This window comes from Streptopelia decaocto (genome assembly GCF_964273445.1).
Source record: "Streptopelia decaocto genome assembly, contig: HAP1_SCAFFOLD_112, whole genome shotgun sequence".
Classification (NCBI taxonomy): Eukaryota; Metazoa; Chordata; class Aves; order Columbiformes; family Columbidae; genus Streptopelia; species Streptopelia decaocto.
The window spans coordinates 254046-325748 of NW_028117016.1; the positions used below are offsets into that span (position 1 = coordinate 254046).

The 71703-nt window shown below is 39.4% G+C and overlaps 1 protein-coding gene and 2 long non-coding RNA genes across 3 annotated transcripts; all 3 read left to right on the top strand.

Annotated features, from left to right (window-relative positions):
• Window positions 1-2335: 2335 nt before the first annotated feature.
• LOC309451975 (uncharacterized protein) lies at window positions 2336-50943 on the top strand (the record flags this gene model as incomplete). The annotated part of the gene is made up of 26 exons (XM_082076661.1): window positions 2336-2538; window positions 10736-10850; window positions 11118-11291; window positions 11421-11527; window positions 12042-12179; window positions 12959-13104; window positions 16449-16502; window positions 19304-19337; window positions 19417-19489; window positions 20739-20799; window positions 20967-21079; window positions 22110-22164; window positions 22913-22968; window positions 23724-23835; window positions 25498-25526; window positions 25629-25695; window positions 26796-26855; window positions 28315-28370; window positions 43685-43791; window positions 43990-44083; window positions 45092-45169; window positions 45921-46340; window positions 47031-47266; window positions 48005-48251; window positions 49120-49165; window positions 50657-50943. The coding sequence occupies 26 exons, from the start codon at window positions 2336-2338 to the stop codon at window positions 50803-50805; spliced, it is 3030 nt and encodes a 1009-aa protein (XP_081932787.1). The 3' UTR covers window positions 50806-50943.
• Window positions 29134-31075, top strand: LOC309451974. The gene is made up of 3 exons (XR_014186377.1): window positions 29134-29237; window positions 30900-30928; window positions 31031-31075. It is a non-coding gene; the product is annotated as an uncharacterized lncRNA (long non-coding RNA).
• LOC309451973 lies at window positions 31186-38265 on the top strand. The gene is made up of 3 exons (XR_014186376.1): window positions 31186-31233; window positions 34522-34607; window positions 38129-38265. It is a non-coding gene; the product is annotated as an uncharacterized lncRNA (long non-coding RNA).
• Window positions 50944-71703: the final 20760 nt, after the last annotated feature.

The following is a 71703-nucleotide window of genomic DNA, read 5'->3' on the forward strand; positions in this document are numbered from 1 at the left end:
AAGCAAATGGCAGCTGATAGAAGAGGTGGCTAACCTGAAACATCGTTTGGAGACTAGCATGGTGGATCACAACCTTATAGAACAATATGAAAAAGAAGTCGAAGAACAAGCAGAACAAGATATAAGACAAAAACTACAAGAAGTCAATCTATTTTTGCAGGTAAGTGAATTTCTTGTGTGTGCCTGTAGTCTCAATTATATCCTTCTCTTGTGGTGATAATTTTGTAGTATGTTATTTTTGGTTCCTGATTCTGTGTGTTAGTGCTGTACTTCTACTGTCCTTCAGCAAAGACAGGAAATACGGCTGGGCAATGGTGCTTTCACGTGTGAGTAACGTGCCTGCAGGGCGCTGAATGCAAAGCTTGCCCAGGGTGGCTTTCTGTTTTGCAGTTCTTGGGCGGTATCACTGTCTGGCCTTGTTCTTACTGTTCATCCTTGAACTCAATATTGACACTTAGAGTTGTCATGGCCAGACATACAGGTCCTGCTTTGTCATTGTCCAGGGGAAAGCGCTCAGAAAAGAAGTCACTGAAGTTGTACAGGGGGTGGAGGTGAGGGACTTATTTTAGACCCCTCTGAGTTCTTTTTTTTTCTTTTTTTGTTTTTTCTTTTTTTGCTGTCTATAGGTTGGTGAACTTTCCCAGCAGTTGGAGGTAGAATCTAAAAAATGCATGCAGCCGGGAGCACAAAATCAGGATTTGCAAGACGGCATGGTAGCTGATCTCATAGGGGCCACGGAGCAGCATCACAGGCCCTCAGCAAGAAAAGCAGAACAGGTCTGGTGACAGTGAGCAGGGCGGCCATGACCGCAGGTCACCAGGCCAGGCCATAGGGACGGGTACGTCTACAATTCAACCAGACGTCACGTCCATGGGTGAGGGTCAGGGCTGAGAGCAGTGAGGCTGGCACAGGCCTGGCTGCAGCTTCAGGCCTCGCCAGCTTCTTCTAGGCCTGGCAGATGAATTCCTTCTCAGGAAGAGAGGGAAGTAACACCGCCATAACTCGGAACAACGGTATGAAGTTGGCTTTGCCCAAGATCAGCCCTTGATCCCCATCTTAGGCATGAATTGAGCAGGAGGCAGTTCAGCTTTGGCTTTTCTGAATGGTGTCCTGCTTTGCAGGGCACAATGTGGTAGAGGTGATGCAGAAAAAAAAAAAAATCTGTAACATTTGCCACCAGTAGCTGTCTCTGCCCAACTTTACTTAGTCACCTTGACTCAAAAGCAGAGTTTCCAGAAGTGTTTTTGAGGTTGCTTTGACTGTTCAATAGTGTGTAACCTTTTCACAGAATCACAGAATGTTAGGGATAGGAAGGGACTCAAAAGATCATCTAGTCCAATCCCCCTGCTGGAGCAGGAACACCTAGAGGTTAGGGTTACACAGGAAGGCGTCCAGACAGGTTTTGAATGTCTCCAGAGAAGGAGACCCCACAACCTCCCTGGGCAGCCTGTTCCAGTGTTCTGTCACCCTCAATGTGAAGAAGTTTCTTCTCAAATTTAAATGGAACCTCCTGTGTTCCAGTTTATATCTATTGCCCCTTGTCTTATCATTGGTTGTCACTGAGAAGAGCCTGGCTCCATCCTCGTGACACTCACCCTTTACATATTTATAAAATGAATGAGGTCACCCCTCAGTCTCCTCCAAGCTAAAGAGACCCAGCTCCCTCAGCCTTTCCTCATAAGGGAGATGCTCCACTCCCTTAATCCCTGCTTCTCCACTCATTCCTCAGGTTCCTTGCTAAAGCAGCTGTGTTTCAGAGCTCCTTTCATTTGTAGAAGGTATTACTGTAGAAGAAGTCAACTGCTTTTCCCTATTTTCACAGCTGAAGACACCATTACCAATCAGATGCTGGCAAAGTCCCAACTCCAGAAAACAAGGAGCAGTTCTACTGAGATACGTACAAGTAGGACTGATAAATAAACCAGGACATGAATTGCATTGGAGATTTTGTCCATAAACAGCCTCACACATAACTATGGCGGCCGCCCCTCGGCTACTTAACGGCGCCGCTAACGGCCACCACGCTCTCGAGGCGGCGCACGCGGGGAGCCGGCCGCGCGGCGGGCAGCGCCAGCCGTTCCTCCCGCCACCGCCCAACCGCGCCTGCGCCGTCGCGTGGGGGGCGGTGGCCGTTAGCGCTGTTGCCGTTACCGGGGCAGCGAGACGCTGTTCTCTGGACACCCGCCCCTCGCAGTTCGCCGCGCAGCAGTGGTAGCGGGCGGAGGCCGCTTGCGGGAGCTCCACTCTCCCCTGTCCCAGTCCCCGACTCTGCCGGCCGATTGCCTGCCGCCGTTGCTCGCCTGAGGCGGGACCGTGCCCGCGCCCCCGCTGCGCGATGAAGAGGATCTTTGGCTTCGCGTGGAGGAAGAAGGGGCAGCCGCCGTCCGGCGGCGCCTCCCTGCCCTGCCCCGCCGGTGCCTACGACATCCAGTACAAGGAGTTGAGCAAGCTGCACCGCGCGGCTGCCAGCGGAGACCTGGCCAAGCTGCGGCGGCGGCTGAAGACATTCAGCATCGACGGGCGGGACGAGGAGGCGAGGTAAGGGGGGAGCAGCGCCGCAGGGCGGGGGCGGCAGCGGCGGGAGCCTCGAGGTGCAGCCGCAGCCCCCGGCAGCGACGCGGCGCTGGGGACAAACGGCCGCGTCGCTGCGAGGGGCGGGAGGGCTGGTTCTGTCACCGAGCTCGGCCCTTGTGCTGCCAGAAACACTTCTATTCGACCTAGCATCCCACTGTCGCCTTTTGTCCCGGTCTCGTTTCCCGGAGTCGTATTTCCCTGCGCAGGGGTGGAGGGGAGCTGGCAGCAGGAAGACGGGGTGCACAAGGGACATCACAGCCGTTCTCCAGCCACACTCAAAAGTCAAACTGCAATGGCATGCATCTCCGTGTATCTCTAAGGGCTCAGCGTGCAAGTTTAGCAGTTGAGCCAAAAAAGCTGCCATTCTCTTACCAGGGAGTAACTTGTGGAGAGGTAGGCGCTGCAGTTAGGAAAGAGTTCTAGTGCAAAATGACTGTGTTTTATCTTGGTTCTCCGTGCGCAGTTGCCTGATACGTCTTTTATGACTGTGATGTGTCAGCCAAAGCAATAGTCTGATTTTGGGTGGCAGGTACTTAGTTGTTTGTTCTGAGGCTTTCGCACAGCTAATTGGTGCCTTGGCTTGGAAGATCTGGGCAGCAACTTGCAGGAGAAACTGCTTTTTCTGGCGGGTGTTACTCTGTGGGTTTTTGAGTCAAGCATAGCAAGTGCTTGCAATTATATTTTAAGGAGAAGCCCTGGGCTGCAGCATAGCTCTTAGTGATCCATCATAAGCATAAGGGAATCAGCTGAAGTTTTGGGTCATGTATGTGTCAATACTCTAATGCCTTTTTTTTGAAAAGTCTTGGAGTCAAAACCTTTATGACATTCTGAAAACATGCTGATTTTATCAGAGTAGCTCAGCATCTATCGCAAAGACTGGACTTTTGCCAGCCAGCTAGCATACTGCCCTGAAAGCCCTTAAATGGGATGAGTTCAACAAGGTCAAATGCCAGGTCCTGCGCTTTGGCCACAACAACCCCCTGCAGTGCTAGAGAGTGACTGCTGGGCACAGAGTGGCTGGAGAGCAGCCAGGCAGAAAGGGACCTGGGGGGACTAATTGACAGGAAGCTCAACATGAGCCAACAGTGTGCCCAGGTGGCCAAGAAGGCCAATGGTATCCTGTCCTGTATCAAAAATAGCGTGGTCAGCAGGACAAGGGCAGTGATCCTTCCCCTGTACTCTGCATTGGTGAGGCCACACCTGGAGTATTGTGTTCAGCTCTGGGCCCCTCACTTCAGGAAAGACATTGAAGTGCTGGAGCGGGTCCAGAGAAGAGCAACAAGACTGGTGAAGGGACTTGAGCATAAGACCTATGGGGAGAGGCTGAGGGAGCTGGGCTTGTTTAGTCTGGGCAAGAGGAGGCTCAGAGCTGAGCTCAGCACTCTCTAGAACTACCTGAAGGGCAGTTCTAGCCAGGTGGGGATTGGGCTCTTCTCCCAGGCATCAGCAATAGGACAAGGGGACATGGGCTTCAACTCTGCCAGGGGAAATTGAGGCTGGAGATTAGAAAGAAATTCTTTAGGGAGAGAGTGGTCAGGCCTTGGAATGGCCTGCCCAGGGAGGTGGTGGACTCACCATCCCTGGAGGTTTTTAAACTGAGATTGGACATGGCACTTAGTGCCATGATCTAGTAAATGGACTGAAGTTGGACCAAGGGTTGGACTTGATGATCTGTGAGGTCTTTTCCAACCCAGTCGATTCTGTGATTCTGTGATTAAATACACCTATATTTGTAGGAGAAGCAAGAAAGAGCATGGTAAGCATACACTTCAGTAATGTGTGGTGTGTGCCTTTGTGTTGCCAGTTAGGATTTGTTTATGCAGTTGGCGATGAGGGATGCAGTTTAAGGTGGTCTGAGTGCTTTTTGTGCACACTCCAGCTTCCTGAGTCAAGGTGCCCAATGACATTTGTGGAAATAGCTGCTGAATGTTTCTCTTTTTTTCTTACTACCCCTTCTCTTTGACTGTGGCTGATTCAGTCAGTCATCAGGTCTTAGCAGACCCTGTTAGGAAATTTGGCCGGTTTTAGATTTTAAGTTCATCTTGTCTAGAAAGCTTTGTTTCCTCTGGAAAGGTTTCCTTCTGTGTGTCATAGTACTATCAGTGTTATAACTAAGCAAATAAAGTAACACACTGTAAAAAGAAAAAAAAACCAAACAAACACAAGAGAAAGTAGTGTACATACATAGAGCACTGTGATGACTTTGGCATGACAGTGCCCAGTGCTGAAAAGCTCACCTGAGAGGAATTCAGTGGACAGTCTGCCTGGTTGCTGCAACCCCTGTACACTATACCAGCCATGAGGGTTGCAGGCCCAGCTGTGCCCTCTTAAGTGCTTGTGGCTGTGATATGTGTTGTGAGTGACCATCACATGCAGTTGTGTTTCAGAGCTTCACTGTGTCCTCCAGGGACCGGTAGAGTTGACATAGTTGGAAAGTGATGTAAAGAACAAGAAACGTGACTAGTAATGGCTAAGGTGTGCATTGTTCATATGAGTATCTCTGTTCAGCTCCTCAGGATTTCCAAAACCAAAATCTTGTACCAGGGACATGGCAAGTATCAGACCTACAGGCTCCTTGCATAAAGAAGGTCCTGTAGCCCACAGGACCTCCCAAAAACTGCACCTGGAACAGTATCAGTTAGGAGTGGGCAGTTTTTCAGAGGTGGTCTCCTTCTCTGTTGGGACAGGTGTCCTGCAGAGCAGCAGGAGCTTTACCTTCTGCACAGAGTGAAGCTTGTGCTGCTTTCTGCCTGTGATTTAGAGGGAAACACATGCAAGGACCTTCTGGGTGATTGTGTCTTTGGGTACAACTAGGCTGATTAATTGACATCAGACCTAAAATGTTCTGTGGCTTGAAGGAGCTCTTTTCTTTCTGACAAGACTTTAACTTGAAGAAAAAAGTTTCATTTTCTTATGCTGGTCATGTACTGTTGAAATACAATATTCCTTCCTTGAAGAGGACTTCCTCTGTAGTAGGCTTTTTATGACTATGATAGTTTAACATGTCGGGATGGTCAAATATTACTTTCCTGTAGTCAGGATTACAGAGTCTTGCTCTCTGGTTTGCTACATGTTATCAGAGGCACTTAGGTGCATGTGCATCCTTGTGTTTGGTGCAGTAGTAAACATGCTAGGAAAAAAAAAAGAAAGCAGCATAAATTCTCAAAGCGCAGGGAAATACTAATATTCTTGCTGTAAAACCCACCTTCTACATTTCTGATACGCTTCCGGGATGTGAATAATCACGGAAGAACTTAAGAGTTTTACTTGCCATAGCCCTCAGATGCTCAGGCTTTGGTCTCTGTTGTTGTGCCTTGTGTGTTGTCCTGCTGGATGCAGCGACCAACGCCTGGGCCCAGGCATCTGTTTGTGCAGGGTCAGTTTTACAGTGAAGGAAATGTCACCTTACAAAGTGGACTCTCTGGAAGGTTTTTGCTAGCCACCTCAGGCATATGGTGTGCAGCGGCTGCTACTTGTAATCTTTAGCTGTTACAAAATCTTTTCTTAAGCTTACTTTTTACAAAGTGAAGCTCGTGGTCATATCAATTTATCCCAGCCTGAAATATTTCTTTAGTTGTCTGCCTGTGCTAATTTAATATATTTAATTTTTAGGACACCTCTGCATCTCGCCTGCGCAAATGGCCATGTGGATGTTGTTACACATTTGGTAGAAAGCAAGTGTAAGCTAAATCTTCTTGACAGTGATAACAGATCAGCCCTGATGAAGGTATGTGGAATATGTTATGTGCTTGTAAGTGGGGCTTATTGATTATGCACTAAATGATGTATCTGGCAGGACTCTTTACACAGCCCTATGTAGAAACATGCATATTGTGGTGGATTGGCATGGAATAGGCATATGTTACTGTTAGGGAATAGGCTGCATGAGCTAATCTTAGAAGGTGCTCTTATTTTCCAGCATTGGCAAGCTGGGGGAATGGTAACAGGGTGAAATGTAAATTCTGGAAGTTTTTCCTTTGTGTGTTGTTCCCAGGCAGTACAGTGCCAGCAAGAAAAATGTGTGGCTATTCTACTAGAACATGGTGCTGAACCAAACCTGCCAGATGCTGATGGCAACACTGCCCTGCATCTGTCTGTCATCTCTCCTAATACAACTGTGGCAGAGCTGCTACTTGATTATGATGCCGATATTGAGGCCCGGAATAAGGTAAATTTTTGTATTTGTTAAGGAAATTCTTTCAAGAAATTGCATTAACATTAATATTTCTCTTCAAGGTTGTGTGGTTTTTTTTTTTTTTTTTTATTTTGAACTTTATTTATTTATCTGTCCTTTCAGGAGGGATTTACTCCACTTGCTCTTGCTATCTCTGAACACCAGGAAGAGATAGTAGAATTTCTCCTTGGGCACGGAGCTAACGTGCATGCTCGAGATCAGCGTGAAAGGTGAGGGGTTAGTCAGAACACTACATGAGTCTCCCTAGTACTCTCTAAGCTGGATTGATGAGAGGCATGAGAATGAGCTCTTAAAGAAAAAAATCGGGGACCCACACGGAAAGAGCTATTTCTGTGTGACTTTTGGAAGCAGGTCTGCACTTGACTGCTGTCATACCTCAGTGGATGCTTTCTGCATTGAGTTTGCAAGAAGGCATTGGCTGTGATGGCCCTTCTGGCAGGAAACGTGCCATTAGCTCAGCAGTGTTGCCTCAATTTGAAAAAAACATCTCATGTGCAGCAGCATAAGTGTTGTCTGTGTAAAAAGTTATGAAACTTGTTTATGAAGTTATATTGATAGAGGAAACTAACATTTTAAGGGTTAACCAACCACATAAGAAGGGCTTACTAAAGAACCACCACTTTAAGCCACATAATGAATATCTAGTTTAGAGCTGTATGTAACCAGTTGTGTTAAGAAAAAAACAGAACCTCATCGAATGCCAAGATAAGTTTTACAGCACCAGCTGTAACCTTGAGGAGACAAGATAGCCAAGATTTACAGCAAAAAGGGAGTGCCAGTCTGATTTCGGTCGACTTGGCAGCTTGGGTTCCAGCCAATTCACCATAATGAGCCAATGCTGAAAAGTTCACTGTGACAAAGCTGAGGGAGCCTTCATCCAAAGGCCCCCAAAGACCCCTCCTCAAAATCACCAAGTGACACTGCACAGGTGCAAGAGGGGAGGGTCAAGGAGGAGACTATGGAAATGGTTCTCTGAGACTGATTTTAGAAGAGGCAGGGAAAGGTTACGAATATGTATAGGCATTCCTGGGGTTATTATGAATATGTAATACCTTACTGTATTTAAGCACACTTCTTATTGTTTAAAGGTATGCGTGTTGGGTGGAGCGAATCCCCCACGCACCCAGCGCTATTTTGCTTATGCTCTAATGAACATATCAATGTGTTTAAGGAATACAATTAAGGAATTGGATTAAACGTTGTTTATACATAGAAAAATCGTAAGTTATTTATTTCATGAGCAACTAAATAACACACTCTAAAAAATAAAAAACACCCAACCAAACAAACAAAAAAACCCAACCGAAAAAAAAACACAAGAGAAAGTAGTGTACATACATAGAGCACTGTGATGACTTTGGCATGACAGTGCCCAGTGCTGAAAAGCTCACCTGAGAGGAATTCAGTGGACAGTCTGCCTGGTTGCTGCAACCCCTGTACACTATACCAGCCATGAGGGTTGCAGGCCCAGCTGTGCCCTCTTAAGTGCTTGTGGCTGTGATATGTGTTGTGAGTGACCATCACATGCAGTTGTGTTTCAGAGCTTCACTGTGTCCTCCAGGGACCGGAAGAGTTGACATAGTTGGAAAGAGATGTAAAGAATAAGAAACGTGACTAGTAATGGCTAAGGCGTGCATTGTTCATATGAGTATCTCTGTTCTGCTCAGGATTTCCAAAACCAAAATCTTGTACCAGGGACATGGCAAGTATCAGACCTACAGGCTCCTTGCATAAAGTAGGTAGGTCCTGTAGCCCACAGGACCTCCCAAAAACTGCACCTGGAACAGTATCAGTTAGGAGCGGGCAGCTTTTCAGAGGTGGTCTAGCAAAGCCTTCAGCCTTACTGAACGAGATGGGCAAAACTTAGCAGGGAGTTGGAAGCACTATAGGCATGATGCCAGCTAGTCATGAATCCTGGGTCGAAGCTAATCGCTAAGAGAGATTTACCTTGTCCGCTGCCTGTCAGAGTGAACTCTAGAGCTTTTCATTGCTTAGCTTGTAGCTGCTGGGTCATGGGCTCAAGTGCTGTTGGAAATGCATGACACCAGCCTGCTGTTTCCCTGTTGTATCCCATTGGGGCGGTTTTGCAGCTGCTCAGGCATCAGCAGTTCTCTTTTACCCCATGGCTGATCAGCATAGGATTGCAGCAGCAGGAGAAGCAGAGTCTGGGCAGGGTCCCCACGGCTGGGTGGCAGAGCAGCTTTGGTGTTACTGGAGGTTTCTTGCAGGTACGTGAAACTGTGATATTCCCTGCCAGCCTGTTCCCTAAAGTGGATCTTCTGTGGAGCTCAGCAGGCCTTGCTGCAAGCAGAGCCATCTCCTTTCCTGTTGGCAGGCTGAGAGGCTTGGTTGAGGAGGGCAGCAACCAGTTGCAGGTTTCCTGAAGGCTTTTCGGTTTGCAGAGCTGATAGTGACTTCTTGAGGTTTGTCATGTTTCATAGTGCTTGCTAGTAGCAGCTTTTCGGTGATGGTGGAATCCTTCATAGCCAGTTATGGTCAGCGCTCCCAGATAATCTTAGTCAGTCATTTCTTCAGATATGGAGGATCCTGTATACTTACATGGGAATTTCTCAAAAAGTGGTGGTAGTCACCATTGAGGGACTCCTCCGTTGATGGTTCTGTCTCTTCCCCATCTGTAGCAAGATATTGCAAGTTCTGTGTTCTGCGTGTTTTTCTTGTCCTCGTCCTTGTTGCCATGGAGGAGGCGCATCAGCTGCACTGTAACGAGAAGTATCTGCATTACAAATTACTGTGTTTCTGCATCACATACCACTGCATTTGTTTACCTCTCCCTTTTCATTCCCACCTAGCCAGTGGGAGAGAGCTGCTGTCCTCTTGCTTCTCAGCAAGGTACCAAAGCAATTGCAATGTTAGTTGGGCATTTCTAAATACAGACAAGGACCTACCCACAGTGTTGCAGTTCAAAACTGGTGCTGCCATCCCCCTCAGTTCTAGAGGAACTGCAGGATTGTTATTGCATCACCTTCAAGGGAGAAAGGTCCTGTGTGTTTTGTGGATTGTCTCCTTCTCTGTTGGGACAGGTGTCCTGCAGAGCAGCAGGAGCTTTACCTTCTGCACAGAGTGAAGCTTGTGCTGCTTTCTGCCTGTGATTTAGAGGGAAACACATGCAAGGACCTTCTGGGTGATTGTGTCTTTGGGTACAACTAGGCTGATTAATTGACATCAGACCTAAAATGTTCTGTGGCTTGAAGGAGCTCTTTTCTTTCTGACAAGACTTTAACTTGAAGAAAAAAGTTTCATTTTCTTATGCTGGTCATGTACTGTTGAAATACAATATTCCTTCCTTGAAGAGGACTTCCTCTGTAGTAGGCTTTTTATGACTATGATAGTTTAACATGTCGGGATGGTCAAATATTACTTTCCTGTAGTCAGGATTACAGAGTCTTGCTCTCTGGTTTGCTACATGTTATCAGAGGCACTTAGGTGCATGTGCATCCTTGTGTTTGGTGCAGTAGTAAACATGCTAGGAAAAAAAAAAGAAAGCAGCATAAATTCTCAAAGCGCAGGGAAATACTAATATTCTTGCTGTAAAACCCACCTTCTACATTTCTGATACGCTTCCGGGATGTGAATAATCACGGAAGAACTTAAGAGTTTTACTTGCCATAGCCCTCAGATGCTCAGGCTTTGGTCTCTGTTGTTGTGCCTTGTGTGTTGTCCTGCTGGATGCAGCGACCAACGCCTGGGCCCAGGCATCTGTTTGTGCAGGGTCAGTTTTACAGTGAAGGAAATGTCACCTTACAAAGTGGACTCTCTGGAAGGTTTTTGCTAGCCACCTCAGGCATATGGTGTGCAGCGGCTGCTACTTGTAATCTTTAGCTGTTACAAAATCTTTTCTTAAGCTTACTTTTTACAAAGTGAAGCTCGTGGTCATATCAATTTATCCCAGCCTGAAATATTTCTTTAGTTGTCTGCCTGTGCTAATTTAATATATTTAATTTTTAGGACACCTCTGCATCTCGCCTGCGCAAATGGCCATGTGGATGTTGTTACACATTTGGTAGAAAGCAAGTGTAAGCTAAATCTTCTTGACAGTGATAACAGATCAGCCCTGATGAAGGTATGTGGAATATGTTATGTGCTTGTAAGTGGGGCTTATTGATTATGCACTAAATGATGTATCTGGCAGGACTCTTTACACAGCCCTATGTAGAAACATGCATATTGTGGTGGATTGGCATGGAATAGGCATATGTTACTGTTAGGGAATAGGCTGCATGAGCTAATCTTAGAAGGTGCTCTTATTTTCCAGCGTTGGCAAGCTGGGGGAATGGTAACAGAGTGAAATGTAAATTCTGGAAGTTTTTCCTTTGTGTGTTGTTCCCAGGCAGTACAGTGCCAGCAAGAAAAATGTGTGGCTATTCTACTAGAACATGGTGCTGAACCAAACCTGCCAGATGCTGATGGCAACACTGCCCTGCATCTGTCTGTCATCTCTCCTAATACAACTGTGGCAGAGCTGCTACTTGATTATGATGCCGATATTGAGGCCCGGAATAAGGTAAATTTTTGTATTTGTTAAGGAAATTCTTTCAAGAAATTGCATTAACATTAATATTTCTCTTCAAGGTTGTGTGGTTTTTTTTTTTTTTTTTTATTTTGAACTTTATTTATTTATCTGTCCTTTCAGGAGGGATTTACTCCACTTGCTCTTGCTATCTCTGAACACCAGGAAGAGATAGTAGAATTTCTCCTTGGGCACGGAGCTAACGTGCATGCTCGAGATCAGCGTGAAAGGTGAGGGGTTAGTCAGAACACTACATGAGTCTCCCTAGTACTCTCTAAGCTGGATTGATGAGAGGCATGAGAATGAGCTCTTAAAGAAAAAAATCGGGGACCCACACGGAAAGAGCTATTTCTGTGTGACTTTTGGAAGCAGGTCTGCACTTGACTGCTGTCATACCTCAGTGGATGCTTTCTGCATTGAGTTTGCAAGAAGGCATTGGCTGTGATGGCCCTTCTGGCAGGAAACGTGCCATTAGCTCAGCAGTGTTGCCTCAGTTTGAAAAAAACATCTCCTGTGCAGCAGCACAGTGTTGTCTATGTGGAAGCTCTGTGTGAAGATTGAACTTCTGTTTTGACTTCCTCTCCCGTTTTGCTGTTGTTTTTAATACTTAATGAAAAACACTTTTTCTTTTGTTCATTTTGAAGTAATTGGACAATACTGTTTTTTGAGAGCAAATAGGAATAAAAATAATTACAGTGTCTGTGTGAAAGGATCTGTTTTTTTATCATATTTTGGATGTTTCAGAACACCACTTATGATTGCTGCTTCTGATGGGGAGCTTAATTTGGTCAAGGTGCTTCTTCGGTATGGTGCTGATGTTTCCCATACAGACCCTCATGAATGGACAGCTGAAGATTATGCTGTTATTCATGGATATTCTAGGTAATTTTTTAACTTTTTCTAATGATAAAGTTGTCAGTTATCAGCGTGGCTTTGGAACATCTTTGGTAACAGCTCAAAGGTTTAATGGTGTGTTGAGACCCGTCTAGATGCTGTGCTCAGTGGCATCTTCCAATACGTATCGTTCCTGTGTCTAGTGTTAATTTGGAAGTTGAGGAAAATTTCCGCCCAGAATTCTCTCTTAGATTTCAAGTTTTGTTGCAAAGCTCCCATTTGACCAATAAAAGCTCTAAAAAGTGTCTGTATCTTACTGTTATCCAGTGGTGGAACTTGGCAAACTGAAATGCATGTAAACCCTCTCTCCAGACCAGCACTACTCTCCAGACCACTTCCATTACAATGCCCACGAACTACCAGCCTTTTATTTTAGAGGAGGTCTAACTGATAGCCCTTTTGTTAAAATGTTAAGCAGTTTTAATCCTGTCTGCATAGCTTTGTTCATGTGGGTGTTCCTTCTCTAAGGTGGTTATGTGTGCTCAAAAACCAGGCTGAAAAAATGTACCAAGCAGGAGTTAATAACTTTGTTGGGATGAATATCCGTCTCTAGAATTAATATGACTGTAAGAAATATTGAAGTATGTAATAGTCATGCCATAAGTTCTGTGTGTATTACCCTGAGCAAATACATACAAGTATATTAATTCATATGGCTATGAATGTGCACAGGATGGATAATAAATGGCTGCTAACTATTCTGTTAGATGGTATAAGCAAGTATATGGTTATTTTTGCCAATATATTTCCTTTCTTTCTCTCTACAGTCTTAGTGAACTACTGGCACAACACGCAGACTCAGAAAACACAGCAGAAGCTTCTGCAGGTGCTGCACCAGGCCTCCCAGTACTTAGCATTCCTCCCTGGGCAGGAACTGCTGGCATTATGTTGGGTGCACCTGCTGTGGACAGAGGTAGGATCCTTAATCATGGAGGAGCTCAGGAGGAAAATCACTATGGCCTTTTCTTTAGGTGTTTTGTATGTTAACACTTGTTGTGTTCACCATTGACTTCAGTGGAGGTGTCAGAGAGAGTAGGACAAGAAGTTTTGTGAATGCACTTACTTGTTGCTAGTTGGAGATGCTTCTCGTCAGACTGTGAATGGGATTTTTGTGTTACGTGTTCACTTACAGCTTGTTCCCTTCCGCCTGTCAGATTGCCCATCTCTAGATTGTTTTTCTAGAGAAAGAGAGAAGTGGGACAGGGAAGAAACTAGGCGGGAGTGGTTTTGTTTTTCAGATGTGTACTTTTACCTGTAGATGGCCATTCAGATTGTGAAAATCCAATCGTAAAAGCAGTAGGTTCATCCTGAGTAGTTCTTCATCTTTCTGTAGTTAGGAAGTAACAGATGAGTTAACAGGAAGATATGGCCTGTTGATTTCCACGGAGTTTGTGTGTCTTTGTGTTGACTTTGTTAACAACAACAATGCACTGTGTATACTGTATCTTCTTGGACATCGTTTGATTTACAATGAAAATAATGGGTTTCTTTCACTTGCAGTAATTTTATGAAATAAACTTAAAAAAATCTGTATTACCTCATGATCCAGAAAAAAATCAGCTAAATTGACCTGTGATAAAAAATAATTAACTCTTTCAGTGAGTTTTTAAAATCCAGTCTATGCTTATGAGCATAACTGTAGAGGAATCTTAGAAAATTAATATTTTCATGTAAACAAAATTGTTTGTCTTGAACTTTATAACTCAGGCCCTACAGTGGGAGGTTTTATTCTTTCTGGTTTTTTAAGGGTGTTATATCAGAACTATGTGGCAAATGGGGATATTTTTCCTCATTGACTTTTCCAAGATATGAGAATATGGGAATTTAATTTAGAGCAGTTGCTTTGATCTAGTTGGAGATTTGTGAAGTTTCTTCATAGACTGAAGGAAGATTTTCATTGTGTGGTGCTTTTTTTGTGGGTGGTGGTGGTGTTGGTGTTGTTTTAAGAGCTTGGTACAGGTAGTTTAATCAGCAAAATATTGCTTTCAGCCAAACAGCACTCTCTGTTACTGCTTCCTGTGAATGTAGATAATTGCTGTGATACCACATTGTAGTGGCTGATAGGCCTGAGTTATTATTTTAAAATATGACTTGAAGAATACTATTGGGTGATTCTGAAACTGACATACCCTCAGTGAAAATAATTTGCCCCATTCCTTGAAAATGATCATACTACTAATACAAGTCCCCAATATTATGGGAAGTCTTTACTTCTTATGTTCATTTGAAGAGGCATAATAAATGCGAAGAGAATGTTATGCAAGTTAAGGACCTGGAAGGAGAAAGTGTGTGCTGTTCTCAGTCTGCTTCTAGTAAGGCTTGGTTTTCTTCTGAGTAGCATGGATCCTTTTGACCTTGTGCTCAGTCTCTTGGAAGATGACCTCAGCATGTTGAGAGACATGAGTAGCATATAGAGGACACTCATTGGCGTTAATTCTGCAGTGTCTGGCTTGCACCTGCAAAGCACATGTCCTGCATCATGATAGTCCCTTTGATAAGCTGCATAACAGGCTTTGAAGCCTCTGTTAGTGGAGAAGCTGGGATGATCTTGACCGACCAGAGAAACACCCACTTCAGAATTACTTTATTTTGCTCTTCTCTATTGTTTTCCTGGCATCTTCAGTGTTGTCCTTATCCCTTTTGCTGGTTTTGTACTTGTCAAACATTCTTCAAAATATTCTCCTCTAATGAGCAAGTCAGCATATTTAAGAAGTTGGCACAAGCTTATTTGATTGTTTACTTCTTGTCAGAACATGAACCTTTCTATTAATCACAGGCGAGTTTGCAAAAACCTCCAAATGAATGGCTTCCAGCCCTAGCATATTGAATGACAGACCTTTTGGATTTGAAGTTGGAATTTCTTTGGCAAAAATAACAATTCTGCAACTTTTCTAAAGGCAAGGATTCAGATTTCCTGTGTGTCTGCAGTGGCAGCTTGTTTTAGCTGCTGCACTGCCTATTAGCATATTGTTCCTTCAGTGTTTCCCTGAGTCCCTTCAGACACTGTTGGTTTTTAATCGTAGAGCTCTTGGAAAATAAGTGAGTGCTTCAGTGTGATTTACATCTCCTGAGGTCAGGAAAAGTTGTCCTGTATCACTTTTGAAGAAAACCAAGAAATGGAGATGGGATGAGAAACCATCTTGAGGTCTTCAAGTGTATGTTTTTTGGTAGGAATCCTTTTGCCACATCCGTTACATGTATTTAGAGTAAAATCAATATCAGCAGGACTCCCTTCTGCTCTGAGACAAATGTTTCCTTACCACAGAGAAATTTGGTGTCAGGTAGCTGCAATAACAGAACCTCACTATTAAAATAAAAAATTTTACTAAATAGGATGGGCGGAGCAGGTGGTTGGTGATTTATATTCTAAAACTTCTGCCGCACAATACACAGACATGCACAGGCACAGAAACACGCATGCGTGACACTCACAACAGTCAACGCACCTGTTTTGGTCCCCTTGTGGCCTGTCCTACAGTGCTGAGGGAACAGGGCATTCATTCAGACTGCTTGTCATGTCTGCATTCTGGTTGGTGGCGTAGGCTGCTGCATGTCAGCAGTTTAGCATGGTCACATCAATGTAAGCAGGACTCTCTTGTCTTCACACTGATGTAGGAGGGGCCTATGTATCAGGCACCAACTGACACAGCTTTTAAGGTGAGCTGGTTTAAGGCAACATGTTTCTGGGCTGCTTTTTGAGTGAGGGATAACAAGCATGCTAAAACTGTAACTTGAATGATTGTAGATAACATAATGGCTGGAAGTTGTGTAGTGGTGGAGCCAAGATTTCCTTCAAAATGTCTGGATAGCGTATGTCCAAAGTTTAGTTGTTGGCACTTAGGGATTTTGGGATGCTTAGAGGGAGTGGGTTTGAGTGTGCTGTATGTATAAAGCACTCTACAAATATGAAGGAATTGCGTTTGCAGTCTATGCTAGATGAGAACTAGTCAAGTTAGCAGTACATTTCTGGTAATCTGTTGCAGTATTTCAAAATGTTGGAATGTAGGTATTTTACATGGAGCTAGTAAATTAAGTTACACTGTTTGACACTGTCCCTTGAGAGTAGAGTTCTGCCGTTTGTGATTGTTTTCATTTCTAGCACCTAAAACTGTAGAGTAGGCTTGTAGTTGCAGTACATTCTCCCATTGCTGTAGCTTTGTTGATGTGCTGCTTATGTTTTCCAAATTTCTGGGAATTGAACTTTATTCTGATGTCACTGTTTCGTCTGTCCTTTTCATGCCTTTTCCTAAATGGATATAACAATGCAACAATCTCCTAACTACACATCAAGAACAGGAAAATCAAGGAAAGGTATTCTGTACAGTAGCATTTCAAATATGAAACACGTTGTATTATGTACAAATACATCTATGATGTTTTCTATCCTGGAGGACCCTATTTTGATGGGTTTGCTTTTATAAATCAGATTTGCGAGCAGTCTTTGGGCACTTTTTGTTTGTTTGCATGTTTTGCATGAGTCATTTGTTATTGAATCGTTTGCTTTGTGTCATCAGTGACAGTATTTTTTTTTAAATATGTTCTTTGATTGCTCCAAAATGGAAATAGACTTCAGTTAAAGGGGAAACAAGTAATCCCCAGAGACAGCTTTTCTAGATCCTGTTTCTGTGGTAGGGCATCAAGGTCTGTCTGAAAGCATGCTCATGAACTTCCTCTGTTGCCTTCTAACAGGCAATGTGACCTGGTTTCGATCATTGCTTAAAGTTACTGTACGTTGAAAGCCGAAGTTCAGATAACTTCCTTAGCTGATTTGATTAATTATAACTGTACTAATCAAAAATATATCTGAAGTATTGTGTCAAGAGTTTGTAACTGGCTGTTCCTCCCTATCCCCCCAGTTCTAAGAGGCATGTTTTCATTCAGCTTGGGACGTTAGCAGGTAGATTAGACTGTGAGCACTGGGTTTACAGGAAGCTGCAGAATGTAAAAATAATTACTCTTTTAAAATATTATGTGTTTGTAGTAGGAAACATTAAAAATCGGAGACTATGTTAGTATTTTAGCTAGTTCAGCTTGCACTGGAAGTTTCAGCCTCTAGGTTTTGTCTGTGTGACGCGTCTACACTGAACATGTCTACTGTATTTCATGGTCTGAAAGCCTTGTTCAGGTCAGGAGATGTACTCATCAAAGTTCCCACATAAACCCTGTCTTTCGGACAGACGCAATTTGCATGCTCGTTTGTGGTTTACTGGTAGTAGAAGAGATGTCTTCCAGCATGGTATGCCTTTGTTTTCTTTTGCCTTCAATGGCTTTGCCCAACACCTCAGTTTGGTTGTCAGCATGTGACTTCATGGGAGGTCACCTGTCTCCATCTCCTGTTTATAAACAACTTCATTTTGTTATGATAGTTAACAAGAATTAGTTATTGAGAACTTGAGGAGTGCTGAAATAGCTGCTCTGTGGAGGTTATATTTGTTTGGTTTTCCCTTCCGTCTTGGGACTTGAAGAGCCCTTTTGTTTCATCTTAGTTGTTGATAGTTGAGATGTTAGCACTCTTCAGGCTGGATTCCTTGAGTGCAGATTTCATTAGGACATCAGCGATGTGCTAGAGGGCACTCTCATTGAGTTTGCAGATGGCCCCAAACTGGGGGGATCATTCTATACGCTCCAGGGCAGCGCTGCCATTCAGAGGGACCTTGGCGAGCTGGAGAAAAGGACTGTCAGGCATGTCTTACAAAATTCAGCAAAGACAAATGCCAAGTCCTGCACACAGAGAGGAACAACCTCTTGCTACAAAACATGTTGGGACTGCCTGGCTGGAGAGCTGCTTTGCTGAGAAGGACCAGAGGGTCTTGGCAGGGAGTGAGCTGAGCGTGAGCCAGCAGAGTGCCCTGGCGACTGAGAAGCTCGACAGTGTCCCGGGCTGTATTAAGAGCAGCATAGCCAAGAAACTGAGAAAAGTGATTGTCCATCCTCTTTGGCAACTCACTGGAGTGTGTCCAGCTCCCTGGGTACAATTTTGAGCCCCCAGTGCAAGAGGGACTGGTCTTTCAACAGTGAGCAAATTCAGTGGAGGGCCATCCAGTTTGTCTAGGGCCGGAGTACATGCCCTGTGAGCAGAGGCTGAGGAAACTGGGCTTGTTCAGCCTAGAGAAGAACTGACTTTGAAGGGGACCTAGCTGCAGCTTCCAGTACATATGAGGCGAAGACAAAGCCGCGTTCTTCCCAGTGGTGCATGACAGGAGGTGGAGACACCAGAGGCATAAACGCAAACAAGAGAGTGTCTAACTGAATGTGAGAAGCTGCACTGTGATAAGCACAGTCAAACAGCGAGGCTGTACAGTCTCCTTCCTTGGAGGTGTTCAAGATTGGTCTGGATAAAGCCTTAAACAACCTTATCTGACCTCTTCACTAAGCCTGTCTTGAAGAGGTGTTGGCTAAGAGACTTCCTGAAGTCCCTTCTGACCTGATTTGTCCTATGATCCTATATCCAAGTTGCCTTCATACCGCTGACAAAAGCTTGGTGTGTAGCATAGAATGCCCTGGTTATTATGCCCCTTTTGTCTGTTGAATGCCCTTTTCTGTGCAGCATAGAGAACTGCTGGTGATTCTTCTACCTGAGGATAAGCTTGAGATCTTAACTGTACTTTGTGGTTTTTTTCTTTACATTTTCAGATTAATCTGTAACTGGGTAGAGCATTAGGTAGTGTAGCATGTAGCATAATGTTATACATGTTACATAGAGTAGTAAAATCTCTGCATGTGATGTGTTCTCATGTGTAATATGAGTACTTCAGAGGTTCATGTACTTAGTATTTTGCTAAACCACCAGCATTATGTTAACTGTTAACTAACATAGCGTATTCCTACTATGCTTATTTTTTTTAGTTTAGAGGTGTTTCTTAAACTTGTAGGACATAAGAATCCAAAGGAGAGAGAACTCTGGTAGTTTTGTTGTCTTTTTTAATTCAGTATGGTTTGAAAAATAAGTCGCTTTGGAAATAGATTCATTCATGTTGTCTTGTGTTGAATTGACTGCCCAAAGTTTCATTCTCTTATGACCTTTAGAGTTGTCCATGTGAGATATTTATATGTATTGGTTAATTTTTTGCATGCCAAATCTAATTTCAACATGTCAATGAATTTTTACACAGCAATAGATGACTCTTCCCAAGGAGACTCAATAAGGTGAGACTTTGAAAATACCTAGCACGTACCTGAGGAATCATTTGAGAGACACAGCACTCATTTTGCTTTGCTTTTTAAGAAGCTCTGAGAAAGAGGAGGGTGATGACAGTTGGCATACCTCTGAGGAAGAAGAACTCGATTTTACCCCCAAGGTACGGTGCCTTTACAGGAAAAATGTTCTGCAAAAATAAGTGATTTGAAGGCAAGTTTTCTCTGGGATTGACAGAAGCTGCAGTTCCAGCCAATATTCTTTTCTCCTTAGAAGCAGCCTCTGGCCTGCCAGTCTCTCTTCTGCTGTGAGTTTTTCCCTAAAAGACCTGTAACTGTGGCCAAGCATGCAGTAGATTTGTGGTTTGGGGCAAAAGAGCAATAGGTGACGGGATAAACAACCACATGGTTTTATTTACTCTTGTTCATTTGAGTCAGATTTGCAGACCCTGCAAGTTGATAAGTTACTATGCTAACCTATTCTGTTCTTCTCCAAACATTGTTATTATTTCCTGTAAATTTGCTGACAGAATCCTAACTGCTCAGAAAAAGGGCATTTATTTACCAAGATCTACTGAAATCCTTCATCACCTAGTTCTCCTTTCCTCCTCGTCAGGTTCCTCAAGAGCACTCAATAGATGAGTTATTCAAATGGGTCATCTTTTTTCTGCTATGAGATGGCATTCCATGCTTGCATGTAATCTCACACTGCATGTTTTCCCTCTCTTTTGAATGCTTCGGTAGTATTCTTTCTGTCAGCTACAAGCTCTCATAGCTGTTTTTACTGAAGTTCTGAATGGTTTTCAACTTCTGCAGTGATGTCCGGAGCATCTAATCTGTTGCACTGGGACTCTGCAGTGGTGAGGAACCTGAGTGTACTAGTTGAACCCTCTCTGTGATGGTAGAGATACAAGCATGTTTAGTTTGAAATATGGTTTAATTTTCTTGCACTGATTTAAATAGAAATGATGCATTTTTCTGGCATGATTTTTAAATTTAGGGATATTTTAGTAAGTGTACTTGCAGGTACTAATTTATGCATTCAGTCTAGGGATCTTAACAGTTACTTGTGTTATGTGTATTTGCAAGCAAGCATCCTGAAACTGCAATCGTAAATACAGCTGACTTTTACAAATATTAAAACCAGACGTTTAGAACTCTTATGCATCTCAACATAGTTTCGGAAACAATTTGCAAAAGATGTCTGTGCGGTGTTTTGGGGTGAAATACTTACTGAATTGCATATGTGAGAAGTGTTTGCATAGTTAGAACTATAGGATGGAGCAAGCACCTGAGCACTATCAAAAGGACAAGCCGATTGTATTTATTGTTCAAGATTTGATGTGAACAAAGGATTTGTTTTTGTTACCGTTTTAAAAAAATTGGTTTGCTTAAATAAATCTTTATTTACAGAAGCCGCAGAAGCCAAACTTGACACTGTTAATGAAAGCTTCCCAGAAGTTCAGGAAAAAGAGTAAGCTATTTGGAAAAGATTGTATGATATCCTGATATATAAAAGTAGACTTGATAAGTAGGGTTTTGGTTTTTGTGGGTGGTTTTTTGTTTTTTTTTTTTTTTCTTTTTTTCTGTTTACATAACTCCTTTTGTTCACATGCATTTTTCCTTTTCTTATGCTTTAAGACGATGGTGATGATTCTAGAATTGAAAGTCCTAAGTCACCAAAGCAAAACCTCAAAGAAGAACAGGAGGAGGAAGATCAGGAAGATGAAGAAACTCAGTCTAAAGACATACAGGTGGAGAAGCAGGGAAAGAAAACAAAACCTAAAGGGGAAATTAATCAGAAATTGAAGTATTTTAGTAATGCTAAGTATGAAGGGGAAGCTTGGTGTGGAACTGGAGATGTCTGTGATGATGATCATAAAATAAGTAAAGAACTTGATGAAAAGGTGGAGGAATCTGTTGATACTCCTGTGTTTTTATAGCTGGGTGTTATGAAAAGGTGCGAGAAAATGTAACTTCTATGTCTCCGAAGATAATGAATAATGAAGTATCTTGCAAGTCAGTGCCAAAACAAGCTGTCTTTCAAAATCTAAATAATTTGCAAGATACACAAGAAAGCCAGAATAGGAAAAGCATGATTCAGGAGAAGTTTCACAGAAATGCAGCAAAAAGCCCAAAGCTTGAAAGCCAAAGACCAAACTCTGTTGTTCTTGAATGTGTGGATGATGAAGATACTGAGGAAGCCCTGAAGCAAGAAAGGGAAAACTTGTGCTTAAATAGCAGTCAAGAAAATTTAAGAGCAGCATTTCACTCAAGCACCAAAGTAAGCATATAGGGATGATCCAATGACAACATTATTTTCTAAGGGTGATACAGGTAAGAAACAAATAGTAAACTGGATTTCTCTTAATACTTATTCTTCACGTATATCCATCTTTCGATCATCCTTTTTGGTATTAGAAAATGTCTCACTGCTAGCCAAATCAGTTTCTTAGGTATAAGAATAATATCAGGCAACATTTTCCATATTTTTTTATATTGGTTGCAGTGGTTTTGCAGTAAAAAGAATAGGCGGTAGACTGCTTCTGGAATCAATTGAATTTTTCTCAGGGGCTTTGCAGAACTGGAGGTGAGACTTAGAACATTAGGCATTGCTTTCTGCTCATGTAGATTCCCATGGAAAAACTGAAAGTCTTGTAAAACAAAGCTCAACAAAGTTTCCCTGTTGTCTTACACAAGAAAAGTATTTTTCAAGTTGTCGATGGATGGCAAAAAAGGTGCTTGTTTCGGCTCTTTCCAGCTGCTTTGATCCATTTCTTTTAGGGAGAATCACCTGAATGGGAAGAAAAGGAGGAGGAGCAGGAAAAAGAAGACACAGGTGAAAAGCTACAAACTGCAATTCTTGAGGGAGTGAAGAATTCTATTTGTAATGATAACCATCAAGTCCACAATGCTTCAAAAGAAAATGCTGGTGAGAGAAATGAATTAGTAAATACTAGTCCCAGTTATTCCTCTCTAAATGTTAATGCACACTAAATGAAAGAAAATGGTGATTGACCTCTAAGACAGCAAATGTTTCCCTTGCCTGTGAATGCTAGTGGGCATTGGCAGAGAAGGAAAGCAGCTTTTGTTCCTTTTCATTAATTCTTGAAGAACTGCAATTATGATTTTGGATTCCCAGTAATGCTATACGAAGCAAGTAGCATTCTTGCTTGCATTGCTCTGTTGTCCCTGAAGTAATCTGAACACAACACACACGTGATAAAAAAATGGAGGACTAAGAGTGTCTTGGGTGTGACAGTAGTATTCCCCTTACTGGCCCATATTGTTGGATTGAAAAGCTGAGATTGTTCTTAGCTGAAGGCTAGGAGAGATTTGAGTTAAGCTGAGAGCTGTTTGTTCTAGTGCCTAATCTTCTACAGTTTTAAAATGTAGAGGGTCTCTCCAGTGCCACAGCTGTGTGTGCTTGAAAGCATTACCAGCTTCTTCAGAGTTGAGCACTTTGGTCCTTACCTCAGGTCTCAGAGTAGGAGCAGAAGGCATCTTTTGGATGCAGGGCTTGACCGACGGGGAAAAGCAGAGTGAACTAAAACCACTCAGTGTCTCACTTGTTACCTCATTTATAGGTGCCCTGCCAGCCGAGGGAGCAGAGGAAGATAATGATTCTCCCTGGGATTCCGAGGTACTGTCTGTGGAAGACTCAGGGGTCCCCACAGAAGGGGTGCATGGAGGGGAGGGGTAAGATCCAGAAGCACTTGAGAGCTTGCTGTTGCCTTGAGCCCTAACGCTGATAAGGCTCGTTTCTTCTACTGCTTCTACTCCACGTTTGTAACCAGGGCCTGGCAGGATTGTTGCTTTTTCACCATGCAGCCCTGTTCTGCTGACCTGGTCAGCGATTTTCCTTAGGGTATAACCTAGATGGTTAGCTGCTTCTGATTGGATCCCCTCTAGCTTTTGTAGGTGTGCTCCAGCCCTTTTTGTAAGCTCTGCCTTGCTAGTCTTCATTCAATCCAAATTGGCCTTGTGACTGGGAGTATCGATGTATTCCCTCACCATGCAGGATACGTGCCTAAGAAACATAAGCACAAACTTGAATGTCAGGTACTAGTTCAGTACAGAAGTTGGATCACCACAGACCTGCAGCTATTGGTTCGCAACCCACATCTTGAGTTGCCATGTTAGTTTTCCTTTCTGGCTGTCCAGTTTCTCAGTGTGACAGAACAGTTTAGATGAGTTGTAAGGTTTTTGCCTAAGACCTGAAAACACACACAACTGTTGTGATTTTCCAGTATAGTACATCTTGGTGTGTCCTTTCCTGGGGTCTTATAAAAGGTTTTTGTACCTCTTATATACTTGATACCATGCTGTGCAAGTTGGCTTTTTGCGTAGAAATGAGTTGAAAATGCATTTGTACCAATTGTCATGCATATGTTTTAGATTATAGAGTCGAATTGTGAAGGTCTGAGGGAAGTATCGTCCGGTGTGTTTCTCCCAGCTGCAGACAGACAAGGAATATACTCCAAGATTGTCTCCGAGGAATGCAACAACGGTAACTTCCTGGGGGACTAGATGTTTGTCTGTAGGCATTTATAGACTAAAGTGAACTTTTATGAGTGTCTGTCTTAGCAATGCTGTTCCGATGTGGGTGCATGCTATAGCAATGAAGTGCTTACTTTTTGAATTAACACCAGTAATCATAGCGCTTGCTGGCCCCTTTGTAAAGGAAGTTGTCTTGTTTGCATTCTGTGTGTTCTTTGGACGTGTTTGTAATTTTTTGGATTCAGGTTCTTGTTGCATGATGATGAAAGTGTATGTGTTTTAGGACTGACCTGCCTGAACACTTAAACGTTACTGGATGCTAACGCATCAGAAGAAAGCTGTGATCTGGCTAAACATTTTTACCCCCAGCTTAATTTTTGATAGCTTTCTGTTTCGCTTTGCCTAGGAGCTAAAATGGGACCGAAAGTTCAGGTTTTGTTGCTAAGGGTTTCTGCCTGTGTTTTGTGATACTGTCTCCCTAGCATCTTGAGCATAGGATGGCAGGGAAGTTTTGCTCTTGGGGTAGAACTCTTTCCAGAAGAACTTCTCCTTTACCAGGTGGTTTGTCGATCCTGCTTCTAGGATAGGTACAATAGGACAACTGAAGAAGCTAATCCAGTTTGAGTTTAGTAAGCTAGAAGCAAAACTTGACAAGCTCCTGGGAGCTTCTAAATGGACTTGTTGAGTAGTTGTCATGGAAGTCTGCTTTGTGTGATTCCACTAAGGCAAATTTCAAATCCCTGTGGGAAGGGGGTGAAAGGTCATTATGGTGATCTTTCTAAGGTTTTCCATAGTGCTAGACCACCAAGTGAAGTGAAATGAAATACTGTTTGCTTTTAATTTTTTTTTTTTTTTTTTTTTTTTTTGATCCAAAAGTTTTGCTGTGGAGCCGTTCTTAGTAACACTTCACAGACTCATTTCATGCGAGGACTCAAACTCAAAGAATTAAGCAGAGGATTTGAGAAACATAGGTGGGCCAGTAGATTGTGTGGGTTTGGAAATGATTTAATGCTGGACAACATTTAAGGAAAAAAAGTATTTGGAACTATACTACAAATGCAGATGACAACCAAACAACATTTGTTTGTTTCCTTGCAAGCTAAACCAGAACAATTTGATGAGAACTAGCTCGATTTTCTTTTTTCTTTTTTTTTCCTTTTGCTGAATGACACGTGTGAGGTTTCTGTGTCTGCAGCCATGCTTGCCGTGTCCCATCAATGGAAAGGAAAATACTCCTTCACACAAAGCACTTGCAGAATTGCAGTCGGAGCGCTGCTGCGCTGTTTTGTGATCATTCGCTATAGCAGACCGGATTTGGCTTTTGAAAGAATCCTTTTAGAAAACAGGATTCAGCTCCTCAAAAGGACTAAGTATTTTGATTTTGTTCGTTCAACAAGCCCGACCTTATTGCTTCACATGAATTGTCCTAGTTTTGTGATTATTGTTTTTTAAATCCAAGGTGCGTGATGGGAAGTGTGTGGTGTCCATTTCTGGTATAGTCATCCAAATGCTATACGATGAGGCAAACTGAATGTTAGGTATCATACTCTTGATGAAAGAATGCTTTCAACTAATACTTAGCTGTAAACCTGGTGATGTTGAATGGAGGAAAAGAGACCTTCAATTAAATAAAATCACTTTTTTTCAAAACCTTTTTTTTTTTAACCTCCAGGCTTTTCAGAGAAACCCAGCAATTCCCAGGTAAGTATTTGTTCATGTCAGATGGGCTACTTGTTGTCCTCATTGAATAGTATGTGGTTACTTTGAAATTGGCCTATTGTCATTGGATTGTGTCTTTTCTAGCTGAAGACTCCAGAATCAGCTTTGGAAATGAAGGAAACCTCTCCTAAAAAAAGGCAGCAGGAATCAGGTAACGTTTAGTTCATGTGGTTCTGGGTTTAGCTTCATAATCTTTCTGGAGAGGAGTATTTAATAAAGCATCTGATGTATTTGTTTTGCAGATCTGTTGGAGGAATTAGGTTTAGGAGATGCAGATGATATTGAAGGTATTCATAGCAGTCTCTGTAGTGTTTTGGGTTTTTTTATGGCCAGACACATTGTACTGGCATGTTTTTTTCCTAATACTAAATTAATGGTTCTAGCAAGGTGTTCTGGGAAAAGAAGGTCTACTGAAATACGCCTCTATGCATGTGTGTGCTCCTCCTCTGGTCTGCCATTCAACACTGCAAATACCCTTCCATGATGTGGGCTTCCTCCTCTATACCTGCTGTCATCTCCCCTTTGCAGGGGAGTCCTGAAGTTTGCTTTCCTTCCAGTTTCTCAAAAAAACCCTTCCTGATATTTGCGGTTCCCCGAGCATGTGCCGTAGCTGATTCCGGGCTAGGGATCTGCAATTTAAGCTGTCCAGGTGCTGCAGGTGAGACAGAAAGGATCGTTCTTGGGCTCCTCCTGTAGCTGTACGTAGCAGGAATGATTGCTTCCCTGGCTTTTCTCTACCTGTCTGGCAGTTGCTTTGGAACGTGTAGCAAATACATTCCTTTGAGGCTGGAAACTGCCCAGCAGGTTCAGAGGCAGGGGAAGGAAGCGGGGAAGAGAGACAAGGTGGGAGGAAATGACAGTGTCAGCGTGTGGCCAGGAATTCTCTGTCTTTGGAAACAAGGATAAAAGTGACACAGCTAGTTGGTCCACTATAAATTGGAGGGAGGATATATGACTTCAGTGGTTTTTTAGTTTCCTTGTTTTAACGTTTATTGATTTCCATATCTACTATTGAGATGAGTTTTTAAGAGTTGCTACATTCAGCTATTGAAAATAGAAATGAGAGAGAGGTGAACAGATCTGTCAGCAAGTACTTGAACTTGTAACTTTGAAGTATAGAATACAAATGGTTCCAAGCACCTTGGCATCCTCGCTTTAGGGGGATAAAAAAAGTACCGTGTTTCTTTTGGCAATAATAGAGATTAAACTTCTCCCTAGGAAAAATCTCTCTCTCTCCTCTTGCTCTTCCAGTCCTCCTCTCCACCACCTCTTCCTCTCGCTCTTCTCGTCTCTCTCATGTCTTTGCAGTGGGTAAGCAAGAGCAGGTCCTCTTGTGCCCTTTATTTTGTGGTGATAGCGTTTTTATAAGATGCATAGAGGCTTCTTAAAAGTTGTTCAAGCATGAGTGCTGGTTTTGTCTGTATTACACAATAATGTGAGATGTAGCCCCATAGCGGATCATTACGTTATATATACGTTTGTATAATATTACAAACACAGAACAACCACCTTTTCGTAGCTCCTTTGGTGTCAGCTACTTTTCTGGTGTGTCTTTATTCATTTGTGCCATGTTAGTGTTTCCCCAGGTGTTATCGTGAAGATCAAGTGTTAAGAAGTACATGTGACAATTTCCTTCCAACTTTTATGGTTGGCTTTTGGTTTAAGCAATTTAGATTGCTTCAGCAAAGCATCACAGTTCCTGCGGCACAAATCTGTATGACTCTAAAAGGCCTGAATGCCATCCTTCACAAGTTTATTTCATAAATCTGGAAAAAAGGTGCAGTATCTTGCACAACTGAGTGTTCAATGAGAGATTAGATTTCCCGATCTATTTACTTTGTTACTACTCATCAGAACTTATTGAAATGTATTTTTGGGTCAATAGTGTTGAGTCAGCTTGGATCGGTAGTGTTGTTCCTATCTTTTCTGTATAGAAGAGTAGCTGCTTTGCACTGTAATCTGCACAAAATCACTATGGAAGACAATTGATGAGGAGGGAAATCTCAGAGGAGAGAGGAGTGGTAAAGGCTACTTGGAGAGAGCACTAGAAGTCACATGAGTGAATCCTGAGTCAGTTTTACCTAATGGAGTAGCTTAAAAGAGCCAAATGAAGATAGTCGCATCTGGCCAGGAACCCACTGAGACTGAACCTTTTGTTTGTCTGGTAGAGAAGAGATTTGGATGTTAATCCCCTAAGATAGAAACAACTTTTGTGTGTTTGGCGTGTGTTGGAGCTGTGAGCCCATACTCTGTGTTTCAGTGGCAATGCTGAGGTGTTGAGCGTCTGGGAAGGTGCAGGGTAACACCCCTCTGTCCAGGAAGAGCTTTCTTGGTGGCGCTACAAAACGCGCGTTGTTGCTTCATGATTTTAGTGTGAGGATGTTTTGGACAGTGTTTCTACATTAGCTGCTGTGCAGCGGAAAGTAGTAGTAAGTGCCAAATTCTGGAGCTGTAGGCTGCAGAGCAGGTGACCTAAACTCTGTATCTCACCGGACTGCAGCATGCAGGAGTGTCTTCCTGAATTGGGCTGGGTGTTGCTTGTAGCTGTGTCAGCTGTTGTGCATATCCATCTTCTGCTGGAAAGGAGGCAAGAGGAGGTGGCAGTGAAAAGGAAATACCATGATGTGACCAGGCGTGAAGAAACACTCACTTCTTAGGTTGTCCTTAGCAAGAGAAGCACTGCGCATCTTTTGGATGCAGGGCTTGACCGACGGGGAAAAGCAGAGTGAACTAAAACCACTCAGTGTCTCACTTGTTACCTCATTTATAGGTGCCCTGCCAGCCGAGGGAGCAGAGGAAGATAATGATTCTCCCTGGGATTCCGAGGTACTGTCTGTGGAAGACTCAGGGGTCCCCACAGAAGGGGTGCATGGAGGGGAGGGGTAAGATCCAGAAGCACTTGAGAGCTTGCTGTTGCCTTGAGCCCTAACGCTGATAAGGCTCGTTTCTTCTACTGCTTCTACTCCACGTTTGTAACCAGGGCCTGGCAGGATTGTTGCTTTTTCACCATGCAGCCCTGTTCTGCTGACCTGGTCAGCGATTTTCCTTAGGGTATAACCTAGATGGTTAGCTGCTTCTGATTGGATCCCCTCTAGCTTTTGTAGGTGTGCTCCAGCCCTTTTTGTAAGCTCTGCCTTGCTAGTCTTCATTCAATCCAAATTGGCCTTGTGACTGGGAGTATCGATGTATTCCCTCACCATGCAGGATACGTGCCTAAGAAACATAAGCACAAACTTGAATGTCAGGTACTAGTTCAGTACAGAAGTTGGATCACCACAGACCTGCAGCTATTGGTTCGCAACCCACATCTTGAGTTGCCATGTTAGTTTTCCTTTCTGGCTGTCCAGTTTCTCAGTGTGACAGAACAGTTTAGATGAGTTGTAAGGTTTTTGCCTAAGACCTGAAAACACACACAACTGTTGTGATTTTCCAGTATAGTACATCTTGGTGTGTCCTTTCCTGGGGTCTTATAAAAGGTTTTTGTACCTCTTATATACTTGATACCATGCTGTGCAAGTTGGCTTTTTGCGTAGAAATGAGTTGAAAATGCATTTGTACCAATTGTCATGCATATGTTTTAGATTATAGAGTCGAATTGTGAAGGTCTGAGGGAAGTATCGTCCGGTGTGTTTCTCCCAGCTGCAGACAGACAAGGAATATACTCCAAGATTGTCTCCGAGGAATGCAACAACGGTAACTTCCTGGGGGACTAGATGTTTGTCTGTAGGCATTTATAGACTAAAGTGAACTTTTATGAGTGTCTGTCTTAGCAATGCTGTTCCGATGTGGGTGCATGCTATAGCAATGAAGTGCTTACTTTTTGAATTAACACCAGTAATCATAGCGCTTGCTGGCCCCTTTGTAAAGGAAGTTGTCTTGTTTGCATTCTGTGTGTTCTTTGGACGTGTTTGTAATTTTTTGGATTCAGGTTCTTGTTGCATGATGATGAAAGTGTATGTGTTTTAGGACTGACCTGCCTGAACACTTAAACGTTACTGGATGCTAACGCATCAGAAGAAAGCTGTGATCTGGCTAAACATTTTTACCCCCAGCTTAATTTTTGATAGCTTTCTGTTTCGCTTTGCCTAGGAGCTAAAATGGGACCGAAAGTTCAGGTTTTGTTGCTAAGGGTTTCTGCCTGTGTTTTGTGATACTGTCTCCCTAGCATCTTGAGCATAGGATGGCAGGGAAGTTTTGCTCTTGGGGTAGAACTCTTTCCAGAAGAACTTCTCCTTTACCAGGTGGTTTGTCGATCCTGCTTCTAGGATAGGTACAATAGGACAACTGAAGAAGCTAATCCAGTTTGAGTTTAGTAAGCTAGAAGCAAAACTTGACAAGCTCCTGGGAGCTTCTAAATGGACTTGTTGAGTAGTTGTCATGGAAGTCTGCTTTGTGTGATTCCACTAAGGCAAATTTCAAATCCCTGTGGGAAGGGGGTGAAAGGTCATTATGGTGATCTTTCTAAGGTTTTCCATAGTGCTAGACCACCAAGTGAAGTGAAATGAAATACTGTTTGCTTTTAATTTTTTTTTTTTTTTTTTTTTTTTTTGATCCAAAAGTTTTGCTGTGGAGCCGTTCTTAGTAACACTTCACAGACTCATTTCATGCGAGGACTCAAACTCAAAGAATTAAGCAGAGGATTTGAGAAACATAGGTGGGCCAGTAGATTGTGTGGGTTTGGAAATGATTTAATGCTGGACAACATTTAAGGAAAAAAAGTATTTGGAACTATACTACAAATGCAGATGACAACCAAACAACATTTGTTTGTTTCCTTGCAAGCTAAACCAGAACAATTTGATGAGAACTAGCTCGATTTTCTTTTTTCTTTTTTTTTCCTTTTGCTGAATGACACGTGTGAGGTTTCTGTGTCTGCAGCCATGCTTGCCGTGTCCCATCAATGGAAAGGAAAATACTCCTTCACACAAAGCACTTGCAGAATTGCAGTCGGAGCGCTGCTGCGCTGTTTTGTGATCATTCGCTATAGCAGACCGGATTTGGCTTTTGAAAGAATCCTTTTAGAAAACAGGATTCAGCTCCTCAAAAGGACTAAGTATTTTGATTTTGTTCGTTCAACAAGCCCGACCTTATTGCTTCACATGAATTGTCCTAGTTTTGTGATTATTGTTTTTTAAATCCAAGGTGCGTGATGGGAAGTGTGTGGTGTCCATTTCTGGTATAGTCATCCAAATGCTATACGATGAGGCAAACTGAATGTTAGGTATCATACTCTTGATGAAAGAATGCTTTCAACTAATACTTAGCTGTAAACCTGGTGATGTTGAATGGAGGAAAAGAGACCTTCAATTAAATAAAATCACTTTTTTTCAAAACCTTTTTTTTTTTAACCTCCAGGCTTTTCAGAGAAACCCAGCAATTCCCAGGTAAGTATTTGTTCATGTCAGATGGGCTACTTGTTGTCCTCATTGAATAGTATGTGGTTACTTTGAAATTGGCCTATTGTCATTGGATTGTGTCTTTTCTAGCTGAAGACTCCAGAATCAGCTTTGGAAATGAAGGAAACCTCTCCTAAAAAAAGGCAGCAGGAATCAGGTAACGTTTAGTTCATGTGGTTCTGGGTTTAGCTTCATAATCTTTCTGGAGAGGAGTATTTAATAAAGCATCTGATGTATTTGTTTTGCAGATCTGTTGGAGGAATTAGGTTTAGGAGATGCAGATGATATTGAAGGTATTCATAGCAGTCTCTGTAGTGTTTTGGGTTTTTTTATGGCCAGACACATTGTACTGGCATGTTTTTTTCCTAATACTAAATTAATGGTTCTAGCAAGGTGTTCTGGGAAAAGAAGGTCTACTGAAATACGCCTCTATGCATGTGTGTGCTCCTCCTCTGGTCTGCCATTCAACACTGCAAATACCCTTCCATGATGTGGGCTTCCTCCTCTATACCTGCTGTCATCTCCCCTTTGCAGGGGAGTCCTGAAGTTTGCTTTCCTTCCAGTTTCTCAAAAAAACCCTTCCTGATATTTGCGGTTCCCCGAGCATGTGCCGTAGCTGATTCCGGGCTAGGGATCTGCAATTTAAGCTGTCCAGGTGCTGCAGGTGAGACAGAAAGGATCGTTCTTGGGCTCCTCCTGTAGCTGTACGTAGCAGGAATGATTGCTTCCCTGGCTTTTCTCTACCTGTCTGGCAGTTGCTTTGGAACGTGTAGCAAATACATTCCTTTGAGGCTGGAAACTGCCCAGCAGGTTCAGAGGCAGGGGAAGGAAGCGGGGAAGAGAGACAAGGTGGGAGGAAATGACAGTGTCAGCGTGTGGCCAGGAATTCTCTGTCTTTGGCAACACTGTAATTTGCACAAAGTTATTATGGAAGACAATTGATGAGGAGGGAAATATTAGAGGAGAGAGGAGTGGTAAAGGCTAATTGGAGAGAGCTCTAAAAGTCACCTCTCGATACTAGCTAGAGAACAGGCAGAGTAAAAGGTGGGGGATTTTCATCTTTTGTATGCAGAGAGAAGTCTGGGTGCTGGCAGGTCTGACTTTTCCAGCTTTCAGGCAGATACAGTTGACCAGAAAAGCTTATTCAGTCTGTGTTGCGCAGTCTTCCTCAGAAAACGTGTCCCAGCTCTCCTGTATCCACAAAAAACTTCATCTGTCTTTTAAGCAAAATGGTGGTGCCCATGTTCCATGCCGGAAGTGGTCACACGTAGGAAGTCGTATGGTAGGAAGCTGCATGCATGTTGCAGTTTGTGACTTGAGTGGAAACTGGAGGAGTTCCGTCTATCTGAGAGATTGACCGCCCCCTGCTGAACTTGGAGTGGAGAGGCTTCCAGGTGTGCTAGAAACTCGGAGCACACTGGTGTGTCTAGACTCTTCTCATTCTAGGAGATATTGTTACCACTTAAGATGCTTATGTGCAAATTATCAACATACTGGATGCCTAGTTATGCCTAATCTGTGCCCCGTTCTGCTTTCTTGAGTTCTTTTTGTTTTGTTTTCTGAAAGGATGTTACATATCACTGTGATGTTGATGCAGATACCCCTCTTGAATTTCATCGGGTTCCAATGCTTCTGGCCACCCCTCCCAATTAGCACTCCAAAAGCTGTGTGCTCGGTGAGGGAGGGACTTGCTGGGTCCAGTTATCCAGCCATGTTACAATGCTAGTAAGAGGGACAAAGACCCATCTCCACAAACTATGCATAACTGTTGGAGGAAATGAAGATGTTGACCTCCAGATTATAGAGGTTATTTGTATAGAAGCTAAGTGTTTACTTATTCCAAGCGTCCTGGTATTGATAATTTATAACACTCCCTACGGTACCTATCTGCCATCTACAAATGGTCCTTGGCTGCCTGCACTTTTGTCCTTTATTTGTACTGCTGGTTGGAGCCTTCATCTGCACCAGCAAACAGCTTGGTACTGGGATATCTATAAGCATCAGGAAAGGCTAAATCTGACTTTTTCTTGTTTTTCGGGATTGCAGAGTAAAAGTGTCTGTTTTCCTTATGGAATATTATCCTTAGATAATCAAGTATCATTGTTATTATCTTTAATACCTGATAGATTGTCTGAAATACATTATAGTCATCAATAGTTCATCAATAGATCATCATAACAACTCTGACATAAGTGCTATCAGCTCAGTAATGACTAATGTGTGTTGGGAAATGCCTTATGTTAAAATACCCAAAAAATACATTTACAAAAAATCCAGGAAATTGCATCCACCAGTGACTGAGGTGGGAGGAGAAGATTTTTATTTCACACTGTGTAACCTGAGGTTAGGATTGACCTCTGGAAACCTATATGACTGACTGAGGAGCTTAGGTTCCCAATTCAGACATATGAGTTGTGACTCTAAGTTTCTATCTAATGTAATCCCTTTCAAGAAATGAAACTTCCAAAACGAATCACTTAAACAGAAAATGCCAGAAGTGAGTTTGGCCCTGTGAGTTATTAATACTGGATCCTTTTGTATTATTATGACAATACCTATTTTCTCCCTGTCTTGATCACTTTCACTGTAGGAAGAATACTGTGTACCTCTTTAGCAGTGAAGCTTTGTTTATAGAAAGGCTGTTGTATAGAACCCATAGAATTGTGGAGCGGGAAAGGAGGTGCAGAGTGCTCAAGGTGAAAAGCCTCCATCTCTGTTTTTAGGTGCCACACTAAAGCTGCTGGGACTTGTTTCTTTCTGAGTACTTGAGACTTCAGAGTGTTGTGTGCCTTCCACAAAACCAGTGGCAACGAGTTGCTGCTTCTAAATTGTATCTGGGACTGTTTGGAGTCCAATTCTCAGATGTAACAGAGATTCAAGGCAGACACCCCATAATGGGGAGCTCAGACTGAGTGACTGCTTCTGAGGTGTTTGTGACTTGTCCAATATTCCTTAGAGATTCTGGGAGAGGAAAGGTGAATCCTGTTTTCAACAGTACAAGTGAAATGTTTCTCGACATTTCACAGGCCTGTCTTTGATTGTGCCTCACTTGTTTCTTCTGCAAGAGATGAGGCAGCAGTTTGACTGAAATACTCGTTCCAGATCCACATCTAGAGACAGATTTGTTTCATGCGTGGAGAAAAGCTGGGGCCTTACTGATTTCAGGCTGTGATTTCGTTGCGTGTGATTTTCTGTGCACAACACACAGGGAGGTTAAAATTGCTGGTGGAATGTAGCCAGTTGCTGCACAGCACACAGTGTGTCAGAGAGAAAGAGAGAGGGATATCACGCACCTTTAAGAAACAGGAATTTTGTTATTTGTGACCATGTATATCGATTTCTTTGGCACATTTCCTTTATGCATTAAAAACTAAAATGCCCTGGAATAAAGGCATTCACACAGATGCATCTTGAATCTGTATGACGATAGTTTTATCTCTAGGAGCTCCCAGATTTGAGGGGATGTGTTATTTTGCATTAAGATTTTTCTCACAAATGTGATGATTCAAGATGTACTCTTGGTGTAAATAACTAATCTTAACTCATGCTTGTTATAAAAGTGCTTCTATTTTTCGCTGTAGGTGAGCACTCGGGATCTACCTGTCGTATGTCATCAGCAGCTGAAAAAGAAGACCTCAAGGATGCCTTTGAAAATGATGAGATGCCCGTATGTAAAACAAAATATTTTGAATTAGAGTCTGAACTGGTTGATTGTGTTATAGACCAAGGTAAAAAAACAAACCTTACCAGTCAGTAAATAATGCTGAAGAGAGAGGCCTGTAGATGAAAGTTGTCTTACAGTCTGAAGTAAATTTGGATACAATCTTCTAAGGGTGGGGTAAAACCTTTGTCATTATGTTGGATGCTTGCTGTTATACTGACTTGTTTCCAGCTGGTTTGCTTATATTTTGACCGGTATTCTTCCTTTTGTGCAGTGCTGACAAACAGTGCAGTCATGCATTTTTTCCCTATACAAAATGCACATTCAAGTGAAGAGGGAGATTAGTCTATTATATGGTTATCTGCTTGGTTAAACATGCCTGCTCTTCCTCTTTGTGAGAGAAAGATCAAGCAAAACCACTTGAAATATGGTGACCTTTCTGATCCTTTCTCTGCCTCTGCAAAATACGTGCTTGTTTGACCATGGTAATAAGTGTTTGAAAAGGTTGTGGGTTTGTTTTTTTTTCAGAGGACATTCTAGAATAAGGCAGGCATCCTGTTCGTGTTGGGCGTACAGGACAGGGCTGGATAGAGAGGTCTGGAATCTTGTGTACCACCTCGAGGGACAGTGGAGTAAATGATTTCCACCCCACACCCAAGCACCATGAAAGAGGGACATGCTTAATTTTAACAGGCAGAGCAGAGAACTGAAGCCTACTATAAGCTGGTAGTAGTTGGGCAATGAGCTTGGGAATGGAGAGGCTGAGACAGGTGGTGGCTGGTTGAGGTGCTCCTGCCCTTTTCTGAAGGAGGAATTTGTGTAGAGGGGGAAAAGGGCCTGGCTAATGAGAAGAGAGAGCGAGGAGTTGGATGGTCTTAGCCCATGGGGACCCCAAGGCTGCAGGCCCTGTTGCGAAGGCACCAGGAGCTAAGGAGACACATGGGGAGTGAGGATGTTGGGAGGAGGGTGACAGATGACTGGAGTAGTCAGAGCTATTGAGGAACAGAGCGTGGGGTCAGGGAGATGGGCTGGGGTGGACCTGCGACAGCATGGTACGGTTTCCATACAAGCTTGGGTTCCTGATTTTTTGGGGGATGAGGGAAGGAATGGACAGGTTTCCCTAATTAATGCTTCTCTTTGGAGCTTGGAATGGAATTTAATATTTCTGAATCTTGGGTGAAGATCTAGTCCTAACTCTGCCAGTTCTCCATGTGCTGGACAGTGGAAAGCTTGTCATGTTCATCCAGGCTGTATTAGCTTAGCTGGCAGGGGACTGTAAAATGTCAGACAGTGGAGAATGGTGGAGGAAAGAGGGTGAGAAAATGTAGGCAGTTGTGATGAAAAATGGTAATAAAGCAATACAATGTGAAAAAATGAATTGCATTTTGATAACTGCTACCACATACAGAAAGCAGGCAGGATAAAAGGTAAAAGCAACCTTAATGTCTAAATGAATCTAATCCAAGATCTAAACATATCTAGTCCAAGAGAAACTACAGTAGGTCCTTGCATTTTTAAGAAAATGATGATTCAGTGAACCTTTAATTTAGTGTCACTCAATATTTTTTTATTATAAAAACTGCTTTCAAACTTTCTTATTTCTATTATTTCTGTTGAATGCTGAGTTTGCAACAGAAATTACCTAGATTAACTGTAACTTCCTTTTCCTTGGTAATCTTTCTATCTGTACCTGTTTGCTTAAGGGTAAATATATTTTAGAAACTATCAACTTGACACAGAAAACAGCATGGGAAAATCAGACTGACAAAGCAGAAATTCCACCTCAGGAAGCCCTAGTGGCAAATGAGGAATTGCACAGTGCTGACAAGCAGTTAAGTCCAAAACCCTGGGAAGAAAGATACGAAAGAATGTGAGTTGAAAGTGAGAAAAGGGAATTGAAAACAAATTTTAAAAGTATTACAGCAGAGCTGAAGCAGCTGTTTGGTGAAATTAATGAAACTCGGAAAAGTACTTCCCTTGCGGGAGAAATGTCAGAAGTGAAGAGTTCTTGTGTTGTTTCATCTCGTGCAACAGAATCAGATAGGAAGTTAGAAAATAAAGGTGAATTTGGAGAACTTAAACTTAAGCGAGGTGGAAAAGTACCCAAAATGGAAATTGTCATTCCAAGTCTTGGTGTCCTTCCTGATCAAAATAACTTAAATGCAAATCTGGAAGGTAGCTGGAGTACAGATGAAGACGAGAGCACAAACCATACAGATAAGATAACGGTGCCTCTAGCCAAAGGAGAGGAAGAGAAAAGGCCTGCGATGGAAATGGAGGAGAATGAAAATGGAAGTAGTAGGAATGTAATTAGGAATGTAATGGGAAGACCTGAATATTCCCCAAGACGTAACTTAAACACAAGTATTTTGGATGATGTTTCTACTATTCTTCCTAAAATGCAATGTGTTTCTACAAGTAATGAAAATGCACTTTTTGTAAGAGAAAGGAAACTTGGAAAAGACTCTGGATTTAATGGTGATGTTCCCAGGGAGTGCCTTATCAACAGTAATAAAAGAGGAGAAACAGAAATTGAAAGTCTTCTTGCAAATGCTCAGCCGTTGTGTGGCACACTGAAAAAGAATCTTGATGAAGAACTAAAACAAGATATGGAAAGATTTAAGAGTAAGGTAGGAGTGCTGCAAATAGTATTCCTGGCTTTGCAGAAAGAGAAGGTACAGCTGCAAAAAGAGGTAGAAGTTCACCTGCTACTCCTTATTCTTTAGTCTTTCTCCATATCAATGGTCCTGTTCACTTCAGCTATTCATCATTAAGGGAAGATGCTTTGTGCAAATTGGGTTTTGTTTTAATGGAAATACATGAGTTATGAATAAAGAGAGAAGTGGAGAGTTGTCCTTTTCCCCCTTTTTTGGAAAACAGTCTGTGTTACTGTTGCAGTTCAACAGTAGGTGGCACTCAGTTCCAGTGTCAATAATTCTCACTTCTTTGCCAGAAAAAGAAATGCGCACAGTGCTGTCAATTCTGATTCTGAATCAAAGAATGAAAATAGCTTCTGAACAGGGTCTTGAATGATCTATTGATTTGCTGTGGTTTCGGCACGGTGTGTCTTCCTTGTCCTTGGCCAAAATTCCTGTTTGCTGTGAAACCATTTCTGCCTGTGCATTTGGGATCTGTTTTCTTTTTACCCTCATTAAGGACACAGTAGCCCCGCACACTTCCACGTGATTTTTGTTGTTGTGTTTTTACAGCTAACATTGTGCAGTCCTTCTAGCTCTTTGTCCATCAGTAATGCTTTCACTTTTTGTTGTTCGTGTTTTAAAAAACACTGTTGTTTTCTTTCTAAGGGCTGTGTTTTTGTTATCTCTTTTATCATGAGTGAATTCAAAGTACTTTCAATGGCTTAACACACTTTGTAGTGTAATTTTGTGAAAGTGCTTCTCCGTATGAATTTTATTTTTTTTTCTTTTATGTGATTTCGGAGGTAAACACTGAATTATTCAGTCTTGAGTATGGTGTTTCTTCTAGAAATACTGAGAAATACACGCAGTTTAACTTTCTTTTTGTAGGTTGAGAAGGAAAAAAGCAAACAAAGATGTTTCAAAACTGAGGTGATGGCAAACCAGGAAGATCTTGATAAATTAAATCCACCACCAGGCAACATTACTGATCAGCCAATGAAACAAAAGGTTACTCTAAGGAAGAAGGACTCTTCAAAAATTGAGACTGGAAACACTGCAGAAGTCAAAGACAAAAAGAATTTTTCATCTGAGGAGAGGTCAAGATGCATCAAGATGCCAATGAAAGGGTAAACTAAGGAAATAATGTCTAATTTTTATTTGTAGTACTACTCTAAGTATCTTTTAGGTTTTCAAATATTGTAGTAGTTGAAGTAGTTTCCTCAATGCCGAAAGCCATGCCGAGTAGTCCACTGCTTCTCAAAAATTTAAGAAAAAACAAAAGAAAATTAAAACCCCTAAGCTCATAATGGAGGTTCAAGGGTATTGATTTATTGCGTGCTCAAAAAAAAAAAACCAACAAACAGACAAATTCCTGCAGATTTCCTTGTCAATACCGAGGCAAAATGCGCCTTCAAAACCAGAGCTGAAGACTGAAAAACTCCCTACTTATTTTTGTAGGAAATGGCCAACCAGGAAATAGGAACTTACAGTTTACTTCGCGTTCTCCCTTTTCTAGATTATTTTGAGTGATCTTCATGCAGTTGGTGTTTTCATAAAGTCCAGATGTTCTTTGTCAGGAAAAGGGAAAAGATATTACCAAACCAAGCTCAAAAGTTTGACGAAGGCACAGATAATTTTACGCAACCCTAAGCAGGAGTTTTTTTCCTGTCTGTCCTTCAAAGGCATCTCTGCTCTAGGTACTTCCTCTAATGGGGATATGAAATATGTTTCAGCTTAGCTGAATCTAGCTCAGATTCCACATTTCTTGCTCATTCCTAGGGGAACATTATTAAAATACTTGAGTGTCTTCCAGGGTCTTTGGAGTCAACTCTGTATTTTGTCATAGGTATTCTTCATCTCCGTTGTTTCTGGGCAGCATCTTAAGTACATCTGTTACACAGGGCTTTTTTAAGTAAAGCTACTCAGCTGATGATCTCCCTTTCTATCCCTTTCTATCCCTTTCTTTCTATCCCTTTCTTTCTATCCCTTTCTTTCTATCCCTTTCTTTCTATCCCTTTCTTTCTATCCCTTTCTTTCTATCCCTTTCTTTCTATCCCTTTCTTTCTATCCCTTTCTTTCTATCCCTTTCTTTCTTTCCCTTTCTTTCTTTCCCTTTCTTTCTTTCCCTTTCTTTCTTTCCCTTTCTTTCTTTCCCTTTCTTTCTTTCCCTTTCTTTCTTTCCCTTTCTTTCTTTCCCTTTCTTTCTTTCCCTTTCTTTCTTTCCCTTTCTTTCTTTCCCTTTCTTTCTTTCCCTTTCTTTCTTTCCCTTTCTTTCTTTCCCTTTCTTTCTTTCCCTTTCTTTCTTTCCCTTTCTTTCTTTCCCTTTCTTTCTTTCCCTTTCTTTCTTTCCCTTTCTTTCTTTCCCTTTCTTTCTTTCCCTTTCTTTCTTTCCCTTTCTTTCTTTCCCTTTCTTTTGTAGTAAACTTTCCCCAAATGCCAAAGTTTCAAAGAAAAATAAAAGACAGGCTTCAAAGAAGAAGGCTGATCAGCAGATGAGTTCTTCTACTGGGAATCATTTTCAAGTACTGGATGACAGCACTTTCAGTGAAACATCTCAAGATGGAAGAAGGTACTGAATAGAAGGAATATTGTAAATAAAACTTTTTCATGATAAAGGTTGACCTAAAAGCTAACGGGAAGTTTTGTAAACCAGAGTGCACAATGATTCTTATTCTTTCATATGACAATACTACCTGATGCCCTTTGTATTCAAAACTACTTGTTTTTAGCTTGGAGTGCTTTGAGCATACCAGCCAAGTTAATGATAAGGTCAAACGTGCACAAATTCTGAATAATTACCTGAGTGTGAGTGTGTGTGTGTGCATAAATATATATATTTTATCTTTTCCAACAGAGAGAGGAGAGACTAAAATTACTCTTCCACTGCAGGCATCTTAGTTCTTTCTGCCTTTTGAATTATTTTTTTTTTCCAGCTCTATCCCCTCCCGACTTCTTGCTTGCCCCAAAGTTACTGTTGCGGGAGACAAAGTGAGAAACAGTAGGTGCTGATGCTGTCCAAGCACTGTCCAGCAACAGCTCAAGCATTGGTGTGTTATCAACACTGCCCTGGGCAGAAATCTAACACGCAGCAATGTGCGAGCTGCTATGAAGAAAATTAACTCCATCCCAGCCAGACCCAGTACACCAGAGAATCCAACATTAGGTTGCTTTGACCTGTAAGAGAAGGATTCTCAATACTGAAAAGAGCTGAACCTCTAGATTTAAATAGCAAATGCACATAACTCTGTATCTGCATCTCTCTCTATATATATCTATAGCTGTAAGATTCCTGTCACCTTGGGTAAAGTGCAGAGAATAGTAATTTCAGCTATTTGCTTAATACCTCCTGGCAAAAATACCTTTCCAATAGACATAATGCTACACAAATTTTTTTCAGTCTTCAACTCCATCTAACAAAATTCTCATACTAATTTTTACTTTAATTCACTACTGACGTTAAGTTGCAGAGCAACCTTAGATATTGTTCATAATGCAATATAAATATTCCAGTACTGAAATATGTTTCTGTTTTCCAGACCTGCAGCAAAACTAGGGAGTGAAAAGAACAAGGTAATGTAAAATTAATGTCTTGATAAATAGCTTGTGTCAGCCTTCAGTCACTTAGATGGGAACAGTGTTTATGTAGTGATCAACCAGATGCACAAATTACTGCTAGTATGCAGCTTTGTAATATTTGAGCCAAATCTATGGACTGTGAATGAGGGAAATGCATCATTCATGCATTTGTAATGATGTGTAATAGTATATAGTTGTATACAGAAAAGCCAGTTTATCTAGTGGAAGAGAGAAACAAGGAATTAAATGCCAAGTGTACCGATTTAAGAGAACAAGTCTTTAAATATGAGACTGACAAAGTAGAAAGAGAGGTAAAGTATACGCTTACAAAGAACAATTTAAAGTTTGTCAGTTCTTGAAATTCTTTTATGTTTCTAAAATGTATCAGGTATAAGTTATGTGCATGGGCTCAAATAATGCTGTTTTATTCTGGTTTGCCTTGTTTCTCTTGGAATTATGGAAGGTTTTGGCGAACAGGATGTTACTGCTCAGATCTGAGCAGTGAACAGAACACAGGTATCTAGGTCTAAGCTTTGATCAAGAAAGGTGATTCTTCTCTAGAACTTTTTTCACCTTTTCTTTAGTCCATTTTTGCCCTCTGGAATGATTTTAATTATTTAATGGGTTTTATCTATGTATCACACTGATGACACAAGTAAGAGTGGTATAAAGGGAAGAACAAGCCAAAATGCAAGGGTTGTGAAATGAAGATGCAGACAAGTGAAGCGGTGGGGGATGAATTTATATTAAGCTCCTACATCAAAAAAAAAAAAAATTTGCTTTTCCATAAGTTGCTATCGAAATTGAAGAGTATTAGTAGTGGCCAGTATTAATTTATGGATGTTTTTGGGGGTTCTAAGGGTCCTGCCTGGTCCTCAAGAAGTTCATTTCAGACACTGACCTAAGCTTCCTATTCTCTGTTTTATGATGTGTGGCCATATTTAAATGTGTTCTTTCTTTGTGACTCTGTGAAAGACTAATTAACTGGACAGAAGACTCATTAGGACATCCGTTAAACTGTCTTTCTGCAAATTCACACAGTACATGAATATGAAACATGCTCCTATGCAGAGCACTAGCATAAAATTATGTCCCTTAAACATGCAGGACCCATGTGTTGCTCCCATTTCTGCATGCAGATGTTTTTTGTTGAGAAAAGTGGTGGAAAAGAATAAAGGCAGGGAGATATAGGGGGTAGGAAGGGAGGTAGGGGAGCTGTAGGTAATGGGAGAGTGCATCCAGACTTTTGTAAATCTAATCTGCCAGTATAAAGGCAGTTGTTATTTTTAAATAAACTCAGTAAGAAGACTGCAAAAGGATGTGCTTGAACATGTACTTAAAGTGTATCTCAAAAGAGCTTTCAGATAGATGTATTCATTTAATTATAGAATCAAAGAATCATTTCGGTTGGAAGAGACCCTCAGGATCATCGAGTCGAACCGTAACCTAGCCTAACTCTAGCACTATATTTGTGTAATGGACAAACAGAACAAAGGACAATCTAATACAAAGTCCTGCCTTTGGTCATCAGAGTAATATCTGCAGTCGAACTATCGCTCTTGTATTGCAACAGATTTCGTTGCCTTTTGTTAGAAAAAAAAATACATTATTGCAGCATGTGCTGGTGTATTGTTCCAAGAAGATTAGTACTTGAGCCTTTTGTATGTATTAGGAAACACAAGTCCTCATGAACAGCTGCTGATAGTTTGGAGGTGCTCAGCTGAGTAGGATGAAGAGAGGTCACCATCTGTGCAGATGCCTGCTGGTGGCAGGCAAGAGTTCCTACCTTTGAGTTCAATCTGAAGGCAGGTCTAATTGTATAATCAAATAAGTGAAGGCATATTTCAGGTTCTTGTAACCTTCTTCATGCTCATTTACCTGTTTCACTAGGGCATGATCAGACGGCTGCAGCAGGAACTTGCTGATGCTCTTAGAAAGCAATCTATGTCAGAGGCTTAATGAGGTTACTGTCCAAGTCTTTGACATGGGAATGCTCTGTCCTTACTTGGAAAAAGGTTTCTGTTTCCTAAGTTGCTTTGCAAAATAAACTGATGTGTCCATAGGTTATTGTGTTTGGTTTGGCCAAGCAGGTTGTCTGGTTTCTGATGAACACTAGGAATCCTGGACTGCTGCATTTGGGCTTCTCTATGCTGTCTCTGCTTTTTTTTACCTCCCCTGCCACCAGATGCTGTCAATTCTGAATGCTCTTGTAGCTTATTCTGCATATAATTTGTTTGGGTTTGGTTTGGGGGTTTTGTTGTTGGTGGTGGTTGGTTGCTTTTGTTTTGTTTGGGGGGTTTGTTTGCTTTTCTTTATTTTTTTATCTCTTATTCTCTCCCTTCTTTGGCCCTGCTCTAATTTGCCATCCTTGAGCAGCCTTCTTGCAAATGCACTGTAAGCTACTTTCTGAGGCAGGGGCCACCTTTGGCAGTGTTCTTACGACCACTGAAGTATAGAGGCCTGATCTAATCAGAAGTCATGTTAATCTATTATGCGGGAGTTGTGAAGTCACTTTAGGAGACGGATGAACTTTTCAATTCATACTTTTAGTGGAGGAGCAAACAAGCAGGTACAATAAAAAGAGTGTTACAAGTCACTGAAAGGCTTGGAAGAGCAGTGTTGGTGCTTAGAAATGTGCTGTAAGAAATCAGTGCAGGGATGGGAGAGGCCAGTTTGAAGATGCTGCAGTAAGACAGTTTGTGGTCATTTGCCAGTAGAAGCCAAGGTTTGAATGTACTTGAAATGATGATGGTTCTTGGAGGAGAGGGTGTGCATACACACACGCAGTACTTGTATTCTTCAGCAGTAGTTGACTCCTCTCCATACAAGCTCACCTGACTACTGTGGATTCTTGCTGTGATTTTGCAGTTGTGGAAGATTGCCTTGGAAAATAAAGCAAAAGAAGTCGAGGGCTTCCTCTTGGCATCTTCTGAGGCTAATATAACCGTAAAACAGCTGGAAGAACGTGTGCAACGGTAAGAGAATAACTCAGTGAAGCCAGATGTCTCTTGCTTTCTCGGACTTTGTGAAAACTACAGGACAGTCTTGTTGCATCACAACAAGTTCATACGCTATTTTCAAGGATGCTTTTGGTTTCGATCATGTTATTTCACGCTGCTCTTTCACAAGTGGTGCTCTGGATTTCCATAACAAGACCTTTATTTCTTTTTAAGCCTCGAAATGGAAAATGCCAAGTTGGAAGCCACACTCCAGCAGCAGGGCAATAAGATCGAAGCCCTTCAGCGAGACCAGCAAACGTCTGCATCAGTAAGCTGGTCACAAACTTCCCTTTTTGTGAGCTCCCAAGCCTAGTTAACTCTTTCTGTGGGGAACTTTTAGGATGAGGTTTTCCTGGAGAGCCTAGGGGAGTTCAGTCCCTGTGTTCTTCCGAATACAGGCTTCTTACCTCTGAGAGGTAAGGATTTGGCACAAATATGCTGGTGTCACTATTGTCTGCATTAGACCTGTTGTGACATCAGATGCTGCTCCAGGCACTTGTGGCAATGTGTATTATTAAAGGTATTCATCAAGTTAACTCACAGAAATCCCACAGGGGATATTGCTGCCAAGCACTTTGTGCCAGGGGCCTGACTGGCATCATCAGACTGGGACAAAAAATTATACTCCAGGACATCTGCTGTGCTGGATTTCTTTTCCTTTGGCCACTTGGTATGTGTTTCCATGAAGCAGTGAAGAGGAATGCCTGTGGTATCATTTGCAGAACTCAGTGTGAGCCTTGGCATTTCCCAGTGCCTCTATGCAGTGGTTAATTTTAGCTCAGAGAAGGTGCTTTCATCAGTGACCTTTATGAAGCAAATGATTTTTGTATTGTAACCAGTGAACTCGGCTTCTTGCTATGACTCCAGCTGTTAGTGCTGAAGAGATTTTGAAAATAACTAGGTGTGAAAGTTGACCTTTGTACTGATACTGTCAAAGGAGGGAAGGGAGTCACAGTGCTGGTCCTTCCCCTTTGATTAACAGGGCATGATTTTCAAACGTACTGTGGGTGGGAAAAGCTTAATACTTGTTTTCATTGAAGATTCATCATATCCCACATGATGTTCTCTTTCCATAAAGCAAAAGGCAGAGGTGATGATTGCTAACAATTTTACAGCGGCATCAAACTAAGGCTGTTTTGATCGTTGGTGCTGGTTGTAAATGCTATAGGAATAAAGGTGTGAAGAGGTATATGTAAAATTCATTTTTGGTAATGAGGTGTAAACTTCAGCCTGGAAAGTCATGGTGTGTCATCTTGTTTTTACAATGCTTCCGTAGATTCATAACCGCCTGGAAGAGTTAATAACTAGCTTACGGACAACACAGGCAGCTGCAGAGGACCACCACCATCAGCAGGTACCTGACTGGCTTTGATGAATGACTGGTTTAGTCTTTGAATTTTTTGTGTGCAGCTAATTGATGAAAGCAAGACACATTCCTGTGTGATCTACTCTAGGTGTACCTGCTTTAGCAGGTGGCTTGGACTGGATGATCTCCAGAGGTCCCCTCCAGCTGCAGCCACTCTGTGATATCAGGTGGGCTGTGTAGGCACAGTGCAGCTGACAAATACCCTTCTGGTTTTAGGGCAAGGCAAAAGGGAAAAGGCTGTGAATTTCTTCATTCCCCTGCTGCTGTGTTTTGTATCTGTGTTGTGGTGTGCAAGATAGTTGTGTTCATCAGCATGATTTGCCTGATGAATTATTTCTCCCATGCCACGAGTGGGGAATGAGCAAGTGGCTGTGTGCTTCTTAGCTGCCTACTGGAGTTAAACCATGGCAGATGATGGACAGAATGAATGTTGTGGGCAGCAGGGAGATCTGTGGTTGAAAACTGAGAGGAGACTGAACTTAGGAGGCCAATCTTTTCTTGGCAGTTTTGTCAGAGGTTGCCCATGAGACCATGTCAGCTTCTGTCATGAGACCCAGTGTTTCACCTACTCTGTAAGGACACTTGAGAAAGTTGTACACCCTGAGGATTTTTTAATCTAAGCCTTTGTGCTAAGGTTTTCATGACCTTCTGTGTATCAGTAGACTTTTTTTTTTTTTCTTAGAGAATGCCACTAAAAGCTTCATGTCTATTTGCATTCTTTATACTTGAACGGAATCAGCAAGTTCTATTCCACTCAAATGTATTGACCTGTTTGGTTTTTCTGATTTTGGTTGGTTGGTTTTCTTTGGTTTTGTTTTGGTTTGGTTTGGTTTTTTTTATCTTTTTTTCTTTTTTTTTCTTTTTTTGCTGTCTACAGGTTGCAAAACTTTCCCAGCAGTTGGAGGCAGAGTCTGAAAAATGCAAGCAGCTGGAAGCTGAGAATCAGGATTTGCGAGAAGAGTTGTCCACCATGCATGAGAACCATCAAAAACTGGAGACAAGCAAATGGCAGCTGATAGAAGAGGTGGCTAACCTGAAACATCGTTTGGAGACTAGCATGGTGGATCACAACCTTATAGAACAATATAAAAAAGAAGTGGAAGAACGAGCCGAACAAGAAATAAGACAAAAACTACAAGAAGTCAATCTATTTTTGCAGGTAAGTGAATTTCTTGTATGTGCCTGTAGTCTCAATTATATACTTCTGTTGTGGTGATAATTTTGTAGTATGTTATTTTTGGTTCCTGATTCTGTGTGTTAGTGCTGTACTTCTACTGTCCTTCAGCAAAGACAGGAAATACGGCTGGGCAATGGTGCTTTCACGTGTGAGTAACGTGCCTGCAGGGCGCTGAATGCAAAGCTTGCCCAGGGTGGCTTTCTGTTTTGCAGTTCTTGGGCGGTATCACTGTCTGGCCTTGTTCTTACTGTTCATCCTTGAACTCAATATTGACACTTAGAGTTGTCATGGCCAGACATACAGGTCCTGCTTTGTCATTGTCCAGGGGAAAGCGCTCAGAAAAGAAGTCACTGAAGTTGTACAGGGGGTGGAGGTGAGGGATCCTCATAATTTCTTGGAGGAATCCTTTTCTATATGCCCTGTCCTACAGAGACAGTGTTCTTTTGATTAGTAGCTTTGATAAGTAATGGTTCTAAGAAGGGGTTTCTTTTGGAATGAAAAAAGCAATGTAACGTGGTAGTTCCAGAGTTCTGCCTTGATTGCTGATGGTAGTGAGGAGGCACAGTTGCCTCACTGAGTAAAGGTGGGCCCTCAAAATTGCGTACAAGAAACTGACTGGTGGGGACTCTTCTGTTTTCTTTGCGGTGGTTCAAAGTGCATTATCTCCTTCAGACGCAGGCAGCCTCCCAGGACAGATTAGAACAGATCAGAGCCAGTCATCACGCTTCCCTGCAAAAACAACTGAAACACAGGATTAGAGAACTTGAATTTGAATTGGACAAGATACAAAATATTCAACAAGACAATATATTTAAAAAAGATTTCACGCAGGCGGAAGTGAAAAGGTACAAAGAGCTGTATCTGGAGGAGGTAAAAATTAGAAGATGCCTGGCAAATAAACTGGAAAGGTAAGTCCACGCTTTTTTGGAGTGGTAGTAAGATACTTTTTCCTCATACATTTTCCTCCTAAAATCCTTTTTCTATATCTGGTTAGTATTAGATATGTACACATAAGATGGTGTATTGTGAGGAAAGTACCTTAAGACCCTTCCCCTTTATTAGAACTGTCTCAATTTCTCTTTAGTGTTCCAGCAATAACACCACTGATCATGGCATTACTAGGGGATTTTTTAAGTTGTTTGTGCTTTAACAGGCAGCCTTTTTGCTAATCTCTAATAATCTCCTCCTCTTATTCTGTGTATGTCAGAAAAGATAAACTTGATGCTTGAATGACAGGCTCTTCAGGCAGCAGAATTTGATTCTGTGAAGCCAAAGCAAAATAAATCTTTTCTGGATTCCATTTTAGCACCATGTCTGAGGTTTGAGCTCAGAGAGAGAGCCCAGAGTTCTTAGGCACATGACATGCCTTTTCTGAAGAAGCGCTGTAAACACACGGCATTCACAGGTTGCTTTGAAGCCCTAATGCTGACAAGTCCAAAGTGTTGGTAACTTGCTGGTCCTTCTAGGTAATGTGACTTCTTAGAAATAGGTTCTCCAAAAAACCTCGGATCAAATTATATTCTTGTTTTGGACGGTCTTAATCCCTTCTACTTTCAGAAGTCAAATAATAGTCAAAGACCTGGAGGTTAACTTTGTGGAAGGGTTACTCCCACAGGTCATTCTTTGTATGCTTCTGAATGTTTCAGAGCTAATGAGAAACTCGCAGAAGCCAACGCGCATCTCCTTCAGGAACGCCATCGAAACAAATCAGTCATCGGAAGCAGCATCGTCAGTGGAGGTGTGGCTGCAAGTCCAATTCTGTATTCAACCGAATGGGAACATCTTGGCAACAATTTGGCACTTAACGGAAGGCTGAGTCTAGGAGAAAGCTTCCTAAGCCTAGCTGGGAGCACATTATCATCAAGAAACAGGGTTGAAGCCTATGTGGCTAAGGTAAGCATTTTGAAATACTGTTCTCAACTGCTGCTCGAGAGTATCTGTAAGCAAGGTTATTCTGCCTTTTAGCCTAAAGCTAGAATCCATTTGTAGTCAAGATGACAGTGTGTGGATTTCATCTGTTATAATGGAACTTCTTTAAACCATAGGAGTAGTCTGGTTTACCCTTCTTGCCAGCTCTGATATTCAAAAAGTTCTTGGTAGTAACAGCGGTTGTGTCTGAAGTACCAGGACTGTGCTGAAATTGAGTTCCTAGGCTCCGAGTATCATCTTATGGAGTCTCAGACGATCCAGCCTACTCTGTGCTCAGGTAACCCATGTGGGTAAGTAGTCAGTCAACACCGGTGTATGAAGAACAATTATTGAGAAGGTGACTGCTGCAGGGGAACCCGGGATGTTACTGCCTGAAGAGAGGTGCAGTGAGGTGAGAAGTGCCCGCTCAGGAGGCTTGGGATAGTGAGAGATGGTGCCTTTTCCAGGGACTGGGGGGAAGGAGAACAGTGGAGACATTTAGCTGACACTCTGCTCATGTGTTTGATGACAGACTTTAGCCAGACCTTCATTGTAATAATTCCCCTGTGCTTTCTTCCTGTATATTTTTTAAATGCCCAGTTATAATCCAGCAGGTGAGCTACAGATTGTTTTGTGCTAGTTAATGTTGCTCAGTAATGGGAATGTTACAACCTGGCTGACCAAGAGTTTCTCTTCATTAAAAAATCAGACCCCAAACCAAGACGTCTCTATTTGTTAGGATCTTTTAAGGCTTTTTCATGTTATGTTTGGGTTTTAAGAATATTCTAGAGCTCTAGTGTTACAAAAATGTAGCTGTTAAAATATTAACTATATATTTTCTGTATAATTCTAGGTATGGCAGGAACTGGATGAAAGAATCACTAAAGAAATTGAACAGGGTAATGTGTCATTATGTCAGGCATGTTTTTAAGGAAAAAGATGACTGTTCCTAACTCTTGAAAAGAATGGCTTGGAAGCTGTGAAGTTCCTGTTCTAAGCACAGATTTTCTTACTTTTTTTCTCCTAGCTTTCCAGTTTAGACTTGAATGTGAGACCTTCCTGCTCACCAGAATATTGTGCAGGAAGTTATGCGGTTGCCTGAAAAAAAGGCACAAAGACAACTAACTCATTTGCCCCACACAGATCCACTCAGCTTAAGCTAAAATCACCTTTCACGAGCGTTAATCTTCAAGCACAAACATCAAACATAAAAACAGCCCCGGGATAAGATTTTTATAACTTCAGCCATCACTACTTCTTCCCTGTACCTCAACTGCATTCAGCTCTAAACCACACCATACACGTTCCCTGCTGTTAGTTCTTAATGTTTGCTGTCTACTATTCATTGCTTCTATTTGTAGCTTATGTCTTGCAGTCTTTTTTGAAGAATATAATCAGTGACAAAATATACCCTTTCTTTAGGAAAAGTTAATTCCGTAGTGTTTAGGCACACACAAGTTTCAATACTTGTAATGCATAGCATAAAATACATGCTCTATAATATGAGGCCAGGTGTCCAAAGAGGAATTTCACCTCTTCATGATAAGTGGTCCCCCAGAGTCACCACTTTGCAGTGACTGGTGCTATTTGAAAGCAAGTAGGCCCTGAGAACATTTCCTTCTGTTTCTGTGTGCTCTGAATCACACAGAGAGTGTTCAGCTGTGGCCTCAGAGCTCTTTCCATGTGTCTGAATGGACACAAAGTCATTGCATCGTGTCCGCGTGCGTTTTGAACGTAGTTGTGCGTCTGACAGGAGTCATAGAGTGTGCTTGGTTTGGGCACCTTGTCTAAAAAATGTGGCTGGAGAAAGATGGCAAAGGTGTCTTTGCTTTCATGGATTATGTGTTTTCATGGAGGAAAGAGGGTTTTGCCAGGGTGAGTTACAGAAATGCCCCTCAGAGAAGGTGCCAGGCTGGGAGACTTGTCCTGACCTGGCTGCACTGGACAAGCGTTGGTGTTTTCACAGCCAGATTCTTTCCAGTTTGTCACAGTGAATGCAGAAGCTGGTTTTTAGGAGTAGCGTTCCAGTAAATTACTGGTTTGAACATTTAAGGAAAACAGACACTTGAGGCTCAAGAGGCCTGCAGGGGGCTGAATTCAGCACTGGTGTAATCAGGTGCATTCCCTGAAGATGTTCAGCGTGGAACCTCTGGAATTGCTTTCACCAGCTTTAGAAATACTGCTGACTGATAAGCACATGAGGGGAAAAAACTAACAAAAAGTATTTCTTCCTTTGTGCCTGGCCCTTTCATTGTTACGTTCCCTTGGAAGTTTTCAAACCTCTTTCTGGACTGTAGTTTCTTCAGTTACCCCTAATGTTTTTACAGTGATTTATTTGGCTGTGTCTATTGGAAAAGTAACACCAGCAATCTTGTCTCTTTTCTCCCCAGCCACTGCTGAACTTGAAACTGGATCTACTGGAGCTTCTCCTGTGGGATCCACTGATAGATCTTCAAAAAATGTCCATGTTGACCAGGATCCACTTTGCAGGGCAATACGGGAGGACTGTGATGTTTTAACCAAAAGTTATCTGATCTGAGTAAAATGCTAGGGAAAGGCTCTGGAAATTCTCTCTGGTTTCCCATCCCTTGTTTCAGATGTGAAAACATGTTTATTGCAGTTTGAATATAAATGTATTTATTGCAGTTTGAATGTGAAATAAATAACTTACACTTTTTCTATGGATAAACAACGTTTAATCCAATTCCTTGTATTCCTTAAACATGTGTTCATTAGAGCATAAGCAAAACAGTGCTGGGTGTGTGGGGGATTCGCTCCGCCCAACACGCACACCTTTAAACAATAAGAAGTGTGCTTAAATACAGTAAGGTATTACATATTCATAATGACCCCAGGAATGCCTATACATATTCATAACCTTTCCCCGCTTCTTATTAAAATGAGTCTCAGATAACCATTTCCATAGTCTCCACCCTGACCCTCCTCTGTTGCGCCTGCACAGTGTCACTTGGTGATTTTGAGGAGGGGTCTTTGGGGTCTTTGGATGAAGGCTCCTTCAGCTTCGTCACAGTGAACTTTTTACCCTTGGCTCATTATGTTGAATTGGCTGGGACCCAAGCTGCCAAGTCAATTGAAACCAGACTGGTGCCCCTTTTGCTGTAAATCTTCATTATCTTGTCTCCTCAAGTTTACGGCTAGGTGCAGTAAAACTTCTTATCTTGGCATTCAATGGGGTTCTGTTTTCTTAACATAAATTTACATGAAGCTCTAAACTAAGCGTTTATTGTGTGGCTAAGCCTTAAAATGTTAGTTTGTTAGTAGGCACCCACTATATGTTTAGTTAACCCTTAAAATGTTAGTTCCCTCTGTCAATATAACTTCATAAGCAAGTTTCATAACTTTTTACATAGAACTTAACCACCTTTTCCCTTTTCCAGGTTCAGAGCCCGTGCCTCATTTGGTTATATCTGTAAACATTAAACATCTTAGCACAAATCACAACTGCATTTCTCACAATTCCCCCTTTTTCTTTTTATCCTATTGATTCGTGCTTTAGCTTCCAAGTTAGCTAGCACTTGCCTAGCAGCGGCTAGGTCCAGTTTGGTGTTATCTTTTAAAATCATTAATTTATACCCCGTTCCTTTTGTTGCCATTTCAGGATCTATAGGCATGCCCGAGATTTGCATGCCTTGGACTACTGAATGTATTAACCGAATAAAGCACGGGATCATACATGGCACAAACAGTAAACCCAGAAATGCACATACTATCATGAACCCTATTTTCTTCCACCAGGCTACCATTTCGAGACCAATATCCATTAGGTGGACCTGGGTACCAAGTGGGAGGAATAGAGGTATTTGATGAATTTGCCCACAACACTAACTTTCAGTCATTTGAGACCCCCGACATATCCAGCATGAGGTGACATTTAATTCCTGGGCTATTTTTCCATAAGATCTATAAACAGGTTTTTCCCTACTGTTGGTAATTGTAATCCCTTGTCTTTTTGCCTTATTTCTTCATACCAATCACTGCTTTTCTGTACCAATTTCTGTTTCTCTTGCTTTTTTTTTTTAATTCCTGAGTGGCACTCTTAACTATCTCCTCCTTATACTGATCTTGCACTCCCCCTCCATCTGAATAGCCCCACATACCAGCTTGTGTAAAACAGATACGCTGTTCTCCCCTAGGGCAGGAGACAGAGCCTACACCGAGTCCACCCTTCCCTAGGTTAGTTGCTACCCATAATTTCTGCCCTTGGATTTCACACTCCTCCAATTTCATTCTATCATAACATTCAGAGTTAATATGAGCGTGATAATTTAGAACATATTGGATTAGTCTTCCTATTCTCACACGCTCGTAGCACTTGATACAGGGATTAGCCAGGCTAACTTGGGAACAATAAGTCACCACTCCTAGCAAGAGGATCAGGTCCAGGTTTCTACACCCTCTGCCTCTCTGGCCTACCAGGTTGCAGCCGGCAGCCGAGTTCGTCATCTTCTCGGCAGCAAGGGTAGTGTTCCCAACTTTCCTATTTTTGCCGTTAGCATGGCGACTATCGTTTCCCAACTCTCAGCCTTCACTTCCCAGGAACAACAGGAGCAACATGGAATTTGATTTCTCTTTCTTCTCTATTCTTCTCTATTCTTCTCATCACTGCTGGACTCTCTAAATTCCCATTCACACCTTTAGTAAATACCTCCCACCATTCTTCGCTATTCTTTTTCTGTTCTTCCAGTGACGACTAGAATCCTCAACCTAGCTTTGGTTTCCTTATGTTCTGTTCTTAGACATTTATTACACAATCCTGTTGATAAGTTCCCTTTGTGGATATGCTTATACCACAGTCCATTTACAACCTAAACATCAAATATAAATAGAGAATTACATATACAACTTGGTTCAACATATTTAACTATTAAACCATTCTCATTTTCATTTATACTGGGCATTCACATTAATAATACTAACAGTAGTTACACCACCGATCCCGTGTCAATTTCAATTTCAATTCCCCCGGTTCTTGAGTTGCTTTCCAGGTTCTTTCTTCCATCAGTGATCCTTTAACTCAAGAGACGCGTGTCCATCCTTTCTCTGCAGTCCGAACAGTTGTTTCTGTAGTTAACAAAACAAGAAAAGGCCCCTCCCATCATGGGTTGGAGTTTCTTCTTTCCGGGTTTTAATTAGTATTGCCCCCATATCTACCAAAAATTCTACTTGTTTTGTTCTTTTGGGTTTCTTCTCACCAATGCGGTAAGCACCACCCAGGCTGGTCACCCAGAAGAACTAAAAGGTGATCGTGAAAAATATAGTTTTCCAGGTTGCACCCGGGTTACCTTCCATGGTGTTTCACAGGCTTTCTTCCATCTAGAATGATGAATCCAGGCATTTTGCTCTTTAATATTGGTAGCAGTGAAGGATATCAGGAGGTCTTGAAACGGACCTTCCTATTATGGTTCCAAAGTTTTCTGCAAAAGACTTCACATATGCGTAAATAAAATGTGGCCCTCTATCAGAGGATATAACAGCTGGAACTCCAAACCTTGGTGGTATTTCGTGTATCAATGTTCTAGTCACCTCCTAAACTTTTGCTGTCCTGGTAGGGAATGCTTCTGGCCAACCTGAAAAAGTATCAGTTAATACCAACAAATATCGGTACCCCCCTTTTCCTGGGAGTTCTGAAAACTCAATTTGCCATTGTGGTCCAGGCCCATTCCCCTTCCCCATCTGACCCATTTCTAGCTTGGGCATATTTTTGGGATTAGTCTGGAGGCAAAGATCACACTGCTGTCACCTGTTTTACAGCGATATACAAATTTCTAGCTCCAGTTTCCCTAATCAAATGTTTGCATAGTGGTTCTACTCCCCAAAATCCTTTCTTATGTTCTTCCCTTACTAAAGGCCAAACTACATGAAAGGGGACAATAAGTTTTCCCTGAGGGGTGTGAACCCACCCTTCCTTAGTATATGATTCCTCTAAATCTATGATGAGTTTCGATTCTCTTTAGTATACTCTGGCTTACCTTTTAAAGAGACCCGCCCGCCAAGGACCAGAGCACTTTCTGGTTTTACCTTTTTGCTTAGTCCTTTGTTTTGCCTCTCTGTCTGCCAGCCTTTTCTGATTCCGAGCTCACTTTCTGCTGTGCCTTATTATGCATGATTGCCATTTTCATAGGAAGTTGAACTGCTTCCGGTAGTTTCAATATCTCCTCCGCACGTTTGATATGTTTGCCTTGAGAGTTCAAAAGTCCCTTTTCTTTCCAAATTGCTCTGTGCACATGCACAACCCTCACAGTTAGCTGCTTCCGTCCATAAACCAGTTTTCAGCGTTTTCAATAGGAATGTCTTTTAGGTCTGGTCGATTGGATTATGTTGCTTCCATGGTCTCCAGGCAGTCATGATGAACTGTTTCTCCAAAGTTACCACTGAGGAAAGAAGCTGGGTTGACAATGTTAGTGACGATAATTTCTACACCATTTTGTTAGACACTGTGTGGGATACTAGCACAGTCATTTTCTGACCCATGGTAAATCTCCAGGCCTCCTGTATATTCAGTACCACTGCAGCAACTGCCCGCAGGCATCCAGGCCACCCCTTTGCAGTTGCGTCCAACTGTTCGGAGAAATAGGCCACTGCTCGTCAATATGGGCCAAGATCCCGTGCCAATATACCCATGGCTATTCCCTCTTTCTTGTGAAAGTATAGGAAAAATGGTTTACTCACATCTGGGAGTCCTAGAGCAGGGGCTGACATCAAAGCCTTTTTAAGTTCTTTAAAGGCTCATGTGGCTTCCTTATTCCATTGCAGGTGTTCCTGGTCAATAGGATCCAGGTCACGCACGTCTCCTTGGTTCTAGTAGCGATTAAAATGTCATCCACATATTGTAGCATCTGTCCCTCATCAGACGAGGCTTCCCAGCATTTAAAATCTTTAGCAAGCTGATTTCCAAATATTGTCGGGCTATTTGTGAATCTTTGTGGCAACACCGTCTATGTGAGCTGGGTTTTAAAGTTATTTTTAGGGTTCTCTCATTCAAATGCAAATGTTGTCTGGCTAGCTTCATGGAGAGGGAGGCAAAAGAAAGCATCTTTTAAATCTAAAACGATAAACCAAGTCAAATTAGGTGTTAATACTCTCAGAAGGGTGTATGGGTCTGCTACCACTGGGTAGAGGTCCTCAGCTACTTTGTTTATAGCTCATGAGTCCTGAACCACCCAATATGACCCATCTGGCTTGCGGACAGGCAACACAGGGGTGTTAGAACTGGACTCACATTCCTTTAATAACCCTATTTGCAGGAATTTCTCTATTACTGGCCGAATTCCTACTTCTGAACCTGGGTCAGAAGGTGTATATGTTATGTATATGTTATGGATTGACAGCAGCAGATGGTGTTCACTGTTTGCACCCGCAAATCAAGTTGATAACTGTATTTCTTGACACACTGCCAACTGTGAATATGCAAATTGCTTTTCATTGATAGCACCACCGTTCCCTACCCTTAAGCACTGCTTTAGCTGAGGGTGCTGTTATAGCTGACCTTTCGACTACCTATTAATAATTAATTACTATTGATCACTGCTACAAGCACAATTAGCACAGTTACTGTTACACAGGCAAGAGTGCAGTCCATGCTTTACTCAGGATAATTTGGACCACATACCAGTTAGGCCTTATGGGCACAGCGGTGGATCACAAATGACAAGCACAATTTTCACTTTTGATCTTCCCTTGCCACTTAAGGGAGCGCAAATTCTGCTCCCACCTCGTAGGGCCATTCCCAGACATCTACTGCGGAGTCTGCATGTAGAATGGAGCTCTAGGCATCTTTGTAAACAAAAAGAAACCTCCCCTTCACATTTATAAACACTGGTGGCCTCTACATGAATTCTAATGCCAGTCACTTTTTCTCTCAGTTGTATTATCAAAACGCTGTGCATACAACCACATTCCTGTTGCAGGAATGAACAGACAGTTCTTATACAACCCAAATGCTCCTCTTTAATGGCTTTTCACAAAAAAGCATCAATCATGCTGGAATATTTCTGTATTTCCCAGTACAAAGCCAGCAGGCCTTTCACAGCAGCTAGGCAGCCACAGCAGAAATCACTTACCAAGGAACCCGGAACCACACAGGCCCAATCCAGCTCCCTTTTCCATACAATTCTTCAGATAAACTCCATCAACAATGTGCCTTTGTATTTAGTGTTTTTACCGTTCTGAAACACAAAAAATCCACGTCAACATGTTTACAATTTCATGTCAAAATTGCTAAAATTCCAGTTGAAATTTTTTCAAAGTCCCTTAAAAATTTTCCAATATTCGTCCCAATTCTTCCCATTCCCATTGAAACTTTTCAAATCCCTCTCAAAACTGTTGAAATCCTATTGAAAGTTTGACACTTCTCTCTAGAATTTTCAAAATCCATGTCCACATGTTTACAATTTCACGTCAAAAAATTGCTAAAATTCCAGTTGAAATTTTTTCAAAGTCCCTGAAAAATTTTCCAATTTTCGTCCCAACTCTTCCCATTCCCATTGAAACTTTTCAAATCCCTCTCAAAACTGTTGAAATTCCGTTGAAGCTTTTAAAATTCTCTCTAGAATTTTCAAAATCCATGGCCACATGTTTACAATTTCACGTAAAAAAATTGCTAAAATTCCAGTTGAAATTTTTTCAAAGTCCTTTAAAAATGTTGAAGTGGATTTTGAAAATTCTAGAGAGAATTTTAAAAGCTTCAAGAGAATTCCAACAGTTTTGAGAGGGATTTGAAAAGTTTCAATGGGAATGGGAAGAATTGGGACGAAAATTGGAAAATTTTTAAGGGACTTTGAAAAAATTTCAACTGGAATTTTAGCAATTATTTGACGTGAAATTGTGAACATGTTGAGGTGGATTTTGAAAATTCTAGAGAGAATTTTAAAAGCTTCAACAGAATTTCAACAATTTTGAGAGGGATTTGAAAAGTTTCAATGGGAATGGGAAGAATTGGGACAAAAATTGGAAAATTTTGAAGGGACTTTGAAAAAATTTCAACTGGAATTTTAGCAATTTTTTGACGTGAAATTGTAAACATGTGGACATGGATTTTGAAAATTCTAGAGAGAATTTTAAAAGCTTCAAGAGAATTTCAACAATTTTGAGAGGGATTTGAAAAGTTTCAATGGGAATGGGAAGAATTGGGACAAAAATTGGAAAATTTTTAAGGGACTTTGAAAAAATTTCAACTGGAATTTTAGCAATTTTTTGACGTGAAATTGTAAACATGTGGACATGGATTTTGAAAATTCTAGAGAGAATTTTAAAAGCTTCAACAGAATTTCAACAATTTTGAGAAGGATTTGAAAAGTTTCAATGGGAATGGGAAGAATTGGGACAAAAAAGGGAAATTTTTTAAGGGACTTTGAAAAAATTTCAACTGGAATTTTAGCAATTTTTTGACGTGAAATTGTAAACATGTGGACATGGATTTTGAAACTTCTAGAGAGAATTTTAAAAGCTTCAACAGAATTTCAACAATTTTGAGAGGGATTTGAAAAGTTTCAATGGGAATGGGAAGAATTGGGACAAAAATTGGAAAATTTTGAAGGGACTTTGAAAAAATTTCAACTGGAATTTTAGCAATTTTTTGACGTGAAATTGTAAACATGTTGAAGTGGATTTTGAAAATTCTAGAGAGAATTTTAAAAGCTTCAACAGAATTTCAACAATTTTGAGAGGGATTTGAAAAGTTTCAATGGGAATGGGAAGAATTGGGACAAAAATTGGAAAATTTTTAAGGGACTTTGAAAAAATTTCAACTGGAATTTTAGCAATTTTGACGTGAAATTGTAAACATGTTGAAGTGGATTTTGAAAATTCTAGAGAGAATTTTAAAAGCTTCAAGAGAATTTCAACAATTTTGAGAGGGATTTGAAAAGTTTCAATGGGAATGGGAAGAATTGGGACAAAAATTGGAAAATTTTTAAGGGACTTTGAAAAAATTTCAACTGGAATTTTAGCAATTTTTTGACGTGAAATTGTAAACATGTGGACATGGATTTTGAAAATTCTAGAGAGAATTTTAAAAGCTTCAACAGAATTTCAACAATTTTGAGAGGGATTTGAAAAGTTTCAATGGGAATGGGAAGAATTGGGACAAAAATTGGAAAATTTTTAAGGGACTTTAAAAAAATTTCAACTGGAATTTTAGCAATTTTTTGACGTGAAATTGTAAACATGTGGCCATGGGTTTTGAAAATTCTAGAGAGAATTTTAAAAGCTTCAACAGAATTTCAACAATTTTGAGAGGGATTTGAAAAGTTTCAATGGGAATGGGAAGAATTGGGACAAAAATTGGAAAATTTTTCAGGGACTTTGAAAAAATTTCAACTGGAATTTTAGCAATTTTTTTTATGTGAAATTGTAAACATGTGGACATGGATTTTGAAAATTCTAGAGAGAATTTTAAAAGCTTCAACAGAATTTCAACAATTTTGAGAGGGATTTGAAAAGTTTCAATGGGAATGGGAAGAATTGGGACAAAAATTGGAAAATATTTAAGGGACTTTGAAAAAATTTCAACTGGAATTTTAGCAATTTTTTGACGTGAAATTGTAAACATGTGGACATGGATTTTGAAAATTCTAGAGAGAATTTTAAAAGCTTCAAGAGAATTTCAACAATTTTGAGAGGGATTTGAAAAGTTTCAATGGGAATGGGAAGAATTGGGACAAAAATTGGAAAATTTTTAAGGGACTTTGAAAAAATTTCAACTGGAATTTTAGCAATTTTTTGACGTGAAATTGTAAACGTGGACATGGATTTTGAAAATTCTAGAGAGAATTTTAAAAGCTTCAAGAGAATTTCAACAATTTTGAGAGGGATTTGAAAAGTTTCAATGGGAATGGGAAGAATTGGGACAAAAATTGGAAAATTTTTAAGGGACTTTGAAAAAATTTCAACTGGAATTTTAGCAATTTTTTGACGTGAAATTGTAAACATGTGGACATGGATTTTGAAAATTCTAGAGAGAATTTTAAAAGCTTCAACAGAATTTCAACAATTTGGAGAGGGATTTGAAAAGTTTCAATGGGAATGGGAAGAATTGGGACAAAAATTGGAAAATTTTTAAGGGACTTTGAAAAAATTTCAACTGGAATTTTAGCAATTTTTTGACGTGAAATTGTAAACATGTGGCCATGGATTTTGAAACTTCTAGAGAGAATTTTAAAAGCTTCAAGAGAATTTCAACAATTTTGAGAGGGATTTGAAAAGTTTCAATGGGAATGGGAAGAATTGGGACAAAAATTGGAAAATTTTTAAGGGACTTTGAAAAAATTTCAACTGGAATTTTAGCAATTTTTTGACGTGAAATCGTAAACATGTGGACATGGATTTTGAAAATTCTAGAGAGAATTTTAAAAGCTTCAAGAGAATTTCAACAATTTTGAGAGGGATTTGAAAAGTTTCAATGGGAATGGGAAGAATTGGGACAAAAATTGGAAAATTTTTAAGGGACTTTGAAAAAATTTCAACTGGAATTTTAGCAATTTTTTGACGTGAAATTGTAAACATGTGGACATGGATTTTGAAAATTCTAGAGAGAATTTTAAAAGCTTCAACAGAATTTCAACAATTTTGAGAGGGATTTGAAAAGTTTCAATGGGAATGGGAAGAATTGGGACAAAAATTGGAAAATTTTTAAGGGACTTTAAAAAAATTTCAACTGGAATTTTAGCAATTTTTTGACGTGAAATTGTAAACATGTGGCCATGGGTTTTGAAAATTCTAGAGAGAATTTTAAAAGCTTCAACAGAATTTCAACAATTTTGAGAGGGATTTGAAAAGTTTCAATGGGAATGGGAAGAATTGGGACAAAAATTGGAAAATTTTTCAGGGACTTTGAAAAAATTTCAACTGGAATTTTAGCAATTTTTTTTATGTGAAATTGTAAACATGTGGACATGGATTTTGAAAATTCTAGAGAGAATTTTAAAAGCTTCAACAGAATTTCAACAATTTTGAGAGGGATTTGAAAAGTTTCAATGGGAATGGGAAGAATTGGGACAAAAATTGGAAAATATTTAAGGGACTTTGAAAAAATTTCAACTGGAATTTTAGCAATTTTTTGACGTGAAATTGTAAACATGTGGACATGGATTTTGAAAATTCTAGAGAGAATTTTAAAAGCTTCAAGAGAATTTCAACAATTTTGAGAGGGATTTGAAAAGTTTCAATGGGAATGGGAAGAATTGGGACAAAAATTGGAAAATTTTTAAGGGACTTTGAAAAAATTTCAACTGGAATTTTAGCAATTTTTTGACGTGAAATTGTAAACGTGGACATGGATTTTGAAAATTCTAGAGAGAATTTTAAAAGCTTCAAGAGAATTTCAACAATTTTGAGAGGGATTTGAAAAGTTTCAATGGGAATGGGAAGAATTGGGACAAAAATTGGAAAATTTTTAAGGGACTTTGAAAAAATTTCAACTGGAATTTTAGCAATTTTTTGACGTGAAATTGTAAACATGTGGACATGGATTTTGAAAATTCTAGAGAGAATTTTAAAAGCTTCAACAGAATTTCAACAATTTGGAGAGGGATTTGAAAAGTTTCAATGGGAATGGGAAGAATTGGGACAAAAATTGGAAAATTTTTAAGGGACTTTGAAAAAATTTCAACTGGAATTTTAGCAATTTTTTGACGTGAAATTGTAAACATGTGGCCATGGATTTTGAAACTTCTAGAGAGAATTTTAAAAGCTTCAAGAGAATTTCAACAATTTTGAGAGGGATTTGAAAAGTTTCAATGGGAATGGGAAGAATTGGGACAAAAATTGGAAAATTTTTAAGGGACTTTGAAAAAATTTCAACTGGAATTTTAGCAATTTTTTGACGTGAAATCGTAAACATGTGGACATGGATTTTGAAAATTCTAGAGAGAATTCTAAAAGCTTCAACAGAATTTCAACAATTTTGAGAGGGATTTGAAAAGTTTCAATGGGAATGGGAAGAATTGGGACAAAAATTGGAAAATTTTTAAGGGACTTTGAAAAAATTTCAACTGGAATTTTAGCCATTTTTTGACGTGAAATTGTAAACATGTGGACATGGATTTTGAAAATTCTAGAGAGAATTTTAAAAGCTTCAACAGAATTTCAACAATTTTGAGAGGGATTTGAAAAGTTTCAATGGGAATGGGAAGAATTGGGACAAAAATTGGAAAAATTTTAAGGGACTTTGAAAAAATTTCAACTGGAATTTTAGCAATTTTGACGTGAAATTGTAAACATGTGGACATGGATTTTGAAACTTCTAGAGAGAATTTTAAAAGCTTCAACAGAATTTCAACAATTTGGAGAGGGATTTGAAAAGTTTCAATGGGAATGGGAAGAATTGGGACAAAAATTGGAAAATTTTTAAGGGACTTTGAAAAAATTGCAACTGGAATTTTAGCAATTTTTTGACATGAAATTGTAAACATGTGGACATGGATTTTGAAAATTCTAGAGAGAATTTTAAAAGCTTCAACAGAATTTCAACAATTTTGAGAGGGATTTGAAAAGTTTCAATGGGAATGGGAAGAATTGGGACAAAAATTGGAAAATTTTTAAGGGACTTTGAAAAAATTTCAACTGGAATTTTAGCAATTTTTTGACGTGAAATTGTAAACATGTGGACATGGATTTTGAAAATTCTAGAGAATTTTAAAAGCTTCAACAGAATTTCAACAATTTTGAGAGGGATTTGAAAAGTTTCAATGGGAATGGGAAGAATTGGGACAAAAATGGGAAAATTTTTAAGGGACTTTGAAAAAATTTCAACTGGTATTTTAGCCATTTTTTGACGTGAAATTGTAAACATGTGGACATGGATTTTGAAAATTCTAGAGAGAATTTTAAAATCTTCAACAGAATTTCAACAATTTTGAGAGGGATTTGAAAAGTTTCAATGGGAATGGGAAGAATTGGGACAAAAATTGGAAAATTTTTCAGGGACTTTGAAAAAATTTCAACTGGAATTTTAGCAATTTTGACGTGAAATTGTAAACATGTGGACATGGATTTTGAAAATTCTAGAGAGAATTTTAAAAGCTTCAAGAGAATTTCAACAATTTTGAGAGGGATTTGAAAAGTTTCATTGGAAATGGGAAGAATTGGGACAAAAATTGGAAATTTTTTAAGGGACTTTGAAAAAATTTCAACTGGAATTTTAGCAATTTTATGACGTGAAATTGTAAACATGTGGACATGGATTTTGAAAATTCTAGAGAGAATTTTAAAAGCTTCAACAGAATTTCAACAATTTTGAGAGGGATTTGAAAAGTTTCAATGGGAATGGGAAGAATTGGGACAAAAATTGGAAAATTTTGAAGGGACTTTGAAAAAATTTCAACTGGAATTTTAGCAATTTTTTGACGTGAAATTGTAAACATGTGGACATGGATTTTGAAAATTCTAGAGAGAATTTTAAAAGCTTCAACAGAATTTCAACAATTTTGAGAGGGATTTGAAAAGTTTCAATGGGAATGGGAAGAATTGGGACAAAAAAGGGATTTTTTTTAAGGGACTTTGAAAAAATTTCAACTGGAATTTTAGCAATTTTTTGACGTGAAATTGTAAACATGTGGACATGGATTTTGAAACTTCTAGAGAGAATTTTAAAAGCTTCAACAGAATTTCAACAATTTTGAGAGGGATTTGAAAAGTTTCAATGGGAATGGGAAGAATTGGGACAAAAATTGGAAAATTTTTAAGGGACTTTGAAAAAATTTCAACTGGAATTTTAGCAATTTTTTGACGTGAAATTGTAAACATTTTGAAGTGGATTTTGAAAATTCTAGAGAGAATTTTAAAAGCTTCAACAGAATTTCAACAATTTTGAGAGGGATTTGAAAAGTTTCAATGGGAATGGGAAGAATTGGGACAAAAATTGGAAAATTTTTAAGGAACTTTGAAAAAATTTCAACTGGAATTTTAGCAATTTTTTGACGTGAAATTGTAAACATGTGGACATGGATTTTGAAACTTCTAGAGAGAATTTTAAAAGCTTCAACAGAATTTCAACAATTTGGAGAGGGATTTGAAAAGTTTCAATGGGAATGGGAAGAATTGGGACAAAAATTGGAAAATTTTTAAGGGACTTTGAAAAAATTTCAACTGGAATTTTAGCAATTTTTTGACGTGAAATTGTAAACGTGGACATGGATTTTGAAAATTCTAGAGAGAATTTTAAAAGCTTCAAGAGAATTTCAACAATTTTGAGAGGGATTTGAAAAGTTTCAATGGGAATGGGAAGAATTGGGACAAAAATTGGAAAATTTTTAAGGGACTTTGAAAAAATTTCAACTGGAATTTTAGCAATTTTTTGACGTGAAATCGTAAACATGTGGACATGGATTTTGAAAATTCTAGAGAGAATTTTAAAAGCTTCAAGAGAATTTCAACAATTTGGAGAGGGATTTGAAAAGTTTCAATGGGAATGGGAAGAATTGGGACAAAAATTGGAAAATTTTTAAGGGACTTTGAAAAAATTGCAACTGGAATTTTAGCAATTTTTTGACGTGAAATTGTAAACATGTGGCCATGGATTTTGAAAATTCTAGAGAGAATTTTAAAAGCTTCAACAGAATTTCAACAATTTGGAGAGGGATTTGAAAAGTTTCAATGGGAATGGGAAGAATTGGGACAAAAATTGGAAAATTTTTAAGGGATTTTGAAAAAATTTCAACTGGAATTTTAGCAATTTGGACGTGAAATTGTAAACATGTGGACATGGATTTTGAAACTTCTAGAGAGAATTTTAAAAGCTTCAACAGAATTTCAACAATTTTGAGAGGGATTTGAAAAGTTTCAATGGGAATGGGAAGAATTGGGACAAAAATTGGAAAATTTTTAAGGGACTTTGAAAAAATTTCAACTGGAATTTTAGCAATTTTTTTTATGTGAAATTGTAAACATGTGGACATGGATTTTGAAACTTCTAGAGAGAATTTTAAAAGCTTCAACAGAATTTCAACAATTTTGAGAGGGATTTGAAAAGTTTCAATGGGAATGGGAAGAATTGGGACAAAAATTGGAAAAATTTTTAAGGGACTTTGAAAAAATTTCAACTGGAATTTTAGCAATTTTTTGACGTGAAATTGTAAACATGTGGACATGGATTTTGAAAATTCTAGAGAGAATTTTAAAAGCTTCAAGAGAATTTCAACAATTTGGAGAGGGATTTGAAAAGTTTCAATGGGAATGGGAAGAATTGGGACAAAAATTGGAAAATTTTTAAGGGACTTTGAAAAAATTGCAACTGGAATTTTAGCAATTTTTTGACGTGAAATTGTAAACATGTGGCCATGGATTTTGAAAATTCTAGAGAGAATTTTAAAAGCTTCAACAGAATTTCAACAATTTGGAGAGGGATTTGAAAAGTTTCAATGGGAATGGGAAGAATTGGGACAAAAATTGGAAAATTTTTAAGGGATTTTGAAAAAATTTCAACTGGAATTTTAGCAATTTGGACGTGAAATTGTAAACATGTGGACATGGATTTTGAAACTTCTAGAGAGAATTTTAAAAGCTTCAACAGAATTTCAACAATTTTGAGAGGGATTTGAAAAGTTTCAATGGGAATGGGAAGAATTGGGACAAAAATTGGAAAATTTTTAAGGGACTTTGAAAAAATTTCAACTGGAATTTTAGCAATTTTTTTTATGTGAAATTGTAAACATGTGGACATGGATTTTGAAACTTCTAGAGAGAATTTTAAAAGCTTCAACAGAATTTCAACAATTTTGAGAGGGATTTGAAAAGTTTCAATGGGAATGGGAAGAATTGGGACAAAAATTGGAAAAATTTTTAAGGGACTTTGAAAAAATTTCAACTGGAATTTTAGCAATTTTTTGACGTGAAATTGTAAACATGTGGACATGGATTTTGAAAATTCTAGAGAGAATTTTAAAAGCTTCAACAGAATTTCAACAATTTGGAGAGGGATTTGAAAAGTTTCAATGGGAATGGGAAGAATTGGGACAAAAATTGGAAAATTTTGAAGGGACTTTGAAAAAATTTCAACTGGAATTTTAGCAATTTTTTGACGTGAAATTGTAAACATGTGGACATGGATTTTGAAAATTCTAGAGAGAATTTTAAAAGCTTCAACAGAATTTCAACAATTTGGAGAGGGATTTGAAAAGTTTCAATGGGAATGGGAAGAATTGGGACAAAAATTGGAAAATTTTTAAGGGACTTTAAAAAAATTTCAACTGGAATTTTAGCAATTTTTTTTATGTGAAATTGTAAACATGTGGACATGGATTTTGAAAATTCTAGAGAGAATTTTAAAAGCTTCAACAGAATTTCAACAATTTTGAGAGGGATTTGAAAAGTTTCAATGGGAATGGGAAGAATTGGGACAAAAATTGGAAAATATTTAAGGGACTTTGAAAAAATTTCAACTGGAATTTTAGCCATTTTTTGACGTGAAATTGTAAACATGTGGACATGGATTTTGAAAATTCTAGAGAGAATTTTAAAAGCTTCAAGAGAATTTCAACAATTTTGAGAGGGATTTGAAAAGTTTCAATGGGAATGGGAAGAATTGGGACAAAAACTGGAAAATTTTTAAGGGACTTTGAAAAAATTTCAACTGGAATTTTAGCAATTTTTTGACGTGAAATTGTAAACATGTGGACATGGATTTTGAAAATTCTAGAGAGAATTTTAAAAGCTTCAAGAGAATTTCAACAATTTTGAGAGGGATTTCAAAAGTTTCAATGGGAATGGGAAGAATTGGGACAAAAATTGGAAAATTTTTAAGGGACTTTGAAAAAATTTCAACTGGAATTTTAGCAATTTTTTGACGTGAAATTGTAAACATGTGGACATGGATTTTGAAAATTCTAGAGAGAATTTTAAAAGCTTCAAGAGAATTTCAACAATTTGGAGAGGGATTTGAAAAGTTTCAATGGGAATGGGAAGAATTGGGACAAAAATTGGAAAATTTTTCAGGGACTTTGAAAAAATTTCAACTGGAATTTTAGCAATTTTTTGACGTGAAATTGTAAACATGTCGACATGGATTTTGAAAATTCTAGAGAGAATTTTAAAAGCTTCAAGAGAATTTCAACAATTTGGAGAGGGATTTGAAAAGTTTCAATGGGAATGGGAAGAATTGGGACAAAAATTGGAAAATTTTGAAGGGACTTTGAAAAAATTTCAACTGGAATTTTAGCAATTTTTTGACGTGAAATTGTAAACATGTGGACATGGATTTTGAAAATTCTAGAGAGAATTTTAAAAGCTTCAACAGAATTTCAACAATTTTGAGAAGGATTTGAAAAGTTTCAATGGGAATGGGAAGAATTGGGACAAAAAAGGGAAATTTTTTAAGGGACTTTGAAAAAATTTCAACTGGAATTTTAGCAATTTTTTGACGTGAAATTGTAAACATGTGGACATGGATTTTGAAACTTCTAGAGAGAATTTTAAAAGCTTCAACAGAATTTCAACAATTTTGAGAGGGATTTGAAAAGTTTCAATGGGAATGGGAAGAATTGGGACAAAAATTGGAAAATTTTGAAGGGACTTTGAAAAAATTTCAACTGGAATTTTAGCAATTTTTTGACGTGAAATTGTAAACATGTTGAAGTGGATTTTGAAAATTCTAGAGAGAATTTTAAAAGCTTCAACAGAATTTCAACAATTTTGAGAGGGATTTGAAAAGTTTCAATGGGAATGGGAAGAATTGGGACAAAAATTGGAAAATTTTTAAGGGACTTTGAAAAAATTTCAACTGGAATTTTAGCAATTTTGACGTGAAATTGTAAACATGTTGAAGTGGATTTTGAAAATTCTAGAGAGAATTTTAAAAGCTTCAACAGAATTTCAACAATTTGGAGAGGGATTTGAAAAGTTTCAATGGGAATGGGAAGAATTGGGACAAAAATTGGAAAATTTTTAAGGGACTTTGAAAAAATTTCAACTGGAATTTTAGCAATTTTTTGACGTGAAATTGTAAACATGTGGACATGGATTTTGAAACTTCTAGAGAGAATTTTAAAAGCTTCAAGAGAATTTCAACAATTTGGAGAGGGATTTGAAAAGTTTCAATGGGAATGGGAAGAATTGGGACAAAAATTGGAAAATTTTTAAGGGACTTTGAAAAAATTTCAACTGGAATTTTAGCCATTTTTTGACGTGAGATCGTAAACATGTTGAAGTGGATTTTGAAAATTCTAGAGAGAATTTTAAAAGCTTCAAGAGAATTTCAACAATTTTGAGAGGGATTTGAAAAGTTTCAATGGGAATGGGAAGAATTGGGACAAAAATTGGAAAATTTTTAAGGGACTTTGAAAAAATTTCAACTGGAATTTTAGCAATTTTTTGACGTGAAATTGTAAACATGTGGACATGGATTTTGAAAATTCTAGAGAGAATTTTAAAAGCTTCAACAGAATTTCAACAATTTTGAGAGGGATTTGAAAAGTTTCAATGGGAATGGGAAGAATTGGGACAAAAATTGGAAAATTTTTAAGGGACTTTAAAAAAATTTCAACTGGAATTTTAGCAATTTTTTGACGTGAAATTGTAAACATGTGGCCATGGGTTTTGAAAATTCTAGAGAGAATTTTAAAAGCTTCAACAGAATTTCAACAATTTTGAGAGGGATTTGAAAAGTTTCAATGGGAATGGGAAGAATTGGGACAAAAATTGGAAAATTTTTCAGGGACTTTGAAAAAATTTCAACTGGAATTTTAGCAATTTTTTTTATGTGAAATTGTAAACATGTGGACATGGATTTTGAAAATTCTAGAGAGAATTTTAAAAGCTTCAACAGAATTTCAACAATTTTGAGAGGGATTTGAAAAGTTTCAATGGGAATGGGAAGAATTGGGACAAAAATTGGAAAATATTTAAGGGACTTTGAAAAAATTTCAACTGGAATTTTAGCAATTTTTTGACGTGAAATTGTAAACATGTGGACATGGATTTTGAAAATTCTAGAGAGAATTTTAAAAGCTTCAAGAGAATTTCAACAATTTTGAGAGGGATTTGAAAAGTTTCAATGGGAATGGGAAGAATTGGGACAAAAATTGGAAAATTTTTAAGGGACTTTGAAAAAATTTCAACTGGAATTTTAGCAATTTTTTGACGTGAAATTGTAAACGTGGACATGGATTTTGAAAATTCTAGAGAGAATTTTAAAAGCTTCAAGAGAATTTCAACAATTTTGAGAGGGATTTGAAAAGTTTCAATGGGAATGGGAAGAATTGGGACAAAAATTGGAAAATTTTTAAGGGACTTTGAAAAAATTTCAACTGGAATTTTAGCAATTTTTTGACGTGAAATTGTAAACATGTGGACATGGATTTTGAAAATTCTAGAGAGAATTTTAAAAGCTTCAACAGAATTTCAACAATTTGGAGAGGGATTTGAAAAGTTTCAATGGGAATGGGAAGAATTGGGACAAAAATTGGAAAATTTTTAAGGGACTTTGAAAAAATTTCAACTGGAATTTTAGCAATTTTTTGACGTGAAATTGTAAACATGTGGCCATGGATTTTGAAACTTCTAGAGAGAATTTTAAAAGCTTCAAGAGAATTTCAACAATTTTGAGAGGGATTTGAAAAGTTTCAATGGGAATGGGAAGAATTGGGACAAAAATTGGAAAATTTTTAAGGGACTTTGAAAAAATTTCAACTGGAATTTTAGCAATTTTTTGACGTGAAATCGTAAACATGTGGACATGGATTTTGAAAATTCTAGAGAGAATTCTAAAAGCTTCAACAGAATTTCAACAATTTTGAGAGGGATTTGAAAAGTTTCAATGGGAATGGGAAGAATTGGGACAAAAATTGGAAAATTTTTAAGGGACTTTGAAAAAATTTCAACTGGAATTTTAGCCATTTTTTGACGTGAAATTGTAAACATGTGGACATGGATTTTGAAAATTCTAGAGAGAATTTTAAAAGCTTCAAGAGAATTTCAACAATTTGGAGAGGGATTTGAAAAGTTTCAATGGGAATGGGAAGAATTGGGACAAAAATTGGAAAAATTTTAAGGGACTTTGAAAAAATTTCAACTGGAATTTTAGCAATTTTGACGTGAAATTGTAAACATGTGGACATGGATTTTGAAACTTCTAGAGAGAATTTTAAAAGCTTCAACAGAATTTCAACAATTTGGAGAGGGATTTGAAAAGTTTCAATGGGAATGGGAAGAATTGGGACAAAAATTGGAAAATTTTTAAGGGACTTTGAAAAAATTGCAACTGGAATTTTAGCAATTTTTTGACATGAAATTGTAAACATGTGGACATGGATTTTGAAAATTCTAGAGAGAATTTTAAAAGCTTCAACAGAATTTCAACAATTTTGAGAGGGATTTGAAAAGTTTCAATGGGAATGGGAAGAATTGGGACAAAAATTGGAAAATTTTTAAGGGACTTTGAAAAAATTTCAACTGGAATTTTAGCAATTTTTTGACGTGAAATTGTAAACATGTGGACATGGATTTTGAAAATTCTAGAGAATTTTAAAAGCTTCAACAGAATTTCAACAATTTTGAGAGGGATTTGAAAAGTTTCAATGGGAATGGGAAGAATTGGGACAAAAATGGGAAAATTTTTAAGGGACTTTGAAAAAATTTCAACTGGTATTTTAGCCATTTTTTGACGTGAAATTGTAAACATGTGGACATGGATTTTGAAAATTCTAGAGAGAATTTTAAAATCTTCAACAGAATTTCAACAATTTTGAGAGGGATTTGAAAAGTTTCAATGGGAATGGGAAGAATTGGGACAAAAATTGGAAAATTTTTCAGGGACTTTGAAAAAATTTCAACTGGAATTTTAGCAATTTTGACGTGAAATTGTAAACATGTGGACATGGATTTTGAAAATTCTAGAGAGAATTTTAAAAGCTTCAAGAGAATTTCAACAATTTGGAGAGGGATTTGAAAAGTTTCATTGGAAATGGGAAGAATTGGGACAAAAATTGGAAATTTTTTAAGGGACTTTGAAAAAATTTCAACTGGAATTTTAGCAATTTTATGACGTGAAATTGTAAACATGTGGACATGGATTTTGAAAATTCTAGAGAGAATTTTAAAAGCTTCAACAGAATTTCAACAATTTTGAGAGGGATTTGAAAAGTTTCAATGGGAATGGGAAGAATTGGGACAAAAATTGGAAAATTTTTAAGGGACTTTAAAAAAATTTCAACTGGAATTTTAGCAATTTTTTGACGTGAAATTGTAAACATGTGGCCATGGGTTTTGAAAATTCTAGAGAGAATTTTAAAAGCTTCAACAGAATTTCAACAATTTTGAGAGGGATTTGAAAAGTTTCAATGGGAATGGGAAGAATTGGGACAAAAATTGGAAAATTTTTCAGGGACTTTGAAAAAATTTCAACTGGAATTTTAGCAATTTTTTTTATGTGAAATTGTAAACATGTGGACATGGATTTTGAAAATTCTAGAGAGAATTTTAAAAGCTTCAACAGAATTTCAACAATTTTGAGAGGGATTTGAAAAGTTTCAATGGGAATGGGAAGAATTGGGACAAAAATTGGAAAATATTTAAGGGACTTTGAAAAAATTTCAACTGGAATTTTAGCAATTTTTTGACGTGAAATTGTAAACATGTGGACATGGATTTTGAAAATTCTAGAGAGAATTTTAAAAGCTTCAACAGAATTTCAACAATTTTGAGAGGGATTTGAAAAGTTTCAATGGGAATGGGAAGAATTGGGACAAAAATTGGAAAATTTTTAAGGGACTTTGAAAAAATTTCAACTGGAATTTTAGCCATTTTTTGACGTGAAATTGTAAACATGTGGACATGGATTTTGAAAATTCTAGAGAGAATTTTAAAAGCTTCAAGAGAATTTCAACAATTTGGAGAGGGATTTGAAAAGTTTCAATGGGAATGGGAAGAATTGGGACAAAAATTGGAAAAATTTTAAGGGACTTTGAAAAAATTTCAACTGGAATTTTAGCAATTTTGACGTGAAATTGTAAACATGTGGACATGGATTTTGAAACTTCTAGAGAGAATTTTAAAAGCTTCAACAGAATTTCAACAATTTGGAGAGGGATTTGAAAAGTTTCAATGGGAATGGGAAGAATTGGGACAAAAATTGGAAAATTTTTAAGGGACTTTGAAAAAATTGCAACTGGAATTTTAGCAATTTTTTGACATGAAATTGTAAACATGTGGACATGGATTTTGAAAATTCTAGAGAGAATTTTAAAAGCTTCAACAGAATTTCAACAATTTTGAGAGGGATTTGAAAAGTTTCAATGGGAATGGGAAGAATTGGGACAAAAATTGGAAAATTTTTAAGGGACTTTGAAAAAATTTCAACTGGAATTTTAGCAATTTTTTGACGTGAAATTGTAAACATGTGGACATGGATTTTGAAAATTCTAGAGAATTTTAAAAGCTTCAACAGAATTTCAACAATTTTGAGAGGGATTTGAAAAGTTTCAATGGG